This window comes from Arachis ipaensis, chromosome B10, assembly GCF_059453495.1.
Source record: "Arachis ipaensis isolate K30076 ecotype BB chromosome B10, ASM5945349v1, whole genome shotgun sequence".
NCBI lineage: Eukaryota > Viridiplantae > Streptophyta > Magnoliopsida > Fabales > Fabaceae > Arachis > Arachis ipaensis.
The window spans coordinates 4,355,926-4,428,014 of NC_142435.1; the positions used below are offsets into that span (position 1 = coordinate 4,355,926).

General features: G+C 35.3%; 5 protein-coding genes and 2 pseudogenes across 9 annotated transcripts; 4 read left to right on the forward strand and 3 right to left on the reverse strand.

The window, feature by feature from the left end:
- Positions 1 to 3,214: 3,214 nt before the first annotated feature.
- On the reverse strand, positions 3,215 to 4,891 carry LOC107624305 (ethylene-responsive transcription factor 12). 2 transcript variants are annotated; one of them, XM_088503675.1, is made up of 2 exons: positions 4,081 to 4,836; positions 3,215 to 3,726 (listed from the first exon to the last, which is right to left on the reverse strand). In XM_088503675.1, the coding sequence occupies exon 1, from the start codon at positions 4,674 to 4,676 to the stop codon at positions 4,083 to 4,085; it is 594 nt and encodes a 197-aa protein (XP_088359801.1). In that variant the 5' UTR covers positions 4,677 to 4,836; the 3' UTR covers positions 3,215 to 3,726; positions 4,081 to 4,082. The 2 variants fall into 2 exon arrangements, with proteins under 2 accessions (XP_088359801.1, XP_088359805.1); XM_088503679.1 differs by having other exon boundaries at positions 3,411 to 3,690; positions 4,081 to 4,891.
- A 2,096-nt stretch (positions 4,892 to 6,987) lies between these two features.
- Positions 6,988 to 12,933, reverse strand: RLP4 (receptor like protein 4). Of its 4 annotated transcripts, none has more exons than XM_016325200.3 (10): positions 12,449 to 12,933; positions 10,594 to 11,649; positions 9,845 to 9,992; positions 9,268 to 9,339; positions 8,913 to 8,984; positions 8,206 to 8,277; positions 8,049 to 8,126; positions 7,749 to 7,930; positions 7,380 to 7,519; positions 6,988 to 7,269 (listed from the first exon to the last, which is right to left on the reverse strand). In XM_016325200.3, exons 1-9 carry the CDS (start codon positions 12,516 to 12,518, stop codon positions 7,398 to 7,400), a joined length of 1,872 nt encoding a protein of 623 aa, XP_016180686.1. In that variant the 5' UTR covers positions 12,519 to 12,933; the 3' UTR covers positions 6,988 to 7,269; positions 7,380 to 7,397. The 4 variants fall into 4 exon arrangements, with proteins under 4 accessions (XP_016180686.1, XP_020970563.1, XP_016180685.1 ...); XM_021114904.2 differs by having other exon boundaries at positions 6,988 to 7,280; XM_016325199.3 differs by having other exon boundaries at positions 6,988 to 7,305.
- A 7,083-nt stretch (positions 12,934 to 20,016) lies between these two features.
- LOC148578983 (uncharacterized) lies at positions 20,017 to 21,025 on the forward strand (annotated as a pseudogene).
- A 10,011-nt stretch (positions 21,026 to 31,036) lies between these two features.
- LOC107624224 (dormancy-associated protein 1) lies at positions 31,037 to 32,258 on the forward strand. Its single transcript, XM_016326704.2, has 3 exons — positions 31,037 to 31,387; positions 31,467 to 31,674; positions 31,987 to 32,258. The coding sequence occupies exons 1-3, from the start codon at positions 31,291 to 31,293 to the stop codon at positions 32,021 to 32,023; spliced, it is 342 nt and encodes a 113-aa protein (XP_016182190.1). The 5' UTR covers positions 31,037 to 31,290; the 3' UTR covers positions 32,024 to 32,258.
- A 2,304-nt stretch (positions 32,259 to 34,562) lies between these two features.
- On the forward strand, positions 34,563 to 39,560 carry DEG15 (protease-like protein). The gene is made up of 13 exons (XM_016325074.3): positions 34,563 to 34,768; positions 34,864 to 34,910; positions 34,989 to 35,163; positions 35,252 to 35,362; positions 35,505 to 35,645; positions 36,589 to 36,681; positions 36,839 to 36,948; positions 37,196 to 37,281; positions 37,365 to 37,459; positions 37,550 to 38,285; positions 38,513 to 38,702; positions 38,893 to 38,984; positions 39,089 to 39,560. The coding sequence occupies exons 1-13, from the start codon at positions 34,703 to 34,705 to the stop codon at positions 39,349 to 39,351; spliced, it is 2,205 nt and encodes a 734-aa protein (XP_016180560.1). The 5' UTR covers positions 34,563 to 34,702; the 3' UTR covers positions 39,352 to 39,560.
- Positions 39,561 to 41,734: 2,174 nt separating this feature from the next.
- On the reverse strand, positions 41,735 to 43,247 carry SPL3 (squamosa promoter binding protein-like 3). The gene is made up of 2 exons (XM_016323906.3): positions 42,955 to 43,247; positions 41,735 to 42,038 (listed from the first exon to the last, which is right to left on the reverse strand). Exons 1-2 carry the CDS (start codon positions 43,245 to 43,247, stop codon positions 41,933 to 41,935), a joined length of 399 nt encoding a protein of 132 aa, XP_016179392.1. The 3' UTR covers positions 41,735 to 41,932.
- A 7,704-nt stretch (positions 43,248 to 50,951) lies between these two features.
- Positions 50,952 to 53,322, forward strand: LOC107619970 (protein FAR1-RELATED SEQUENCE 5-like; annotated as a pseudogene).
- The last annotated feature ends 18,767 nt before the right edge of the window (positions 53,323 to 72,089 follow it).

The following is a 72,089-nucleotide window of genomic DNA, read 5'->3' on the forward strand; positions in this document are numbered from 1 at the left end:
GAAAGAAATAATAATATATATAGTTTTCTGTTTCTGAATTCTGACAGCTGAGCCTTGGAAGTCCCTCAAGTCCCTCACATTCTTGCCATAATAATAAATAATACCACTAATATGTAATATCACAGCATCTGCTTAGTTTTTTTTTTTTTTTCGAAAAGAATTTATTAAAATTAATTTTTAAAAGATAAATTTTAAAAAATATAATAGGAGTATTTCGCCTGAATTTTGCTTTTTTAACCTCAATAAAAGGTGTCAGTTAAACTTGAATCAAAATTCTAATTTAAAAAGTAGATATGATTCTTTTTACGAGTTACTCTTAAAATTTAAAGATGGTGTCCAATAGAAATGAAAAACCAAACAAATAAATAAATAATTATAGAAAATAAAAAATAAAAAAACACGTACAAAATATAAAAAATTAAATATGACAAAACTTGTATTAAAATATGCAGAAATTAACAAATGTTTGAATAAAAATAACAGAATTTAAATAATAGAAAAAAATAACATAATTAAAATGATTGGAAGAAAAAATGGAGTCTCCCAATACTTACAACTCGTGACTCATGTTTCAGTGCGTTAGTGTGACTAGAAACTTTTAGAGTGAATTAGTGTATGAATAAATGGAAGCTTCCCTAATTTATTGAAACTAATTCTACTTATAGAAAAAAAAATCTTAAGCTATTTGATATAACTTTAGCCTCTTTAAGTAGTCCTCGACTTTAAGTAGTTTTAAACCTCAAATAACCTTAGATTTTAAATAAATTTGCACACCAAAAACAAGATAACTTAATCATCAAACCTAACTCATTTATATTTTTTTTTAACCATGGTATACTTCATGCATATATAATTTTCGACCTTAACGATCGAATTCTTTTCGACATCGATTATTTGTACTGAATTTTTGGCACAATAACCAGTAAATTAAATTAAAAACTTTTAATAAATACAAATAATAATCATATTTAGTAAAATAATTTTTAAAAATTAAAAAAATCATAATAAATACAAATATAATAAAATTAATATTTATTAATATATGAATTATATTAAATTTTTAATTTTTATAAATATAAATTAATTTAAAACAATTTATTTTAAATATTTTTAAAAATACTTTTTAATTTTTTAGAAATTAGAACTGATTAAACCAAACAATTTTTTTTTTTATTTATCAAATATAGAAGCAGATGCTATCTTTGTCAAACCAAATCTTAGTATCTTATCCTTGCATAATAAACTCAACTTAATCCCTTAGCTTCCCCCAACCTACCGTAGAACGCATCACTTGTTTTATGTTGTTCTATCTAACGCAAAGTATTATAATAAGCATTTATGACTAGCACTACTAATTATTATACTAGATCCAGCGCCTCGAGGAGAACTAGATCTAGGTTAGGATAACTGCATTGCAGTAGTTACATTATTATCATATGATAATAGATTCTATATATACTCAACTAAACATCACACAAACACACGCATCTCCAATTATTATTAAATAAATAACAAAAATTCAGTTTAAATTTGCTGAAGATAAAAACTACTTTTTTATTTTTATTGTATTTTTAAATATTACTTAATATTAGAGTTGTTACTTTTTGTTAGCTAGAACAGAATTATTATAAATTCTTAACTATTATCTCGTAATTTACAAAAAAAAAAAATAGATCTTAATTATCAAATATTGACCCTTTATTTTTAAATAGTGAAAAATATTCATAAAAAATATAATTAAAGCAAATAAGAAAAAGTTATGAAATTCCTAATGTATAACTATAAGAAGGAACAATCAATGCTATTATTAAAAACTATAATCAGTTGTCTATTCCGTCAAATCTATACAGAAATCCATAAATGTTAATACAAATCACGTAGTAATATCCCCCATCCATCAACAGAGGACATAATCAATTACCAGAACCATTATTGCATTTTTTTTCTACTTGGAGTTCGATTAATTGGTTAAACTTAGAAGAAAAAAAGGAATCAATAATATTCATTTAATTGATGAGTATAATACAAAAAAGGTTGGACTATTTGCTTTGCTGTTCATTTTTCTTAAAAAAAATATTTATTTAAAGAATTTATAAATATTGGGACAAAATGAAGCATTACATGAATAGAAATAGAAAGTTAGAAACAGCTATAGAAAACTAAAAACCTCTTTTTTCTAAAGGATATATATTAAAAAAGTATAAGTAAATAATTCATAACTAGTTAATTTAAATAATTACAACTAATAATTATTAATTTTATATTTTTAAAAATATAATTTAAATAATTATTAATTAATATAAAATATAATTTAAAAAATATTTATTAATTTGTTGTTTATCAAATCTCTGTCAGTTACCTAATCGGATTGTATATACCCAATATGCCTAAATAGGCCGAAGTACAAATTTTCTCACTGACCTCTTCTATCCACACATTATTTGAGAAGCTTGATTGCTCAAACAGAGTTCAGCGTCTCGGCTCTTTATTAAACTCACACTTTGTAAGATTAAATTAAATTATAAATGAATTTGGCTAATTTTGCTGCTTATCCAAATAGTCGATGTTAGGTACTTAGATATATGAAAAGTGGGCCCATCCGCCCGCACGTTATTACTCTCAGTCTCAGCCACCATGCCATGTGCCGTCAAAATAATTATTTCAACGAAACAAACGAGGTTACACTATCCCGATACAGTACTGCCTACTGTCTCAGTATTAATTAACCATAAGATAGTATTAGCCACCTACTCTTTTAATTTTATAATTCACATGAATATTGTTTTAATATATTAAAATTTTAATGTATATAAAAAGATGCTATTTTGATAATTAGATAAAATGATAAGAAAGTTATTTATTTAAAAAAATTATTTTTAATAAATATCTTTTTACTATTTTTTCTCTTTGCAATTGTTAGATCAGCATTTCCCAATAAATATGTAGTATTTATCAAGGAACGATTTATAATTTGAATATGCATCGTTCATTGAATAGATTGAGATAGTTTGTTTCCCCAATACAGGGAAATTGTCCAACCACGCTTATGGTATATATAATTTGAAATATATAAGAGAAAAAAAAAAAGGTATAATCTAGAACAGTTCATTTTTTTCTACTGAATCTATAAAACACGGGCCTGCGTCTCTGACATGTTATTTTAAAGCGCAGAAAATTACTTTATTGTAACCTAAAAAAGTCAGTAAATTGTATATTCAACTAAAAAATTGTACACAACGATTCTTTAATGTTAAATAAAGGAAGGTGCTTCTTTAAGTTAGTCAGTGCCTTAGGTACGTCTAAATTTGAAGTTGCCATAAGATCATTATTACATTTAATCCAAAAACTAAAAAGAGTTAAACACATTTCCCTTTCGGGAAGAACAAAAGTTTTAGACGACTATACTTTCATGGCGAATAACACACTGATATTGCGTGCTTTACTAATGAAACGCATTTAATCAATTTTGTTACATGTATGTAAAGTGGTTAAAGCATGGTTTATGTTGCAGTTTGCAAACGCAGCACGCGCTTTTGAACAAGAATTGGTGATAGAAGCGGGAGATAGAATGATAAGATGCAGATGTCTGAGCATAAAAGAAAAGAAGCGCATACCCACACGCTCGCTTGCTCACTCACTTCCACTCTCTCGCAGATGGCGCGTGAATCCAATCTCCAATGCAACGGTTGCCTACCACGCCGCCCAACCATATTCAACACAAAGCACCTAATTAATTCCATTATTTCCAATATCATTCGTGACCACCCATATAATATAATAATTTTGAAGCTGAATGTAATTAAGTAGTGCAAATGTAAGTGTATATACAACATGAAGCTTTCATTTCCATGTGATAGATGTAAATGTTAGATTAACAAAGAAAGCACACAGATACTACTACTAATACTGCTACTGCTCCCTCAAAGCCTCAACCATGGTTATAATTAAACTACGTACTAACTACTAAGCATGCTAAACAAAAGAAAGTAGATATGACAAGGGAGGAATACGCATACGGAGCATAAAACTACGCCGTTTAGAGTCTACAAAACAAGATCTCACTAGTCACTACTATTCAACCTTCAAAGCCACAAAGGTGGAGGCTCGTTCAGATCGATCGGGATCCCGCGCCGAACAAGCCCTAGATACGATGCCGTTGAACCACTCCCCGCCACCTGCTCCACTCCTCCTCCGGCAACCGCTACTGTCACCTCGCCGCGTCTGTGGTGATGAGCTGCTAACGCCGCCGCATGATGAATCGGATGTGGCGGAGGCGGCTGATGCGGTTGATGAGCCAGATCAACGTCCTTGAGAACGCGAGTGTGGAGAAACTCGCCGAAGATTCCACCACCGCCAACGCCGGCGCGAACCGGTACGGAGGGCCAGCGATGATGATCAGAGTTAGGAGCGTTAACGTTGAGGTCGAGACAGATTCCTCCGGCAGCGGCGACCGGAGCCGGGGGGAAGTTAGTCTTGGCCTTAGCACCACGGAGAGAACGCGCGGCACCGTCGTAAGCTAGGGCGGCTTCTTCAGGAGTATCGAAGGTACCAAGCCATACACGTGTCTTCTTCCAAGGATCGCGTATCTCAGCAGCGTAACGTCCCCATGGCCTCTTCCTAACCCCTCTGTAGTGTCCCTCACGAGAAGCTGAAGAAGAAGGAGAAGAAGATGCCATTTGAAAAGTGTGAATAACAAAAACAAAGCTCAAGAGAAGAGAAGAAAGAAGGTAGCGTGAGAGTGGAGGGACCCGCTTATGGCTCCCGTAATCGACGGCTAGCCGGCACGACCCCGCCCTTTTCTTTTTTACTATTATGGTCTGGTTATATACACCGTAATAATGCAAGTTTTGGATTTGGATAAAATGGTTAGTTTTTTATATGAGCCGTTGATGGTTGATGTGTGGGATCGCAGGGCTGTGATTGAAGATAGGGTGGGCCCCGCGGAGAGAGCCGCCGGGTGATGAGACGTGTGACTGGGGTTCCGTGAGTGACGTCAGCCCTACTGCTGATGTTCGTACGGCTGTGCCTGACCCTGAGCGGCGCCTCATATTTAAGTTAAGATTTAACTTTGATTCAAAGTTGTGTTTAATGAATTAATGTGATGTGGGATTGGGAAGTTAATATTGTTGGAGAATGGGGTAATAAAGAAAGGAGGGGGTTTATGGGAATTTGAGTTGACAAAAGAAGTGATGAAGATGGAAGAGAAGGGTACAGTGGATGAGGTGTGAAAGTGGGATTGGAGGGGGTGACAGAGAGGCGCACGTGGAAGGGGGGAGTGTCTGAGTGGGAGGGAACAGGTGGAGTTGGGCCACACACACCAACAACATGGGCTAGTCTGGTTGGCGTGTTTGACTATGTTGGTCTCTCTCCACTTTGAATTTATTTATCTTGGAAGAAAGGAGAGATTTGGAAAGCGTGTGGGTGGGTGGGTGTGGTGGGAAAGTGGGGAATCGGAAATCAGATATCAGAGAGTGACTACAGCAGGCAGCAGGGGCAGCAGGCAGCTGCTAATAGCAGACTCCCCCCACACCCACAGCCCGCACTCTGTATACATTACATGCCTACACATACGGATGCAATAATGATCACGTGAATACTATCAAATACTCCTACCTTTGAAAATTAATTATAATTTCATTTTTTCCATGTTTTAAATTATCAGATATATTATAGTATAAAAAATAAAATAAAAACTCAACAAAATTTAAAATTTTACTCAGATATATTATAGTCTTGATTTTTATTTATTTTGTTTATTATTCTTTCCCTGCTTTTTATTTACTTACATATATTGATGAATATTCACAATTGATAAGAAATGGCATCAAGTTAGTTGTCAACACACCGCACTCGTCTCGTCTTGGTCTTTGGTTGATTTCCTTTATACGTCTCTTCACGTAGATGTGACATTTTCTTTTCTAATTAAAAATTAAAATTCTATTTGTGCATTGGTTTCACTTTGTTTGGTCTATCACCAGCACAGGACGGCAACTTTTTATTTATTCCCCTTTTGTTTGCTCTGTTGAGTTAGGGTGGTCTTTGTTACTGTTTTACGTTTACTTCGTTATGTCTAACTACAACTGTCTTGCTTACATCTGCCTCCGATGGGACCGAATCATGGGTATTTAGTAAATTACATATTTAATTATGAGATAATAATCATAATATACAGAACACACCAACAACTCAAGTAGATATCCTTATTCTAGATAAAAAATTTATTGGATTTTTTTTAAAAAAAAGCAATATAACTAAAGGATTTAGATCTTCTAAATTTTAAATTTTACTTAAAAGGGTAAAGTGTAATTTTTCACCATTTATTTCATAAGTGAAACCAAAAGAAAATATATAAAAAAAATATTCAAAGATAAAAGATTACACTTTACTCTCTAAAGTAAAAATCCAAAATTTAGAGGATCTAAATTCATAACTAGAATATTCGATGCTAGAGTATTTAATAATTAAATTTATATCAAATATTTAAATTCTTTATTTAATATAAAGATTATATTAAAATTTGATAAAATTATAAAAATTGATAAAATAATTAAATTTTAAATTATAATTTGTGATTATTTAAAAGTATACTTAAAATTAATATTTCCATTATAAATTATATTATAATACAATGAATTGTCAAGAAAAATAAATTGTTCTCATAAATCTAAATTATTCAATCAAAATACAAATATATATAATCAAAATCTATTCATACAGTAAAAATTACATTACTCTCAAACTTGCTAAAAAAAATTTGAAGCAACAAACTATAATTCTATCCCAACCCCACCACTTTGGTTAACTTACTTCATGTTGGCTTGTGTTTTCATTTTTCAATGTACACCGAACCTAATAATTGGAAATTGACTTGGTCAAGTCTAGGACCCCATCTATCATGATATATGCTGCCTTTCAAATATCTGGAATCTTGTTTAATATGTTCTGTACTTTATAGATCCGCACATTAACATAAAAGCAAGACATGAATGCTAAAAATTTGGTATATTATTACGTGAACTGAACCTAACTTATATGTACTTCTGTTAGAACAGTATGCTTTCTATTTCAATTGAACTACGTGTTACAAATCCTCTATTAAGGGATAGGGGAAAGAAAATCTATATAAATTTTCTGACAAAAGGGGAGGTAAACACGGTAATGTACACTTCAAAAAAGAAAAATCTCATTTACAAATTAGTTCTCAGCTTGTATGAATGAATTGTTGGCTCAAGCAACTCTTGGATAATCATCAGAGTTCATAAGACCTCCCTGCCATTCATCTCCACATAAATAGAAGTGTCTCTTCTTCAATAATAAACAAATAAATAAATTCATGGCCAGAACAGAACAATGAAAGTGTAAAATGTCTAAAGATATACCAGAATAATGGGGTCTTATCATGAGAGCAAGATAGGCCCATTTTCGGCAGCAGTGTGAGCATTGCCGTAACTATTATGCCTTGTCATCTGGATATCACGAGAGAACTGGGTCCTTGCTTTTGCATATGGAGCTGCCCTTGCTACAAAAGCAGACAAAGAGTATTAATTCTTTGTAAGGAAAATGGTAGACTCATAATTTCTTATTTCTTAATGCTTAGCAAGGATAACAATGGGGGTTTCACTATTCTCCTGATTCAATAAAGGCTTGGTATTACAAATTTGAATGGTGTACCTAGATTAAGGTCAGTCCAATGATAATCGCACCTTATTATTAGGACAACTGTACCAAAGGAAAGGAAGATTATTTACCTGCAATTTGCTGAGCTCGGAGGATATTCTGCCGCCTTTTCCACCAACAAACAGAACAGGTAATGAGAAGTAGCAATCCAAAAGAAGCACCAAACACAATACCAACTTTAGCACCCGCAGAAAGGTGAGGTCCGCATGTACGTAAGCCAGGTATACCACACAGACCTGCATTATCAGTAAAACTGCAGCCAGCCAGATCCATAGATTTAGCAACATAGAAAAGAAATACAAAGCAAAAGTGGAGAAATAGCATATAAAATTCTACAATTTCATTCTAGAGTTTAATAATTGATAACATACTTGAAACTAGCTCTGTGCAGAAGTCTTCCTCCTAGAGTTGCTGGGACCCTTCCAGACAAGAAGTTGCCATTAAGGTTCCTGCATGGAGACATCTTAATATAGACTTCTTGCTTCTTATGTGTAATCAACAGGATTGTTAAGAAATAGATAAACTTACAGCCTTTGTAACAATGTCAGCTGTCCAAGGCTCTCTGGAATTGATCCATTGAAAAAGTTATAGGACAGGTCACTGCATAAGTACATTGCATTCATAAATGATATCATCATGATATCGGAAGCAACCATTCCACCTTTCAACAATATGATTTTTTTTTTTTTTAACCAAAGATAGGGAGACTCGAACCTGCGACCTCTAAATGAGTATGATTTAACTAGACTAGAATTCTAACAAGAATTAAAACAATGCATGTATTACTGCCAATGAGAATAGAATGTTCATGGGATGTTTGAAAGATCCCCTTGATCTCCCTAATTCCAAAGTTTCAATTTACTCAACTGATGGCCTCAACTTCCCTAATACCCTCTTAGGCTAGTTTCAACCTTGGTTAGCTTTTACAAATGGGAGTAATTTCTTGACAAAGATTATCCACTACCATTGGGGGTAAAAAAAAAACAGCATCATGAATATATCATATAAAGAATATCTTGCCCCATGGATTTTATACATTTTTATTGCTCAACAAGACAACAACTGCTGCTCAATTCACAAGGATTAGACCTGTTACTAATTTCCAACTCAACAGTGCTAAACATGAGAATCACACATTGGAATTGTACCATGTATTTTATGAACTATGAAAATAGGATCAACTCAACAAATCTGAAATACGGGTTAAATAGAAGGAGGACAAAGAAGTTTCTTACAGCACTTGCAAGCTAGTTACTTTTCCAAGTGCAGATGGAATAGCTCCACGAATGCTGTTTCCACTCAAGTTTCTGTGGTGCACATAGAAAATAAGCATGAGGAATAGAAGAGATGCTGTTACTTCTTTCTATTTCTCATTAAGTCGCGAGTTAAAATAAGGAAAAATATAAAGGTCCGACGAATTATTCAAAGATCAATCGGTACTTGTTATTTAATTGTCACCAGTACAATTTGCATAGTTTATACATCCGATATTTACACGCGTTACTTTTTTAAAAAAAGAATTGTATTGACATAAATATTAGGTACAAAATAACTTTGCCTTAAACGCAGAATAATCTACTTATAACTCACAGGGTTTGTAGATTGTGTAGTCTGGATATGTCATCTGGCAAGAAGCCCTTTAGACCTTGATTGTCAAGATCACTGTTCATCAACAGAAACAGCATGAAATAACAAATAATATTGAGATTAAATATTCATTTTGAGTTTTCAACACGAACATAATGGCTTCATGCCCTAGTGATACAAACTTCTTTATCAAGTGCAAAGTGGAGTTGATATGGACATTCAAAAAGGGAACATAGAAAGGGATGTTTCATAAACCAAAGCAAAGCAAAGCAAACCAAAACTTAAACTTCCTAAATGATTTAAGAAAACATTGTCTGAAAACCAAAATAAATTAACAGGATCTGATTGTAAGTTTTCTGTGAGCAGAGACACCTATAACCATTGGCTTCTAATTTGTTACTTAAGGAGCTATGTGGTAAGGAAGGGGGGGGGGGGGGTAAAGAAATGATATTTGGTTTTGTATCAAGAAAGAAAAGACTGAATGGAATAAGCAGGTAACCATTAAGCTAAGATGGCACTAAATGGTCTGCACAACAAAATGTATAATAAAAAGCTAAGAATAAGGATAATAAGAAATTACAGTCCATCAATGAGCCATTTGCTGCTACTTTTGTTTAGCTGGCAGTCTGCTCCAATCCATGGATGTTGTTGAGGAACACAAGGATCACCATTCCACCCAAACCTGGGAGGAAGCCCCAAAGCCTTCTTCAATGTTTGTAAAGCCTTAACTAGAATAAAAGAACAATGATCAACTAGCAAAACTTTAAAAGACTTGATTCACCATAAACTAAATTCACGATCATTGTGCATAAAATTGGAGAAAAGTAAATGAAATAGCATCATAAAGAAATACTAAGCTTGAACATTTCCTGACAAGCAGATACCCAAAGAATGACAATAGCAATATAGGAGCACTAGGATGAGAAAGATACTAAAATAAATTATTGACAATGTGTCTTATATTAGGAAGTACCAGCACATAGGACCTAAACCAATTCCATGCTGCAATCTGAATTAGTAAAACACCCAAAAAATTGAACGACTTCAGATTTATTGATTAATTAGACCAAAAAGAAATAAAGAAAGAAACCAGGGAACTGTATAATTCTGCATCACTAAAAAATACAGGTCCTAGCTATGTGTTATGTTATTGCTAACTTGCCAAGGAAGAACCTAAGACAAATCCTGAATGCATATGAGAGGCCAAACAGAAACATTCAAGTCTAGTCCAAATATGAACCACATTTTAATCAATATCACACATTATTAAGATGAACATTAACCATAACCATATGCAACTATAATCAGGGTCAGGGTCAGCATTTGTACCTTCATCTGATAGTGTTCTTGACTCAGCTGCTATAACCTCAAATATCTCAATGGCATTGATTATGGCAACACTTCCATGTTTTGGGCTAAAAGTTATTGTCAAAGTCCTCCCATTAACAGAAACAGTTGTGTTAAGCACCAGGGCAGTATATTGGGCACCACTCATTTTCACAATATCAACATTTTCAAAGGTAATAACATCATTTATTATAATATCAAAGACCCTTTGACCTATAGCATTGACGGACTTATCAATCTCTGCAAAATGTAACCAAACGGAATAGTTTTTGTTGGGATCCACGTCCAATGCATATGTTAAATCAGGCTGGCTACTGGTACTAACAAGTGCCGATCGATAGAGAGTTTCTGGATAAAAGTTTGGTGAATGTGAAGCCTGTTTGATTCTAGTTTCAACAGATCTAGGTTGATCAGAATCCTGACCAAACGTTTTAATGTGTTGCCAAAATCTGTCCCCTCCCCAGGGATCTGCACCATAATCTATGCCAAACTTTGACTGCCCAAAACCACAACTCAGTCTTTTAACTGTTCTAAGGATTATGCCTTGACTCCACTGTGGTCCAAAATCATAAGCTTTGTCATCAATTTGAAGAATCTCAATTGAAATGATAGCTGGATCTCCATGACCTGTGCTATGAAAACAGATTAAGGCTGACCGATCCATAAAAAACACTTGGGCTTCCGTAAAAGCTTGATCATCCTGTTGAGTCCAACCTGACTTCAAGGAATATATTTGGGTTCCTTGAATAGAGATATCAAATAGTGGTTCATTGGTAGCTCTTGGTTGTGCAACTAGTCCAAAAAATATCCTCACTGAGTAGTGCCCCTTTGGTACTCTATTAAAGTTGTAACAATTTGAAGGACCTTCAGACAAAGGGAAATAGCGAAGTGTTTTGAGGGGAGGGGTAATGTAACTTGTTGTAGTTGCATTGGCTGGTATGCCACCCGTATATCCAAAGTCTTTATACCAAAGGGTAGTGGTTGGTTTTGTTTGAACATTTTGGCGAGCCCCACAGTTGATGCGCATAACATATGGCCCTGCGATGAACATGAAGTTTCATAGATTTCAACCAAATCAAAGGTGGAAAATATCCACACCAAGTCGAGAAAATCCTAATACACTGGCATATGCAAGCAATCATGCCACTTTTGTCCACACTAAGATTCACAAACAGCAACATGGACTCTGTAGTTAGTTTGTAATTAAATTACACTGACAAACTGTATCTGATCATCAAATCCATTGGAATTGAGTTGTTGATCAATCAAATAATGCAATGGTTCATGCAAGTAATATTAACAAAGCAAGTTCCATGGATCATGATAGAGCGAACTATTCAGTTTATTAAAGAGAAAAAAAAGAAAGGAGTTAAACAAAACTTAGTTTGTTGCAGAGTTTGGACAATCGACTACTTCTATTCTAAGTTCTAACATCCATTTACTAAATACTAAACCTTCACTAAAGGCAAAAATGGCAAGTTATAGAGACTAATTTGACGGTACCAACGAAATTTCCTTTCGTTTTCTTATTGAAGTTATTCCTCATCTCTCACATGATTAATTATACCCAAAAAGTTGCATAGTTTTGCCTTTATTTCTCTTTTTCTATATACCAAAATCTGAGGCGCAAGATGGAATCCTATGTCACCCCTCATTCCTCAGATTCAACTATCTATCCAATCGTGAATCCTAGATATACAACTCATGAACTCAATCAAAATCTAAAAACGAAATTCAAAAGAAGCAAATTCAATGCTTAAAAAGTCCTAACGAATCAGTGTCTCTTCTTCCACTTCAATTTAGATTCACAAGCGAGGGAAAAAAAGGCGAAGCTGACCTCGTTGAGCTGCACGCGCAGTAAATGCAAAGCAAAGAATGAGCATCCATAGCAGAATAAATCGCAGCATTCTGAAGTGAGAAATGAGAAACGAGAGAAGCTTTCTTCTTCGTCGTCTTCGTCTTCGTAATTCTTCCCCTCTCTTTCTCTCTCTTACATCACTTCGATTTCAGTTTCTAGAGAGAGAAAGAGAGAAATGGTTGGAGTTGTGTGCAGTTAAGTTAACAGCGGCAAGCAAGCAATTCTTGTTACTTACTCCACTCTACTAATCTTCTTCCTCTCGATGAAGCTGAAGCTCAATGCTGATGCTTTCGGGAACACTTGTCACCCTGCTGCTCAGCCTTATCACACTCGCTGCACCTGCGCTCAACGGTATCTGCATCTCATAATAATGATTTTAATTAAAGTAACGGTTGTGTTGATTTTATTATCACGGTGTTTGTTGTAGGGTTTAAAAGTTATTACTTAATTAATCAACTTAGGTTGATTGAATTTAAATTTTGTATGCTAATTAATGAGAGCTACAAATTTTGAAATGAAAGTCAGATCTACGAATTGACCTATTATCATTGCCGCGTAGGTCTACACTACTCTGTGGGATCCACACCTTTTTGACGGTTATGATGTATGATTTCCCGGAGCGGATGCAGCGTGGACCTTGGACTTTGAGTCTCACTTTACTACTACTACTTCCTGAGCAAGTCCAATTATATATAGCACTAATGAAAGTGTGAGAATAAAATCGGAGTAGCTGGAGTAGCAAGTCCTATATGTCCTATCATTGATAAAATAATCATACAGTAAACAGACTCGTTAGCATTAGATTAAGTTGTTATTTTATCTTTATTGCTATTTCCAAGGGTGTTTATTCTTAGTTTGATGTGGATTGTGAAAAGGACAAAAGCAACGTGATGAGAGAGAGAAGAGGGAATAATGGGGTGTCACGGGGAAACCCCAAATGCTACCAGCTGCAATTACAAGATTGACCTTGAGATCGGTGAAGAACATTAGTAGTATTTCTTGTACTAGCAGCGGAATTTAGGACGGTGAAGAATGGTTGTAAGGTGAGGAGTTGAATTGTTTGACTTTGGAGAAGAGTTTGTGTGGCGCGCAAGAATCGGGGACAGGAGAGTCACCCCCGGATGCAGCGCATGGGGATTAGGGTCAATTTTATTACACTATAATTGTTTATTCATTTCAGGTTATTAGGTTAAAATTTTGAACAAAGGAAATGGAAATTTCAGCCTGCAATACTCGAATTATTTACTTAGTCAATTGAAGTAATACTTTTCGTTTACCTTTTACCCATTCATTTCAGGACGTTTCTTCGGTGAGAAAAGTATTTTACGCTCCTTGATGGATCAGGTAATGAACTAAATTAATAAAAAATATGGGGTCGATTCACAAATAGACAAAAATAATGGTTAGGGATGAATCTTGAAAAAAAAATAGCAGGGAGAAGGCGAGAATCCGTTATTCCATTAATGCCCCAAACTCCATTAATAGGAAGTAAGGCTAAGCTGTGTTGGGATCCGTCTGAAGCTTCGTTTGGACGACGTGGACGGAGCGACGCTTTAAGGCGGAGGAGAACGCTCGATTGAACGACGCGAAAGCAAAGATTGAGATCTGGCCGACTTGAGATTCACCATAAGGGAAGACAATGGACCACACGGGGCAACCAGAGTCGCAGATACGCTGTGTCGATGTCACTAAGTTATTTACCGTATGATAATGCCGGGGCAGGTTGGGGGAGGTATGCACCAGAAATGGGTTTCAATTAGGGACCCGTGCCTCCCCCGTGTCTCCAACAGTTATAACTCTTTGATGTTTCGAGGTTGCCGTTTAGAGCGGCACACAGCCGAATTAGAGTTGTTACTTTTTAAATTGTGTGCTTAAATCGGGGGCGGTCGCTACAGTTGAGTGAATTTTAGTTGGATCCGGCATATGCACGGGATTATTTTAAGATGTCTGGAATTATAGCTGTGTGTTCGTAGTTATGATTGATAATGCCGATGTTCACTCACTGTGATTTTTGAACTGTGACAGCCGAATGGGTTTGTGGAGCAAAGCTACGAGTTTTCATCTAATTTTGACCAAGTCCATGCGTCACAGGTGTGTTTGTTGCTCATTTTATGAATTTTTGTTGACCGGTTTATGTTGATGTGCCCACCGTCTGTTGTCACACATGCCGCATGATGTTTGTTGCAGGATGCGGATGATGGGATGAGCGGCGAAACCGTGCCGGTAGAGGAAGCAGAAGCGATGGATTCGTCCGCCGCAGATGCGGACATAGATGTAGAAGCAGCAGTGAGGATTGTTGATGGGATAGGGTCGTTTGGCGTAATTGAATTTTCTGCCCTGACAGCGAATGACGTCTATACGACGGAGTTCACAAGCCTCCAGGCAGCTTATGACTACTACAACGAATACGGTCGCATCAAGGGATTCTCGGTCAGGAGGTCCAAGGTGGGTCGCAGAACAAAGCAGGGGGCGGAGGGCGAAATCATTTGGCAGATATTTGTGTGCTTGAGGGAAGGAGAGCGAGATGGGAAACACATGTAGCGGGGAGACAGGAAGATGGATCCTCGACCGATCACACGGTGCGGGTGTGAAGCCCGGATTAAGGTGCACGTTGATGATGCTAGCGGGCGATGGTACAAGTCGTTAGGACTACAGCGTGTTCGGGGATGTCCTGCGTTTTGATGCAACGTACGGTCGTAAAAAATACAAGTACCCTTTGGTAATATTCTTAGGGGTGGACCTTCATATGAGGACAGTGGTGTTCGGTTGCGCAATCTTGAGTAACGAGAGTAAAGGGAGCTATGTGTGGTTGTTGCGGTCATTTCTTGAGGCAATGAAAGGAAAATAGCCGAAATCTGTCATCACGGACGGGGATTTCGCCATGAAGAGTGCGGTTAGTATAGTTTTCCCCGGTGCACATCACAGGTTGTGTAGCTGACATTTGTTAAGGAACGCCACTGTTAGAGTTGGACGGTCGGGTTTTCTTATGAAATTTTGTCTATGCTTGATGGGAGATCTAAAGGTTGACGAATTTGAGAGAATATGGACGGATAGCGTGGCAGAGCACGGGTTGGAGGATCACCCGTGGATAGCAGACATTAGGGGTGTTCGGATCCAAACCGGTCCAAAAAAATCGTGAAACCGGACCGATCCAAACCGAAAACCGAATTAAACCGCTCAATTTTGGATATTTTTTGGATTTTGGATAGGTTTTATTACGGTTCGATTCGGTTTGCGGTTTTACTCTGCAAAATCGAACCGAACCGAACTGAACCGTATATATTACAAATAATAACAACAACAATAATAATAATACCCTTACTTACCGTAGCACACTAGCGCCGCTTCCCCAAATGACCAAATGTTTGAAACCCTAATCTAAAGAAAGAAACCCCTCTGTCATCTCTCACTCTCTTATTCTTCGTTCTTCACTCTCACCATCACAGCATCACTCACTCTTACCATCACAATACCCTTACTTACCGTAGCGCACTAGCACCGCTTCCCCAAATGACCAAATGTTTGAAACCCTAATCTAAAGAAAGAAACCCCTCTGCCCTCTCTCACTCTCTTATTCTTCGTTCTTCACTCTCACCATCACAGCATCACTCACTCTTACCATCACAGCATCACTCACTCTCAGTCACTCTTACTGACACACACCGACGCCATCCGCCGCTCCTCTTCTGAATGATGCCCTTCGTCGCCTCCTCTTCTTAGTGACTCCGCTGCCACCTCCTCTCCTCGGTGACGCCGCTGCCACCTTCTCCCCTCGGTGGCGCCGCTGCCGCCTCTTCTTCAAGGTATATTTTTACTTGCTTTTGTTTATTTTGTTTTGTTCTGTTGTTTTAAGATTTTGTTTAATTTTAATTTTTACTTGTTAATCTGTGTTAAACTGTTCAAGCCTTCAAGGTATATTTTTACTTGCTTTTGTGTGTTTTGTTTTGTTCTGTTGTTTTAAGATTTTGTTTAATTTTAATTTTTACTTGTTAATCACTTAATCTGTGTTAAACTGTGTTAAACTGTTCAAGCCTTCAAGGTATATTTTTACTTGCTTTTGTTTGTTTTGTTTTGTTCTGTTGTTTTAAGATTTTGTTTAATTTTAATTTTTACTTGTTAATCTGTGTTAAAATGTGTTAAACTGTTCAAGCCTTCAAGGTATATTTTTACTTGCTTTTGTTTGTTTTGTTTTGTTCTGTTGTTTTAAGATTTTGTTTAATTTTAATTTTTACTTGTTAATCTGTGTTAAACTGTTCAAGGTATATTTTTACTTGCTTTAATTTTTACTTGTTATACTGTGTTTTAATTTTATTTTGTTCTTGTTGTACTGTTATTCTTGTTATTAAAATTGGTTAAACTTTGTATTAAATTAAGTATTTTGTTCTTGTTGATTGAAATTGAATTCTATTTTTTTTATCTTCTGCAGATTTTATATTTGTTCGGTTGTTTTTAGCTTTCAATTCGAAGGTCAACAATGTCAGCTTCATATCCTGAGGTCATTTTTTTATTGTGTAATGTGTATGTTGGTAACAACTCAATATGTTAATTAATTGAGAAAAATATTAAAATAACATAAACTGATTAATTATTCTTTGTTATCACAGGATGTTCAAAGTAGCGAGCCAGGATTTACCAGTGCTACTCCATCCACTTTTGAATCAGTCAGATCTTCAGGACAGTCAGAGTCAATGCCGCCTCCACAGCAGCAATCGTAGCCACAAACTCAGACGCAGACACAGCCACCATCGCTGCCGCCACTGCCGCTGCCCAGTGATCAGAACAATGAAGGAACTAGATCTAAGAGGAGGAGAGGCAAAGCAAATGTTGCTAATGAGTCACCTAATCCTGGCCAGTCTGAGGAACAAGGTACATGTAACACTAAAAAACCTGTTAGACCTAGATCTTGGACTTGTGAGCATTTTAAAAAAGATGATAGTGGTCCCAAACCTAGGGCTATATGTAAGTGGTGTGGAGCATCTTATGCGGCTGATTCACATAAAAATGGTACTAGCAATCTTAAAAGTCACTTGTTGAGTCAGTGTAGAAAATTTCCAAAAGATTCACTTGATCCCACTCAAAAAACACTTGTTATGCAGCAACTTAAAAAAGAAGAAGGAAATGGGCTGGGTAATTGTTTGACTGCTGTATCATTTTATCCTGATTTATGTAGACAAGCTCTTGCTAGAATGATAATCATAGATGAGTTGTCTTTTAGATTTGTTGAAGGGGAGGAATTTCGTTATTTCATGAGTGTTTTACAGCCAAAACTCCATATTCTGGGCAGAATTTCAGTTGCTAGGAATTGTTGGAACTTGTTCATGAATGAAAAACATAAGTTGAAGAGTGTCTTTATAAACTCAAATCAAAGTGTGTGTTTGACCACTGATTGTTGGACTTCTGTACAAAATCTAAACTATCTTTGCCTCACTGTACATTTTATTGATCAAGATTAGAAGTTGCAAAAGAGAATTCTTAACTTTTGTCTCATCAAGAATCATAAAGGTGAAACAATTGGTAGGAAGATAGAAAAATGTCTTTTGAATTGGAGAATAAGTAGAGTCTTTAGCATCACAGTTGATAATGCTAGTTCAAATGATGTTGCCATTTGTTACTTGAAAGGTAGAATGGAAGATTGGAATTCACATCCTTTAAAAGGTGAACATTTGCATGTTAGGTGTTGTGCTCATATCTTGAACTTAGTGGTGAATGATGGTTTGAAGGATATGCATTCTTCAATTAGTAAAATTAGAAATGCTGTTAGATATGTCCGTGCTTCTCCTAGTCGTATGGATAGGTTTAAAAGTTGCATTAAAGAGGCTAGGATCCAAGACTGCTCTTGTGTGCAGTTAGATGTCCCCACTAGGTGGAATTTCACTTACATAATGCTTGATAGTGCTTTAAAATTCCAAAAGGCCTTCAAGAGATTAAGTGAGAGGGATGCTGATTTTGTAATGATGCAAGGGGGCATTCCAAAGAATGAAGATTGGGATAATGCAAGATGTTTTGTGAGGTTTTTGAAGATTTTTTTCGATGTAACCAAAAAAGTCCCGAGTTCTATATTTGTGACTTCTTCTTCATATTTTCATCACTTTTGTTCAATTCTTAGTTCTTTAAAGACTTGGGCTGATAGTAATGACATATTACTTAAGGGTATGGCTACAAAAATGAAGGCTAAGCATGATAAATATTGGGGTAACTTGAAGAACATGAATATGATGATTTTTGTTGCTGTGGTACTTGACCCTAGATACAAGATTAAGTTTGTTGAGTGGAGTTTTCAAAGGTTGTTTGAGAAGGAGGATGCTGATTTCTTATGTGGTAAGGTGAAGGAAGTATTCAATGACTTGTTTAACAGCTATAGGGTTGCTCTCAATAGTGATCAAGCACACCAATCTGCACAACACAGCTAAGATGTGGATATGGATGATAGTGCCTTTGATGATGTTCGCTTTGCGGCAGCATTTGAAAATGATGTACAAGCAAGTGAGAGTGTCAACACAAATGAAGTGGATTTATATCTCATGGAGTCCTTGGAGAAACCAGTTGATCCAAGTAGTTTTGATATTTTAACTTGGTGGAAAGTGAGCTCTAACAATTACAAATATCCTGTTTTAAGTCAAATTGCGAGGGATATTCTAGCTATGCCGGTGTCAACGGTTGCTTCTGAATCCGCCTTTAGCACTGGAGGTAGAGTGCTTAATCAATATAGGAGCTCTCTTACTCCAAAAACTGTTGAAGCTTTGATTTGTGCACAAAATTGGTTTCGAGCTAATTCATTGCCAATTGACCTGGAGGAGTCTTTTGAAGAATTTGAAAAACTTGAGATAGGTAATGTTCTTTAATATTATGTTTTATTTTATCTTCACATAGTTATTAACTTTACTATTTGATAATATGTTTAACTTACTAATATTTATTTTATTACATTTTATTGTAGAACTTGAGCCAATTCCTCAACTAATAGATGAAGAAGACTCTGGTGATGAATCTGATTAGTGATCAGTGCTTCAGCTTTTAGTTTGGAGTTTTTTATGTTATGTTTTTATTAAGACTTTGCTATGTTATTTAATTTTGTGTCGTTGAGACTTGTTTAGTTGTTTTGATGCTGAAGAATTATTATTTTATCAAGACTTGTTGAATATGTTGGATTGTTGGACAATTGGACATGTTTGTTTATAATGTTTTATGGAATTTTTGTTTTATTATTACGTTGGATTGTGTTTTATTATTATGATGGACTGTTGGACAGGTTATATAACTTTATAAATTAAGTTATTATTTTGTATTTAAAAAATCGCGGATCCAAACCGATCCAAACCGCTTGTAATCGGATCGGATTTCCAAAAAAAAGTTCATCCAATCCAAACCGCACCGCACATAAATTAAGCGTTCGGATCGGATGACTTTTTCCTTCAAAATCGAACTAAACCGCATCGCAAACACCCCTATCGGACATGTATGCAAAGAAGCATTCATAGTCTAATCCGCATATCCAGGGGACATTCTTCGCAGAACTGAAGACGACATCGAGGTGCAATGCTTTGAATATGTAGCTTGGGAAATTTATACACAACGGGTACAATCTGAGGGAGTTTGCGGAGCACTTCCAACACTACCTGGAATTCATGAGGAGAAGAGAATTGGTGGCAGACTACAAATTGCGTACGTGCGAACCTGTTGTAAAAACGAAACTCGAAGCCATTGAGCAGTTCGCTGCGACGGTTTATACAATAGAGGTTTTCGAACTGTTTTGGGAGGTGTTGATGCTAGCCAACAATGTGAGAGTTGTGTCAACCAAGAGGACGAGCACTTGTGTTTTGTTCGAGGTTGCAATGTACTGCAAGCAGAGATCATGGGCCGTGTCGTGGGCCGAGGAAGATGACGAATTCAGCTGTTCTTATCAGCAGATAGAGTCGTTCGGGCTTCCTTGTGTCGACATGGTTGGGGTTCTGGTTTATTTGAACATAACAGCTATCCCCAGAAGTCTCATACTTGATCGGTGAACAAAGAGGGCAAAGCAGCCGAGTGCTCCCAGCGACGGAATACGTGTTGGGGAGATCCAGATGCAGCATATATGAACATGCACGCGGCGATGCTGGATAATTGCAGAGAGCTGGTGAACTTGTCTTGACGGTTCTTCGAGGACTACTGGACGTGAAAACAAGGTTAGCAAAGGAGCGTCAATCCCTACGGGACAAACATCGCCAAAGGCTGGGTGTTATTGAGGAGGTCAGGGTGTTTGTTCGGGACCCGTTGCGGGCAAGGTACAAAGGATGCGAACGAAGAGTTGTCACCTCCCGGGGTAAGTTCCGCCGTGTTCAGAGCTGTCGACTGTGTGGAAAGGTTGAACACAATTCTCGCAAGTGTCATCAATCGAGTATGGGGGAGAACATCGATAGTTTTGAGGCAGGTGCGACTTACGAGAGCATGGAAGCAGGAGAGGGGGTGAGGACTACTACGAATTTGAGTGAGTTAGTTGAACTGTTTTTGTTGGAGGTTACGTATTGTGTGGGAATTAATATGGCTGGCTGCTACTTGTTCCACGTGTTAATCTGACATCCGGGAGGACGTATGCATAGGTTATGATTTGTAAGGTTCGCTTTATTTCTGTAGGATTGCTTGCGTTTAAAATGAGGGAGTATGTAAATGCAGCTTGTGAGTGTGTGCCTCCTATATGTGTTGGTCTGTGTTGTAACACCAGTTGCTGTTGTGTTGGAATAATTAGAAATGGCATGTTGATGTAAAACGAGTCATGTGGCTAGCGGTTGGGACACGAGGGGTATCCCGAGAGATTGTTGCATTATGAAAGTTAAAAACATTATGTTGGTGAGCTAAATGGCTTAGGGATGTTGAAGACGAAATGGCCTATGCGATGCCATCCATATACGCCTGTACGGTTCGTCCATGTCTTCCGATTATTGTCAGCCATTACGCATTATACGGTTTACTGTATATTATCTAGCGAGTGCGTGTGACCCCTAATTGCGACACACTACGCGACTGCCGGCTAACCCTTCTGTTGTGGCATACCACGTGACTCAAGTGCACGGCAGGGTAGGTTTCTTATGGTTAGGAGCGTCACTAGCCTTGCCTGTGCGTAAGTCTATGGGTTGTTTCCTTATCGTGCAGGTGTCGTGCAGGCTTGAGGCTATGTTACACAAAATTCGCGCGTACACTAGTACAAATACCTATAACTTTGAATCTGTGTTTCATCGAAGGTTCAAGCTTGCTTGGTTTGAAGATTATGTCACTGTACGGCTTTTATAGCACCATATCTAAGAAAAAAAACAAAATAAAACACATCCAGCTAAATTTAAATTGTGGTGGGAATGATCTGTTAGACAGTGTTGTTTATTACAGAATCCATTGGCAGACAGACGAAAAAGAAGACAAAATTTAACATTGCATGGTGATTGTATTTTAAAAAAAACGCCAGTTCCTAGCATGCAATGGTGGATACGCATGCAACAAAATACATGATAGTTAATCGTAATGACAGATTTTTAAAATGGCGGGCCGGGTAGCTATAACGTCGAAGTGGAGTCGGTACAGCGATGCGTTGATACCACTTCAAAGTGACGGCACACCTTGGACGCCAACAAAAAGGGGCATGAACAGCCCAACATGATCGAAACAAAGTTGACAACATAACAGGGTCATGGCAGCACGGCGGCTATTGCCCTCCGACCATTCCAGTCCACCTCTGTCCGCTGCCTGATCTCATCACGGAGCTCATTGAAATGCTCGTTCACAATGGCCAATGCAGTGTCAATCCATATCCTGTCGGATAATTGGTCGATGCTCTGCAACATGAGAAAATAAAGGGATACATGGATGTGTTCAGTAAGAGATCTTTACTTAACGGGAATCGTTCTGACATGCATATAGCGCGACTGATGATCAGTTGAATACCTTCCTCTGTGGAATAGGGTTGGTTGTGAAAATCTGCTCCATTTGAAGCCATAGCATCATCCACAACTTGTCCTTGTAACTTTTTTTCAACGGCCGCCCCCGAAAACAGAAATGGTAACTCCCTGTCAAAACCCGAAAACAGAGATATAAGCTATGGTTGACATAATACAATAATTCGTACCAATTGTTCTCATTCGTGACCCCCAGGACGAAGTCTGGATTCCACTCAAACAGGGGCAGATTCCTTCCTAAGACGTCGTTGTCTGAGAACATGGTAGTCAAGATCTTGTCCAGAGCTCTGACTTGCAAAACGGCAGCAGATAACACAGGAGAAGAGTTAAGGTTGTTTTTTTTTTTTAAACGAGGTATGGATCTTGGGCTAGGGCTAAAAACCTACCTGGTGCCCCGACCGACCCGACTGAAGGGAGGCCCTGTTTTTTTTTTTCCTTATTTTTTTTGAATTATACGTGATGCGGACTAAGCCCAACAGAGTCAAAAGGAACCCGCAAAATTTTAGGGTGACCTCCCCATATACAATCAACCCGAACGGGCAGTTACAAGAATATCCATAGCTCAGGTGACCGTCATCAGAAGTGAACAACAGGCCCACCACTCTAAAACTACTCTGTCAAATTATTATTTCTTAATATATTCATGGGCAATAGGTATATTAATTATAATCGCAAATTAAGTAATTTTGCATTAAATGACTTATATAACAGTGATCTCATTTATTGTCATAAATGTGAAATTAAATAAGTCACTATTAATGTTAAATTAGATAAATATTAAATCATAGATACTATTTTATTTGAGTTTTAGGGTTTAATGAATGGCACAGTCAAATATGCATACCGGTTATTCCGTGGTTCTGAGAAAGTTTCTAAAATTGGATAAATTTAAAACGTGATTGTTATTTTGCTAGGTCATTTTTTATTCAATAAATTAAATTTATGGTTAATTTGTTGATCTGTAATCTAAATTTGTTAGACTCTAAATGAAAATTTAGTGTCATTCTCATACTGTAATAGGTGTTTCAATGTCTTATCTAATTTCAATTTAACAATTATTTATGATACAGAATTTGTTGGATTACACATAATACCTAGCTAGTAGGACAAACTGGAGAAATCGAACAGGACAAATGTTTTGCTGGATTATTTAAAAAAAATGCAAGGTATGAACACAGCCGACCATTCACGTTGTGTAGACAATATGGAATCACACTATATTAATTGGATAAAACTAAACTCCGGTGGACATCGCCCACCTGAGCTTCCTAGCCTTTTCATATCGGGCTTTGTCATGGTGCAACCGGTGTTTCATGACTACAAGCTCATCTTCCATCTGGAACACACGTTCCGGCAAGCACAACCTCGACTCTCACTGCAACTCAACTACCTGTTCCTTGTACCGGAGGGCGACCTGATAATTAAAGTCCCAAATCTTGATTCCCGTCTCCATCAACAGTACCTCCAGGGCGACGAATGCCGCGTGTTGCCTTGCGACATATTCATCGGTAGAATACTCGCCAAATGCGCCGAAGTTTACTCCGGTCGGGGTGCTGAACACGTGGACTCCGTAGTCGTGGTGAAGCTTGCCTCCCCGGTAAGGGAAAAAATTAGGCGGGCCCACACCGACCTTGGTGCAGGCCGCCTTTAGCTTCTCCTCCAGGCCCTCCACAATCACGAACTCGCTGGGGTCCCACTCGGGTGCAAAATCTACAATGCGAGAAAACGATGACAATGGAATGCGAAATTCAATGACAGGGAAGGCTGGTTATGAAAACCGTAAATCGAAAACGATGGCTGGTAAATGGATAGCGTACCTATATCGACCTCTTCGAGATCATCGGTGACGAGCCCATGTTCGATGCTCCATTCGCCTGCCCCCCGCCTTGGTTTCGGGGACGGATACTTCCGAGGGCTTGCCGTCACGGGATTCGGTCCCAGGATCCATCTTGTGTAACGATGAAGGCTCTTAGCATTTCAATGGCTACTGCTAGACCGATTGTGTGAGGGCGTTAGTCGAAACGTTCCACTACGGGTGTGTTTGGTGGGACTCACGGGGTTATATATAAAATCTATCTCCACCTCATCAAGTGAAACGTCACACCTGCACAAATGGGCTCCACGTTGTTTGACTGATTGACGGAGCGACGGGAATCAATGTAGCTCTCTCTGTCCATCAGTTATCGAGCTCCAAGTCAAGTTACGAGATGTGGCCCCCAACTCACTCTGATGGTTCATCTGGCTAATTTTTCTTTAGGCACATATTTGATATTTAATTTACAACCAAAATGGTGAATAATAATAATAATAATAATAATAATAATAATAAATACACACTCCTGTGGAATAATAATAATAATAATAATAATAATAATAATAATAATAATAATAATAATAATAATAATGCACACAACTACAACATATATAATAACAACGCTAGTATTTAATGTTTAATAATAATAATAATAATAATAATAATAATAATAATAATAATAATAATAATAATAATAATAATAATAATAATAACGTGTGTTTGATTACAACGACATATAATAACAAGGATTTTCTGTTAACTAACATGGTGAAATGGTGTGAGGAGAAGAAGAAAATGAGAAAGGAGAACAAGACAGTAGTATTGTGTGAATTAGAAAATAATAGTTTTTTATATTATGTAACTTAAATTTATAATTTCGAAACGTCCTAAAAATTAAATAACTTATAAAATTTCTATATTTATATTTAAATAAATTTTTATTTTTAGATCATTTTATCAAATCTAGCATTAATTGAATAAATTGAAATCGTCCCTACTATATTAGGGATTAGGGTTGAACCGCTAGCTTATATAGCTCACATGATGTTTAAATGTGAATTTCTATTATAATAATATATTAGAAACTTAGTTATCTTAAGACTAAACTTTGTGGAAGGCACTCCAAGGATGGGTGTTGCAATCTAAAAACCCGTCTATGAAGTGGAGAATCGCACAAATTGTTACCGATCGCATCTTCTCTTCCATCGGGCTTGCCAAACATACGCTAAGTCACTTGGACTCGGGATTTAGTTTTCCGATTTAAATATCATGGTTTATAGATTGACACCTCTGTCTCTTCTGTGTTTATGGCCAACAGTCAACGGAATACGAACTACTGGTGAATCGTTGAATGTCAAGTGTTTAGGATTCCTCTTTACATCTCAAATGCATCGAGAGTTTATGGAACGAGGGATTTAAAAATGAGATAAATTAAAAGTTGTGATTTTTATACCTGGATTGGTTGTCATCATGAGTTTGTCCACGGTAGAGTTGGGCTTCAAGGCTGGTGTCTCCCCCTATCCTTCTCTTTCAAACGTCCATCAGGATGGCAGTTTCTCAGTATTTTCGATAAGTAAAAACTGTAAAAAAAAAAAAAACATCGTGTCTAGAGACAGAGAGAGGACTACCTCTTATGTGTTATTACTTTTAAATCTCATGCGTCCGTCAAACATTAGAATAGACGGATGAGATTACGTCATTAATAACTTATAAATATTTACAAGTAGACCACAACAAAAGTTAAATTACAATAAACCTCTAACTTTTAGGGTTAACATTGTTTCTTTTAGGGTCCAGTGCTCATCTTATTGGGTTACGCATAGGGGTATGGTGATTACAGTTCAGGTTTCATGGCTGACGGCCCAAAGGGTATAGCTTCAACAGTACAAGCTATGAGTGTGTCGGTCGATTACATTTATACAGACGGATGTTTGCGCAGATATTCATGAAGGTAGAGCCTCACGATCGCATGGGCAATTAATTGGAGTTTAGATTTCTGGCATCAGCGCTTACTACGATAAAGGTTTTCGGCAACATGGGACTTCTTCAAGTGTTTAGGGTCAATGCCTACCAACCAAAAAATTCTGGGATTTAGGGCTGACAGTTTAAATTTCGGTCCACATGTTGTTTTCTTCCAGTTTCTGGTGCTTAGTCTTCATGGATTACGCCTAAAGGTGTAGTTACTAATGTTCGGGTTTCATGGTTAAGGCATCCAATAGTTCGGGGCCAGGGTGTTGTTTAGTGTGTATCGGTATATTAGAGTAATAGAGTCTCTAATTTTGTTATTATTTCAAAATTATTAACAATTTATTTTTGATGATATCACCCATTTCTATGATACATAAATGATTTTTTCCATTATCATTCTTTTTACCCATACAAGTATTCCTGTCTCACATTCACTATTATTTTAATAGTAAACCTCTCTCGTTAGGGATGATATTGAAACTTAAATTTCGATATATATATATATTAATTATAGCATATTATAACACAATACTCATATATGTAACATATTACATATTAATATAACATATTATCACATGTTATATAAAAATGTAACATAATATATTATATATACATATATATAAATATAGATAGATATTTATGGTATCCTATATATATATAACACATTATAGCATATTATAACACAATACTCATATATGTAACATATTACATACTAATATAACATAATATATTATATATACGTATATATAAATATAGATAGATATTTATGGTATCCTAAATAATATTATTGTATACATGTGTTGTTACACTCGGACCCGGCTCTCAAGTCATAGCAATTGAAAGAAAAAAAAATCCACCAGAAACGAGCCTGGTGGTTCTGATCTTCTTGGACTTCCCCTTGGCCATGACCCAAGAAAAATTAAAGGAAGGACATGTTGGAAGTTTTCTTCGCATGCATCAGCTGAAATTACTTGCGGCCCTCATTTTTCAAAACCATAACACCCTTACCCCTTCGTCGTTTTGCATTCAACCACCAACACCTCTTTCGGAAGACTCCCGTACAAAGTTTCCTCAGTCTAGACACAGCCACCAAGACAAGCCAGGTAATCCATCCCGAATCCTTTGCTCCGCTTCGATTTAGACCGTCTGTTGGTTGCTTCATGGAATCTCGCTATCTAACTGTGTGAAACTAATATCATCAACTACCGAGTTTGTCAGTACATGTTGCATGTTTTTTCCTGAAAAAAAAATATTATGTTTCCTTGCATCGTCACTCTTGTTACATGGAGCTTTTGCTTCGTCGGTAGGGAAAACCCTAACCAGTCTTATTGGTGTTATTCCTTCCTGGGGGTGCACTGTTTGTTGAATACTTACCTTGCCTCCACTATTCTGCGCTAGCTACTTTCTCTGCATGTTTCATTTAACTGCAATCTTGACGATTTTTTTTATCATTCCTTGGTCCCATGACGAGCTTGCCTGTTTGCTTTACTTCGCGATTCTTGTGTAGAACCACTAAGTTGTACTCGTAGAAAGATGACTCAGTCCAGAACCCCTTGATTTACGCTATAAAGCTTTTGTGCATGTTTCTGTTGTTCACTTCCATTTTTTCCTTTCTCAGATGAAACCCTAAACCCTAACGATGTTTTCAATTCGTTCAATTTTTTTTCGCATGCTGTGAAAGTGTTTATCTATTTGAAAATCCAATAACGGGACTCTACTATTGTGTGTTGTTGTTTGATATACTATTTCACCCTAGTTACATTACGACTATCAAGGTTGTTATTTGTTCTGTATTAGGTTAACATGTCTTCATCCAGGAACAAGGGCAAGCGACCTGCAACAGACGCTCAATGAAATTAGCAACAACTGCGACTGCATTTTCTGAAGCCAATAATAAGGCCCGCCTACTTCAAACTGGTAAGCCACCTTTCCTGACATGTACATCAAAAGACACCCACCGTTATTACTTCCTGAATGATCAATGTGTTAACCACACTTGCCTATTCTTTTGCAAGCCCTCCCGATCGGTCCAGACAAACTCCCAAACCGGACCCCCTACATAAACCTGCTAGTCCCTGACGAAAGGAGTATTGGGCATCGGTGCTTCTGGAAAGAACAGCAAAATGGCAGCATCGCATTGACCTGAGGTTGGCCAGAGTTCTCCCAGACGTACGGAATAAATATAGACTCCATGCTTCTTTTCAAACACAAGGGGAACTCTGATTTTCAAGTACGTATCTTCGACTTCGGTGGCCGCGAAAACACATACCAGCCCCGACCGTTGGAGGAACCGCTGTACAAAGAGAAAGGTACTTACCAGCGTGCCCGCTGTCTCAACAATCCTTCCTCAGACAAGGCGAAGGTGATAGCAGAAATGCACAAGACCAAATGACCCTTCTTTGTCATGGACCTCACTAGCCGCGTCTTGTCCTCCCACCTGTTGGTAAGGCAACTTAAATACAACCTGTTCCTTAAATACAATTCTCCCACCCTTGTTTACCTGCACCAATTCATTTTCTTGTACGTTTCTTCATCAATAAGTTTCTCTCTGTTAATGATCTGTTGCTATGTTACAATCAGCCAAATGTTCCTCATCTGAGCCATTTCACTGGTCAGAGGCACACACTCATCCTATCACACAGACACATTGAGGTTGAGAGTACTTACACTAGATTTAGTGGCAGGCAAGACGGTAGCTTCGGGGTTATTTTCGGAGGCTGGGCACACTTTGCTAGCCTGTGCAAATTCGAGCCCGGAGGTGTAGAGATCTTCGAGGTCATGTCAACTGAGCCAGTCACAATACTGCAGGTCCGATGGAGCAACAAAGCTGCAAGCTCCTGAATCTTGCTATCCTTATGTTATTAATCAAACTTGTATTTTGTGGATTATCTTTGTGTATTACTTTTTGAGAATTCCGTTACCTGATATACTGATTCCTGCTCAAAGAATAGACCATGTTTCTTGATACACCTACTATTAACCACCTACGGCAGGGGCATTGTTTGCGTACAATGTTCATAACTGCTGCTACGACCTAAATTGCATCCCAACTTGCTCACCCAAACTGAATTCCGTTAGCAACATACTTCTACTTACATTACACTTGCTAGTGCTGTTTCACTTCAGTGGGTTTCTCCATTGTTAATTCTCTGCATTCTATGTCCTTTAACTTTTGGTGTAATTACAACGACTTAATAAGGACAGTCAAATATTTCTCATACACCAACTCCCAAATTAAGATTAATCTTGAAATCAGTTGCGATTTAATATCACAACATTTGCATCTGCATAAAAAATTTTCGGATACATGTCCAATTGCCCATGTAGAAGTGCTACTTGACCGGTTGTATCGGAGGGTTGGGATACCATTTTTTTAGACATAAGGGTTGGGATAACATTATTAACGTGTGGAATAGTATTCGGTTCTTTTTCTTTGACAGGAGTCTAAGCCCATTACGACGATCCAACCAAAATTCAACAACTTTCCCATCCCCAAACAATTTCTCCTCCTCCACGCGGGTCTTGTATCTTCGTCTCCACCTTCATTGCCGCTGTCCATTACCATTGTCTTCCGAACTTCTTCTTCGAAACACCGTTTTGCGCGATCGCGTCCTCATAATTTCGCTGTGTCTTCGAAACGGCTGTGTCCTGTCTCCCAATATCTGCAACGCTCACTAGGTTCTGTCGCCGCTCTATATTAGACCGTCAAACACCTCCGCCATTCAATCTCCCATCCTCGAACCCTCTCAGCGGCATCGAGTTTCGTCGCTGGGCATACGAAGCCCTCCCTAAGTGGCCGGCATTACGCCGATCTCACCTCACCAAATCTCGTCTCAATTTCATCACCGCCATGTGAATGATGACTATTGGAACGTCGGTGATAATTATGTGTGTTTTTTTGGGGTTTGGGTCAAGTTTCTTACGGTTTTGCGGGGGGGGGGGGGGTGGTGGGGAGGGGATGACGGTAGCCCACAATCCAAATATCATAATCAACAAAAAAAGTTAACCCATTTTGTCCAAAAATCTAATAAACCGTCTCTTAACACTCAAATCGAACCAGACCAAGTTGAACCAGTTTGCAATTTTATCAAACTTTGGATCAAATACATAATTTTCAATAAATGCCGTACGGATGCCATCCTAGTCATTGAAATGACATCTTTCCATATGGTCCACCAAGGTCCAAAAAATACTTTTCCCACCAAAGACAAAGCCTTCATTTCAATATATTTGTCGAAAGTTCACAAAAATTACATGTAAAATAACTGTTATTTTAATAGTAAGATAATATCAATATATTTTTACAAATATTATAATAATAATCAAACAACTTATTACAAGTATTTGTGGACAATTGTCTACATATAAATATTAATACTTTCAAAATATTTTGATATATTTTTCTAACTTTTGATACTATATCTTATTTTTGGTTGTCATATTAATATTTTCAAATTAAGATAGAATATTTTTTTGGACGGGAAATTAAGTCACATTCATAGAATGAATAGTGTAATGGATTGGCCCAAAGAAATCTCCAAGCAGCTCAACAGAAATGAAACTTGGAGGCCCAATTCTCAGTAACCAATCCCCCTCCTTATTGAAGTCCATTATCAGCTATTCAACGAGCCTCTTCCGGAGCCCAGTTATGCCTAATTCACAATACCTATCCATATGTTTGATCCAATTTCATAACTTTCGATTTTCACGGAAAAAAAAAAACTAAAAAAAATAAAAATAGAAAACCTTCTATTCCAATCTAAAATTAAAAAGAAAATATGATGATAAGGAATGGGGTCCCACAAATTGACACATGGCTCTGAAGAGTGAAGATATTATTCATTGACCAAGTCTTGAGTGTTCATCCTTATCCATCTCCCCTTCGTCCACTTTTCAATTTCTGGCTTTTTCCACTTCCTTCGATTCACTATTGCCACTGACGTTATCACACCATCAAAATCAAAATTATGTTACACTTGGAACCATCATAACACTTCAGAGATATTTTAAGCATTGGATCACTCTCTAATCTCTCTCTATATATACTGAGCATCAACAAACACAGAGAATCCCCATTCATTATCGTTTTTGTTGAAACATATAGGAAGCAAATTAAAATGGTTCTGCTAGAGAAGCTCTGGGATGATGTTGTAGCTGGGCCTCAACCTGATCGTGGGCTTGGTAGGCTCAGGAAGATCACCACCGGCATCAAAGGTATCATCGCTATGAATAATAATAAGATATGTAGTTTTGTATGATATGATGTTACATATACAAATATATGATTGATCAGATGAAGGAGATGGAAGCAGCTTCAAGAGGAGCACGTCGATGCCGACGACCCCACCAACCCCGGGGACGCCAACGTCACCGGGGTCGGCGCGTAAGGCAGATAACGTGTGGAGGAGCGTGTTCCACCCAGGGAGTAACTCTGCCACCAAGAGCATTGGTGCTCAGATGTTTGACAAACCACTCCCCAATTCTCCCACTGTCTATGATTGGTACTTAGCTTCTTAATTAAACACTTTGCAATGATAGGGATAATAAACATTTCATCCCAAAAACTTAAACTGATTTTAGAATTTACTAAGGATCGAACTCTTGACTTTTCGGATCTCGAGTTCTAATACTATGGTATGATACCACTAATCTCAAAAATTTCAGGTGATAGAAAAAAATAACACTAATGATTATATTTCTAATACTTTTTTAAATCCTCATTGTTCACATTATACAATGGAAATACAAATATTCCATTGGCTCCCAATATTTTCTCTAACCATATATAACCACTTGCATGTATGTGATGGCAGGCTCTACAGCGGCGAGTCAAGGAGCAAGCACCGCTAAGTGCAGTGCATGAAATGTAAATACTCTCCTCATATTATAATTATAATAAAATTAGCAACTGAAATGTAAAAGAAGATTAATTATTATTAGTATGCTCTAATTTGGGCAATGACTTTTTTGTTTTTGTTTTTTATTTTGATTTTTCCTCTGGGATAAATCATAAGTATAATCGATTATGTAGTTAATATTATGTTATATATTAAGATGAATAAAAGTGTGGTACTACTTTGTTATTTTCTTTTTGGGGCTAAAAATCATATCATCTAGAAGAGGTGAAAGAGATAAGGAGCCTATTATCATTACATTATTGTGGATTTGCAGAACCTTCCCGATAAATAATAAGTCATTTCGTCACAATATTTACATGGTACGAATTTAATTTGGTGGCTCTCCAAATCATCATAATTTAGTTTACAAGTTTTGGGCCATAGGTGCCTCTTTTTTCCAAGTTAATGAGGTAAACGAGAGTCATCATCATCATACGCATTTGTATTTGACTTAGTCTTCGAGCTAAACTTTATTGAAGGGTAATCAATTCAAGAAAACTTATAGCCGGGTGATGAGACTATAATTGAATGAATTTGCGGGTTGATTTTTGAAAGGGTTAAAACCTGGAGAATCAATTTTACATCATTTATTTATAATAAGATTATATAATTTAATATTCATAAGAAGTAGATATTAAATATGTCTTAATATTATGCAAAATATTTTTGTCTCATCGTCACTGACAAAAATAAAAACAAAAACAAATTTGGAACTATGTCCCTATATCAACCTGTGTGGGCCGGGTTCCAGAGTCTCAAATTACTGAAATTAGAGTATTAGAATTAGAATATTGATTCATTCAAAAAAAAAGAATTAGAATATTGATGTGTTTTTGACTTTTGTTCGCTTAAATAATGTTATCTTCACTTCTGGCTGACATTTTAGAAACGAACCAAGCAATTTCCAACAAATAAAATAACAAGATTACATTAGATATAAATCTAATTGTGAATATATATATAGCCGATAATTCAAAGCACAGACTAATAAGAATATAAGATGCAAATTATTTGAGCATGATCTATATTATCGTAGTGTGCAACTGGTTATCTATTATTTATATATAGCAGCAACCATAGTTAAACAGCAAACAACTTTTCTTACCTCCATTAATATAACTTTGGGTCAATGCAAATTTATAGAGGAGCCCTATGCTAAAAGCTAGAAGACTACTCTTAAAACTGTGTTTGAAACATGATGAAGCTGCTGTATTAGTCCTACTCATTTTGGGTGGCGGTGATAACTAAATTCTTTTGTATTGAATTTTGTATTTTCTTTTCAAAGGATATGAGTATTGGATATATTAGAAATATTTTCCATCATATGGATTCCCTTAATTTCTTGAATGAAAAATTTCATACAATTTTTAAAAGAAAAAATATAGTGTACTAATAATAATTAATATTAAAAACACTTCTACTAAAAAATACATGTATAAAAAGACATATTCAAGAGATATATTTGCAAAAACACTTCTATTAGTCAGGGCTGCATACAGATCGAATCGGATCGGATACGATATCCGCATTTTTGTAGGCCGGATCCGATCTGTATACTTGCGGATCGGATCGGATTGGATATCGGGTATATCCGCTAATTCAAAAAACTATTTTAAGATTCTGTTTTGCTGTTTTTACAAAAAAATATCTAGAAAATTCATTTTTTATCTGTTTAAGCCTATTTACTCCTAAAATATTATCAATAATAATTCTTTTGAATAACAAAAACAAAATAATAACACAAGCTTTAAGTTTAATTATTCTAAGTTGAAGTACAACATAAAAAATTAAAAACAAAATATCATAAAATTCATAAAATAACACACTAAAATTCATATAACATTAGGGTTTACTTTCTTAAACTATGCTATTTATATGTGATGTGTAGATATGCAGACCGGATCCGCAGATATCATTGCCAAATCCGCAATCCGATCATACTATAGTGCGGATCGGATCCGATCCGATGGCTATGTGGATCAGATAATATCCGCAAAATTCAGATCGGATGCGGATAATTACCGCGGATATTATCTGATCTATATGCAGCCCTACCATTAGATACAGTCATAAAAAAAAATAGGAAAAGTCTAGGGGCCAGCAACTTTATTAAATTCTGGCCAGTAATCAACAAAAAAAAAGTGAGTCATTGGATGAAATTTCACACCAATCTCACACCATTAAAATCATCATTGATGGTTATTTGATGGCTACAAATTACAAAAGTTACTAGCCCCTAACATTCCTCAAAAAAATATTTCTATTAGACACATCTACAAAAAGACTTCTATTAAACACAACCATAAACAAAAATTAACAGAAATTAGTAAAATCAATTATGCAACAAAATTATTTTTAAAAAGTAATAATTAAAAAATAAAGATTAAAATTTAATATAAATTAATAATTAAAAATAATAATTTAATTAAATTTATCAATTATCTAATAATTTTCAACTATCATATCATACTATAAAAATAATTCATATTGACATTCACATTCACACATGTAAATCTGTAATTCAATTACGCGGTGCCTAGGAAAACGTAGAAAGGAGGACGCACTCAATCTCTTGTTATCCTCAGTCTCTAATGGTAGCTTAGCTTCCTTCGAATCAATTCAAGTCTTCCAAATGGGTGTGTCGGAGGTCGTTGATTTTGCCCGCAACTTCGCGGTTATGCTCAGAGTTCGCGGTCCCGTCAGTCTTACTCTCTTTCTCTCTTCTCAAACCCCGCCCCTTATTGTATTTTTCATCATGAGGATCACTCCCGTTCCAATTTTTATTTTTTGCAGGACCCAAAAGGGATGAAGATGAGAAGACACGCTTTTCATCAATACCGGTTTGTTTTCCCCCCGAAAGTTTGTGTATTTATGGGGTTTTCTCTATCTTAATTGCTCTGTGTATGTTGTATGTGTAGTTCTGGAGAAACAACTCTATCAGCTTCAGGGATGCTTGTACCTCATACCCTCTTTGATGCTCAAGTAGCTACCACTCTCTATGGCCAGAATTCTGAGGATACGGTATTGGTTGTCACTGTTGCATCAGTTCTTGAGCCTTTTCTATCTCCTCACCACAGACACAACATTCCTCAGGTTGCTGTTCATCAAAATTGTTACTTTATTATATTTGCTTTGCTGGGTGTGTGTTAAAAGTTAAGACTTTATTTTTTATGCTGTTCAGGGTAGGCCTGAGTTGATTTCTGGTGTTCAGATCGATGTTATGACTGAAAAAACCGATGAAAAATCGAGTCAACCAACTCCCTGTTGGATTGTGGCCCAGCTTCTGTCATTAGTAGGCATTCTGAACTTTCCTACTTTGTTCCATTTTATTGACTTGAGTTTTGTAACATGTTCATCCCTGTGAGTGTGTTTAGTCTAATCCCTAAGGCACTAATTTGTTGGTCCAATGCTAATTAGATTTATTAATTATGCAGATTGATGTTCCCGCTTCGGCCCTTTGTCTCCAGTCACTTATAGAAGCATCTTCGGGCTTGCCTGAGCATGAATGGGAGGTTGGTTGGTCCTTGGCATCATATAATGAACCTCAACCATCGAAAGATTTCATTCAAACTCAGGTTGGCTATCTTTGTTCTTTATGGATGTGCTTCTGCAATAATCTGTTTATGTTAAAGAATGTCACAGGAAGTATGATCCAAATGCCTTGAGGAAAGTGCATTTCTGCATTCATAAATCTGATGACTTGTATGTCGCTTGTCTAAATTAAATAGCTAAACTTCGAATTAAATTGTAGCATGTGTTTGTCTATTGCTTCTGGGAGTAAACAGTCAATTTAAACACCTGGAAAGTTTTGCTCGTCGGTCTGCAACTTCAAGGCACCATAATGTGAATTATTATTCTAGGGCATGAGATCAAAGAATGATGATCCTTCCATGACTTAAGCAGGTATTAGCTGAATTTTATTGAAACTTTTATCTTCAGTGGATTTCAAAGGGACCACTTGCTTAAGCTTAGAAATGGCCTTAATATTTGTAGATTGATTGTCATAAGATGAAAATGGGTAGGGAAAAAAGTGAGCTTTGGTGGCCTGTACTTTTGACCACAATCACAACTTAGGCCCTAGCTTATCATGCTTCTTCCATATCTCCATTTTTGTTCTTTCTTCATTTTCTTCCTTAACGTGATTGATAAATTATTTGGATTTTATATTACTTTTTAGTATAGATGATGACTAATGGAAGTGTTAGAAAGTTATGCCTTGGCAGATATGTTTTATTCTTTTTTTTTCATGTGATGACAGGTATGTTTGATGACATAATATCTTTTTGATTGGGTTTTATCGTAGATTAATCATGTAATATCCATCCATATTAAGATCATATAATATTTTGTTTGTTCATTGGCTAATGAAACTGCAGTCATGAAAAATTGTTTCTACTAGTCCATGTGTGTATAACTTATCAAAGTTTCTATCTTCTTCCAAATTATATGTGGGAATAACATCTCTACGATAAGCAGTCCTTTTGGACAGAGTCTGATAAATGATCTGTTGAATGACAGGGAAGATCAGCAGTGGAAAGATCTAGTAATGCAAATCTTATACACAAAGCATTGACTAGAATTGCCATTCTAAGTGTTCCATTATCTTTCAAGGTATCTTTCTGAACTTTTGCTTTTCTCCAGTCAGATCTTGTTGCAAATAGGGATAAGATAGGCTAAAGATTAGACAAAGAATGATTTTCATCCTACTGGCGTTCTTTGTTTCTCTGTTGAGACTCATGAGCATGAATGGTTTATGGTTGTAATATAGGACTTGCTAGAGACTAAAGTATCATCATCATCTATGAATAAAAGGGGTGATTTTCTTCTGGCAGTTGGCTCTCCTTTTGGGGTCCTGTCACCTGCTCACTTCTTTAACAGGTATTATTCTTTTGTTTATCTAAAAGAAGGAAAGGAAGATTGAAATGGTTATACACTTCTTTCATTGTGAATTTGTTTAAAACCCTGATGTAACATGAATTTCTGTGAACTTTCAGTATCAACTATGTGAATTTTTTTTAAGTTGTACAGGCAGCTATTTTGCCTCAAATGCTGTGGTGAAGTAGGTATCAAAGTTTGACATATTTGTGTCATTCTGTCCATTAATTTGGTTGCTTGATTGAATCAGTATATCAGTAGGATGCATTGCAAACTGCTATCCTCCTAATTCGTCAGATGGATCATTGCTGATGGTTGACGTTCGCAGTCTTCCTGGTGTGAGCGATTTCTCTATTACATAATCAATTTATCATTTATGTGATTGATTCTGGCTCTTGTTTTGACATGCTGTCTGCCAGGAATGGAAGGCAGCCCGGTTTTCAGTGAGCATGCATGTCTTACTGGTATCCTGATTAGACCATTGAGGCAGAATACAAGCGGTGCGGAAATCCAGGTGCCTCAGATATGTTCTCCTCTTTTCCTGCATTATCTAAACCTTCTCAAAGTTAAACTCATCATGTGAAACACTAGTTTTTGGTAACAGCTGGTGATTCCATGGGAAGCCATTGTGAGAGCGTCGAGTGGGTTGCTGCAGATGTGGCCTCAGAACACAATGGAAGGGTCATACAATCAGCAGGCGAGTTCTTATGTTGAAGGCAAGGCGCCTTTTCTTGATACTATCAAGTTAAGCGTAATGTCTGGTAATGAACACGAGCCTTTAAGTTACGGTTGCTCCTCACCATTACTGATTGAGAAGGCAATGGCTTCTATCTGTCTCGTTACTGTTGGTGATGGCATATGGGCATCCGGTGTTTTGCTAAACAGTCAAGGTCTCATACTTACGAATGCCCACCTGTTGGAACCATGGAGATTTAGCAAAACACATGCAAGTGGTGAAGGATATGGAACTAGCTCAGAAAGACTTCCTTTCATGCTAAAGGGAGCTACGTCTTTTTGCAATGGAATTGAGTGCAATCAAGAGAGTCAAAGTTCGCCTATGATTCTTTATCCTTTTGCTACTAATGAACAGGGGAAATATCATAAGTTGAATCCAACCTACTACAACCATATAAACTTACGTGTTCGCCTTGATCATGTCACACCTTCGTTATGGTGCGATGCTAAAGTACTATATGTCTGTAAAGGACCGTGGGATGTTGCTTTACTGCAGCTCAAATCTGTTCCAGATAAACTTTCCCCCATTGTAATGGATTTTTCCCGGCCAACCACAGGATCAAAGGCATATGTCATTGGACATGGACTATTTGGCCCTAAACACGGTATGAACTTGCGATAAATGTAAAAAGGGTTTATCATGCTATCCTTGCCTTCTGCATAAAATTTTTTTTCATTGTATTTGTATATGATTATTTATTGCTGGGTTGATCAGTTCGAAAAATGCGATGATGATGTACCTATTTTTACTTTTATAGGGAATTGGTTCAATTACTATGGATTCTCTTTTTATTTTCTGTGTTTAACCTAGAAAGTCATCTATTTTTATTAGGGTTCTTCCCATCTGTTTGCTCTGGTGTGGTAGCAAAAGTAGTTGAAGCAAAGACTCCACAATCATATCAATCCATTCACACGCATGAGCAGTTCTCAGCAATGCTTGAAACAACGGCTGCTGTTCATCCTGGTGCTAGTGGTGGTGCTGTTATTAATTCAGATGGTCACATGATTGGCCTAGTTACAAGGTAATACAACAAAGTTTACTTGCGTATAAAAGTTAATCCATGTTAGTTCAATTGGTAGACATTTGTTACTTCAATTTTATTCATTGGTTTCAATTATTTTTCTTGCATAATATGGACTTTTCGTCTTGTGATTCAATTTTCTTTATTGTTACCGAATGATTGTGTATAAAACTTTACCATTTTGACACAGCAATGCAAGGCATGGTGGAGGTGCTGTAATACCAAATCTTAACTTTAGCATCCCATGTGCAGCTTTGGCACCCATTTTCAAGTTCTCAAAAGGTTTGCTTATAAAATCATTTGTTAATGCAAAAGTTCAAATTTTTATTTATTTACTTTGTCTCAAATTGTAGTCTGGCATCTTATGATATGATCCTACATTGCAGATATGCAGAATTTATCAGTTCTTCGGATTCTAGACGAACCGAATGAATACCTTTCATCCGTATGGGCGTTGATGCGACCATCAACTCCTAAGCACCATCCGATTCCCGGTCCACCTCAGTCTCTCATAGACAAGAAAAGCAAAGACGAGAAAGGTTCTCGGTTCGCTAAGTTTATTGCTGAAAGAAAGGACATTTTCAGTGGCTCTTCTCAAGTTGGAAAGAGGGGGGTTCTCCCTAAGGAAGTTGTTCCTAGTAAGTTATGACCTCTGAGGAACTGGTGAGATGAGAATATCTAGAGCATAGTGGGATTAATGTTAAGAGTGAACTTCCTTGTGATCTTACAGGTTTCCAACTGGTTTGTGAGAAATGAAAATCAAGGAAATAAATCTTTTAAAGTCTGAATAAGAATGCTTGTAATGTCAATTGCTTGGAAATAAATCAAGGAAATAAATTTGAAAGATTAGTATATCAATTGCTCTCAGAATCTTTTTTAGTGTATACAACACACACACACACACTTGTTATGATTATGAATATGAATATGTGCGATTACTACTACTATTAGAGGCATGATGCTTTCACAATCACCTTTTAAAACTTCCCTATCTGACCCAACAACTTGATTCACATGCCAATTTTTCATCGTCACTCTTGTTTTATTCAATAGATTTTATTTCATTTCATATTTTCTTTGATACGATAAGATAACTCGTATAATATAAGTTCAATAAACTCATAGATATACAACGGGAAAGAAAGAGACAAAAAGTTTAATTATTGAGATTGGTCACTTCTTAGACTTTGTCTAAAAACAGCAATTTCACCAACCATAACTTACCCAATTTCATTGAAGCATCTTGCAAATTATTGAGATTGGTCAAAGAACTTAGAAGGGGCCAGGGCCTTTGATAGTAACCTTCCCTATCCGGCTATCCCCTATGTAATTTAATTAATTTGATGATATGAAATTATGAGCATGGAATGATAAATCATAGAGTTAATTGGTTTGTACAAAAGAAAACAAAACAAAAGTGGATGACCCTTCAACTAATTAAAGGTAATTTGGAAATGCATGGATATAGAATAGAGGTGTGGACGTATCATCAATGAGGTGTGCTTCTGTGCATACAAGCCCACGTGAGCACTGATCACTCATTAATCATTTCTCATTTCATCACTTCACTCATTCACATTGACATTGACTTTACACATTTTTATTTTTACCTTATGTCGGCCAATTATCATAGATAATTTCATGTAAATCACTTGCGCTATGTATATTTTTCGCAAATTTTTTTTCGTGTGAGAAAGAGACGTGTATCACAGAACAGTACAAGAAGAGAAGTGTTTTATGTTGTTATGGGTTATACAAATCAGTATCTCTGATTTTTTTGTATTATTTTGTTTTTTTAAACAAACCATCATAAATCGAACAGTTCGATTTGTGGTTTAAAAAATAAAAAAAAATTAATGTTGAAATCGGACCTTCCAATTTGATAATCACATTTTTTATACAAAAAACTCACATGGTCCAAGTTCTTCACACTGAAATTGAGTAAAAGCTGTCCCACATATTAGTGTAGCACCCCAAAAACCCATAATCATCCACAACACAAACGAAATTTCCATAACAAAAAAAATGAGCCTATATTTTCAGAGAGGAAAAAAAAATACAAAACTAAAAAGCTTTTATACTTAAATTCAGCTCTAAAAGATTTTACTTTTTAATATATTTTATTTATTAAAGTTTTTAAAAATACTTTTGTCAAATAAATTGGTTTTTCCTTCACTTTCAATCAAATTTTGAATATATGTATTAAGTAAATAACTAAATAAGTATGTAACAAATTTTATTATAAGACAATTAAATCTTTAAAAAATATCACTATAAAATAAATTAATTCCCATTCAACATGACAAAGGGACTAATATGTCCAATGATAATAATTTTTAAGATTTTTTAAAAAATAAATTTATCAGAGACCAAAATATCCAATTTAAATCTTTTAAATACCAATTTGAGTATTTATTCTTTTTTAAATGCATATTTGGATTGATTTAAATAAATTTTAAATTGGACATTTAAAAGTTCAAGCTTTTTTTTATTATTTTGAAAGAATTTATTTTTCATGTATTGTTATCATAAAAGAATTTTACATAGAATCATGTATTATTATGTTAGTAAAAATAACAAATTTTTAAATTTATTATTTAAAAATTTATCTAAATATATAAATCTAATTAGATGATTGTATAAAATTTTTTAGATTGATTAATACATCAAAATTAAACCCATTTCAAAAATCTTTAAGAATTAGTCTCAGTTGCAAAAGACCAATCTATCTCAAATACTTGTAAAATACTAAAAGATTATTGTGACCAATATATGTAATCTAAAAGTCTTTAAAACCAATTTGAGTATTTAATCTTTTTTAATACCAAATATGATTAACCATAAATAAATTATTTGTCAAACATGCTTATTACTTATTAGAAATAAAGGTGGCAAAGGGGTGTATTATTAGAATATACAACATTATTATTAGAATGCATGCCACATAATTTGGATATGTAAGACTTTTTGGTATAAATTTCAGGACATTTATAGTGTAAAAATAAATATTGAGAAATACATACACACAAGATTATTTTATAACTTCATTTGGATGGATTGCAAATATATTGACAGAAGAGAGAGAGCATCCTCAAAGATAAATAATAGCATTAATTTAAATAGGAACCATATTCAACAGAAAGTTTATTTATTTCAATTAGATGCTGTTGGATTCAATATGATGCATGTTGTGCATTGAAGTTCATCATCTTAACCATCATTGGAAATTCTTATCCTTGGCAATCTGATGAATTTTTGCGACGCCTCTCATTGTGTCCAGCTAAACGCCTTCTACAACTCCTTTTTGAGTCATCAAATTCTGATAGCTCATGGAACCTGAAAACTCAAAATTGAAAGAGCCTTATATATGTTTTCTGAGAGAGATATATATATATGAACCGCATTTTTTCTTAACCCAGTCATGTTAATAAAATTTTATTGGTTAATTTAATTTATATAAGGATAGGTTCAAAGGAACAAGGTTATTTAGTTTGTTTGTTTTATACTTTTATTTATACGGGAGAAAATTTATCTTTTTCTACATGTTTTTTAGAATAAATGTGGAAAAACAAGAAAACATTTTCGATGTGTAATTTTTAGATTTTATGGATATCTTCCTGAACGCTTCTTGTAAATTTATGGAAATAGCGTAATCCTTTAGATAGCGTTTGGTGGAGAGATAGAAACGGAAATGATAGACAGAAACTAAGAGAATAAATCTCAGTATTCTATTTGGTGTAAAATAGGAGACAAAAATTAAAACAAGAATGAAACTCTAATTTAATTTGTACAAAGGATAAAATTGAAATTAAATAATTGAAATGAGAGTATTTTAAGTATAAAATATTATTAAAATTTTAGTCTTCATCTCTAAAAATTTTAGTCTCATGTGTCCCTAATTTTTAGAGGTATGAAATACTGAAATTTTGTAGATAAAAACAAAAATTTTAGTATCTAAACCAACAAACATGATACTGAACTCTGTCTCTGTACCTCAAAACAAATACTACCTTATAAAAATGATTGGTACAGAAAAATAGAAAAATAATAAAATTAAAGACCTATAAAAACTCTTCCTATAAAGTTGATATTTAAAAATCGTTAAATAATTTAATAAAAATTTAATTAAATTATCATCTGACAATTTCTAAATATCAACTTAAAATGAAATCAGTGAATTGTTAATAAGGTTATTATTTGAACATGATGATTCTAAAAGGAATGAATAACATTATTATTAGGGTTAGTGAACCTGCTACATTGCTGGCAAAACCTTTGGTGTTGTTGAGAGATGAGAACCGAGTGAGCCTTAGCATGGTACTCACACACCTTATGGCGCTTGTGATACTGCTTTGCAATGCTTAGATCTGCATTGCAACCATCCACTTGACAATTACATGATGATGATGATGATGCTCTCTTGTTGCTGCTCACCACTACTACTCTCTTCTTTTTTCCTTCATCTTCGTCTTGGTATTCTTCATCTTCCTCTTCTTCTTCATTGTACTTCATGCTCTTTCTCTCGCCCCAACTACTATCTCCCATGATTAGTAAGGTTATTATGGAGAAGTCAAGGCTTGAGTCTTGATATTTATAATAACAATAACAATAGTAAGGCACAAGAAGACAAGGCTAATAAGACGTGGCAGGACCACAACAACATCACCATGCACCACTCTCCGATCTCTTTATGCCTTTCGATTCTACCATTTGAAAAGTCTTACATATACGGACTTTAATTTAATTTACAACAATGATAGGAATCAAGAGGATACCAGTCAAAAACCAGCTAAATGTTTCTGGAAGAATCTAAAACCTACACGTGGTTGGTGTTTATGTTAAGCATTAGGATGTTTTTTTTACTAAGTATCAGAATGTTTCTTTTTCATACTAAATGGATGTTTTTTTATATATTTTATAAATTTTTTATATACTAAGAATTGGGATTGTTGAAAGTTCTGTAATTTCTGTCCCTATTTCTCCAACATATCATTCAAAATTTTAATTTGAGATGAGAAGCAATTAATATCAAATATTATAAATTAAAAACAAATAAAATTAATTAAATATAATTATAAATTAATTAAATTATTTATTTTTTGGTTGATTACTTCTTGGTTCCATATACTTTTCCTTTAATTTATATATACTCTTCTTTTCGCCACATAAATAGTTATAATTTATTAAAAAGTAGCAACATTTACAAAGATAAGAATTTATGTTAGAAAAATCGTACGAATATTAGAATTTATTGTTTTTTTTTTTGTTATTAGTTAATTATTAATGTTTAAAAATATTAGATATATGTTGTTAGATTACTACTAGACTAAAGAAATTGAGTTAATAATTAAGTAACAGCAAAAAATAATAAATTTAAATGATTTTTAGCATTTTTTTAACTTAAAATTTTAAAGTCAATATGAGAAATGTTAGGTGAAAATACTTTATTTTTTAAGGTTTTTGTAGGTAGACAATGACTTTTATAAATAATGTGAATAATAGGCTCTAGAATTGACCTAATAAAGTAAAAAAATACTCCACTCTCAAATTATATCCTAAACCTTAACATTAGAATAACTATCTGCACACTTAATGAATTGAACATCCAGCTATTGTTAACTATGCATGAGTAAATCGAATAAAAAAAAACCATCCAATTAAAAATAATGACATCTGTATACCTATTGAATTGAACATCCAACATATTTATTGTTCACATTGTTTAATATTTTTATTCTCTACTTATACTTTTTTTTTTTATATTTAAATTACTAACACGTTTTTTTATGTGTGTTTGTTTGCTTCTCTCTTTCTTCTCCCTCTCTCATACATATTAACAAAGATAACTATAGTGAGTGACGTCATTTTTATTGATATGATCAACATGTGTAAGTTAATACATATTTATTTATTAATTATTTAAATTCAGGTGGTTTTTACACGGAATAACAAGGGAGAGAGATGCATGTTAATGTGATGTGAATAAAAATAGTGAAATGCATGGGGTTATTAAGTATCTTGTCGTTAGTGCGGACAAAGGATTTTATGTGATGTAGGTACAAAGCAAGTGGTAATTATTAGAAAGCAACAACACCCTCTGCTCCTATTTTTCAAGAAACAAATTAAAGCTAAGTGTGGAGGTGGAGCCCCTTCAATGATAGTCCTTTTCAATGGAGCAAGAGGGAAATTAAAGGGATCGGAATTCATTCCAATAAAGAAGATCAGAGCATGACTAGTGTGGGGGACGATTCCTTTACCTTGCTTGCTTCAAAACATGCATCTCCATTATTGAAAGTAGAATCCCATCCATTTAACAAGCTAACTTCATTTGCCTTATATTATATTTATATGCTCTAAATAAATATCCTTAAATTTCAATAATACATTAATTTCTTACCGTCCTTATTGCCATTCCAATTCCATTATTCGTTCTACCACTTAGAGTGGCAATATGTACCCTCCCACCTGATTGGGTAGGGTTGCTAACCCGATCCACAGCGGGTAGGATAGGGTGCGAGTAGGATTCTCGTACGGGTCGGGTATGGTACGGGTTGAGCCTCAATCCTACTCGACCAACCCGCACTCTCTATATGTTTATGTTATATATTTATATAAAAATATGTTTTAAGTGGATGTTGAATCAAAGACCTCTCACTAAATACAAAAGATCCTTAACCATTAAAAGAAATTCATTAATTGATAATTTAATATTTTTTTTACATAAAAATCAGTTCTATTTTAAATTATCATCAAGTTATATAATAATGTTGTATATTTTTTGTAACCCGCGGATAGGGTCGAGTACCCGCGAGTTAAGAACGGATAGAATTAGGGTTAGAATATTCTCAACCCGCGAATAGAATAGGGTTGAGTTTATATAAAAATCTCAACCCGCGAGTAGGGGTTAAGGTTGGATCTAAACCCTATCCTACCCTATCCATTGCCACCCCTACTACCACTTTAATTTATGATCTCTGATCTCTATCTATTGCTTGCATTGCTAGGACTAGATAGCAGAGTAGCTAGCAAAATGACCACTCTCTTCTCTGGCTCTTTGCTTATGCATGTTTTTATCCATTATTATATGGCATAGCTTAGGGTTGGTCCCCCCCTTTGTACGAGGGTAACACTAATAATGTAAATGTTTGAAAGTGAGTTCATTTTGTTTCTTTCACAGAATATTCATTACCCGGCCCCCTCCATCTCAAACCCAAACTACTCCCAGTTTAACGGACCACAAATATTTTCGTTAAATATGTGTGTGTAAATTAAATAACATGTCCAACAAACTTTCTCAACTACAGTTTCAACAAGCAACTTTTTTCTTATTTGGTGTTTGTAGAGATGCAACCTTAACCTAGCGCGCCATCAATTATTCTGCAGTCTATTTAAAGATTTGTTGCTAGCTGACAGGTTATAGTATACACAAGACGAAATTTGATCTCCACATTTTCTTAAGTAGAAGAGTGAGTCGACCATTTGATCAACCCAAGTTAATTATTTCTGCATTCGATTAACAGAAGAACCAAAAATCATATAGCACTTGATGATTGGCTTTAATTTCAACAATTTTTATTATATTTGTTGTTGTTTAAAGTTTGTACTAGATTATTTTAACCCATGGCCTACAACCATTAGATTTTGCTTTGAGTATTGGATTTAGTTTTGGTTTTATTTTATTTTAGATATGAAAAGATGTTGATGAATAATAGTGATGAAGATGAGAATCAAATTCAGGAAGTGAGGAAGTGGCGGAGGCATATATGGGAGCACACGTGAAACTAAGCATTTGCTTTATTACTACCAATGGAATGAAATTGACAGAGAGTAGAGAATATGTTCATCACATAATTTGGATTCAAATTAAAAGCTACCTACAGAGTGGAATGAATAATTATATATCATGTGACACCACGCTCACATCACATGTTTGTTTTAACCTCTTGCTTCCCTTTCCTTTAATTTTGTTCTCTTACATACAATATCTTCATGTTCTTGGGAGGAAACTAAAATGCTTATAGAATCTTGCATGTTGCATGTTGCCCCTACTACTAGTGATGAATTAGATATCAATTTTAAAGATCATTCTTGTTCAAGGCGACAGTTAGGCTCAATTGAGTCTAAAAAAGGCTCAATCTAAAGGATTGGCTTTCACTGGTCTACCCGACTTTTTCAAAGAGGTCGAATTCGACATGAGCTGACAGATAATACTTATTCAAATAAGTAATTACCTTCTCAAATCTCTCACCCACTTCTAGAAGAGTGATCTTAACAACCCTAAGATAAAGGGATAGTTATCGACCATCAAAAGTGGAACTACTTCAACAGTGGTTATTGGATCATTACCTATAAATACACTGACACATTCAGGTAAACTAAAGTTTCAATACTTTAAACCTGCTTACCCCCTTTGCTAACTTAGGCATCGGAGTGTCTTTGTAGATATCACCCCATTCTTTCATATATACTACTCGGACGGCGGCTTCTAGATATAAAGCAAGTCGAAAACCACCTTCCTCTAACGCTTGAGCCTCCTACTTGAGTCCAATCATCCGACTTTAGATAAACTCTGGAACAATTCTATTTAGTTACCTGATTTTTGCTAGACATTTTAAAATTTAATAATGGATTCCTTTGTTGAGAAATTTTTATATGTTTTTAAAAGAAGAATATTAGGGACTAGCGCTTTTATTGGAAAAAAATTAGAGAGTTAAATAGTGTTAGATAAAGCAAAGTAAGTACAAAAAAAATTGATCACCTAATATTTTTTCTGAAATATGTTAATATGTGTGTTTATAAATATTTATAACTCTTAAATATTATAAAAAGTAAGTAGCGATTATAATTATTTTTAGAATATAAATCAAATATGGTATAAAAGAGGAGGAAAAAGTATTTATCTTTTTGGGGTAATAAGGACAAAAAGAATATTCAAACTAGAGATTGAAACGTGTATATTTACAGTTCACCACAATCTTAGATCGCATCTATTTAAGAATTAATTCATGACCAACAGGGCTGAATACTTTAAATCTTATGGAACATACATTTTTTTATGAATGTCTTATTAAATTATTTAAGTGGTCTTCAGCAGAAAGTATGAAATGTGATCATCTTATTATATCATATCAAAGTCCATGTAATAGATAGATCAAAATTTTATTTATAAATAGCAAATAGATTATATGAAAATATATCATTTTCTTTGGGTTTATGAAAAATGAATATTTTAAAATTTCATGAATAAATATAGAAGAGGAAATTTTTTTTTTGAAAAAAATATATTTTACAAAGTATATATACTTGTATCGGTCAAATATTTATCATCATCAGATATTAAATAATAAATATCTAAGATAATCTGATGTGATGCACATTCATCTCCAACCCAAATAAATCAATGGCTATTTCTACATTTTATTTTTCTTTTTGTCTTTAATGGTATTTTTTTGGTCGTCGGTCTTCTTTTTTGGTCGTGGGTCGTAGCTCTTTAGTTGTTGCTTATACTTGAGTGAGCTGAATTGGGCTCATTCTAATAAAACAGTAGACAAATTCAAACCATCCACCTTGGGCTAACAAAAATCAAACAAGATCATTGGGCTAAAGATCAAATCCCAATTTATTATTTCTTTTTTTTTTCAAAATAAAAAAATGATACTACCAAATACCAATGGAACAAAATTCTATCCATAGGTCATCTCATCAGCATCATCCTTAATCAAGTTCACCAATTCCCTTTGGGGAATATCTAAAAAGGTAAAGGGAACTCTTGTAGTGTTTTTTTTTTTTTTGTGTCTTGTTTCTTTTGGGCTAAGGCCTCGATAACTTACCCAAAAAAAAGCTCTCCATAGTTGTACCTAACCTAATTAAAAAATAGAAATAAAAAAATAGAAATAAAAATATTTATGCAAATAAAAGAGAGGGGTCTGTCCAAAAAGGAAAGGAAAAAAAAGAAGGTATTCACTGCCATCCATTATTAGTTCTCAGACTATTTTTTTTTTTCAAAACTATGCATGTCGAATCTTATTATTAGAATTTAGAAGGCACCAAGAATGACATAAGATAGGGGTACATGTATGACTTTTGTGTATGGTATATCCATTTGTAAGTTGTGGCTCCAGATGTTGTGGCTCCAGATGTTGTGTCTCAAACACACAAATTAATTAGTTATTAGAATTCTTTTCTGGTAGGCCATGTGTTTGATGAGTGGGGGTACGGTATTGAACTAGAGACCCCATTAATAATAAATTAATAATATAGTATTATGGTCCTCCAAGTAGCTCAACGCGCCTTGATTAATGGCTTTTTCCAAATATTAGGGAGGTGTTAGTGTGCTGAAAGAAAGATTCTTCAGCAGGTGTTGGTGTTGTTTGTTTCAAGGTGGTGGAAATTAAATACGTGTTCCGCTGACATAGTTACTGATTTTGCATTTGTTGCAGTGGAAGGCATCTGGTACAATAAAAGGTCCCACAATCAGTGATAGTGCAGAAATCGAGGTTGATAATGAAATTGATTAGAAGTAACAGTATGGTAGTTAATTGGAGATTAAATCTAATATAGTGTAATTGGGTTTTTTTTTTGTTAAGTCTCAGGCCTCAGTTAGATGAAAAAATTGATGGGCCTGGGAAAAATATAATACCCGAAGGAACAAAAAAGAAAATGGCCCAACCCATGGGCTTTACCCCACTTCTCCGTCACCTGTGAAGTGTTCCCGACCGTTCTGTCTGAAGCTAATGAAAGTTCTAACAAAATTGAAACCCTAGCCGTAACTCTCGTCGAGGTTATAGTGCGCCGGCACTCTGCATATGTAGCTTCGGTGGTGATCGAAGTCTCTTGAACGTCACCGATCGCAACTCCGAGTTGTGGCTCGGGCTCCGGTGTCCTTGTCTCGTCAGGCGCGTTGTAGTCGTGGTGTGTTTGCCCTTCTTCGTCGCGTCTTCAGTCAGAGTTCCGTGTCGTGCCCGTCTCGTCCGGTGACGTTCGGTCCCCGTTTCTTCTTCGAGTTCGCATTCCCGGTCATTCTGTAGCCACCCCTGTCTGTCGCCTGCCAAGGCCGGGGCCAAAGCGAGAGCCACACCCGGCCGAGAAATTGCAGTAATGTGTCGGCTGGGTGAGTTTCTCACAACCCGCCAGAAGACAATACACCCAGACCAGAAGAGTAGTCTGCTTTAAAGTCTGCCACTTCTTGCCTTCTGTTAAAATAAGTAAGTTTTTGAATCAGTAGTAGGTTGGATATTTTGAATAAATTGAATTAAAGTATACCGCAGATATGTTCTCTTATGTATGACGTCGTTTGTTTAGTTGTGAAGTATCTTATTATAGTTATAATTTTACTGCACTCGACATGCATGATGAAGTGGTTTTACCATGTGACTGGATGGCTTTATAATTGCTAGCATTTGGAAAGTTAGTATGTTAATTGCGTGAGAAATTAAAATAATTGGATGTTAGTAGTTAGGAACGTTTACCTGCACAAATAGCATGCTTGCAGAGAATTTAATACGTTAGTTGTTATTTTGTTATTCTTAGTCGGTTAATTTCGATTTTTTTATCTTTTGTTTTGATTTTCTGTCCGTGAAGTTCTTAAGTTGAAACTTTGCTAAATTGTTGGGAGGATGATGATGTAAGTTGACAAGTTGTTCGGGCGGTGCGAACTTATTTCATGGATCATGCATTTAGGGTCCCGTACTTGATTACCTGGTACATTGTGTTATTGTATTTACTAGTGTCTGGGATATTATTGCTGGAAATTGGTGATGATTTGTTTCTTGTAACCCGAATGGTTTCTACCTCTAAATGGGAAAACAAATTCTACAGAACAGTATTTTGTCTAGGGTTTGTTTCTTTTGGAAGTCAATGTTTTTGTGTTGGCATATTCAAAATGTGAATGCTGTTCTGTTGTGGTTGTTGGGGTTATTTTCTTCCGGAATTTAGGTTTGTTTGTGCTCAGTGCTGAAACTATGGATGTGGGTATGCTTATTTTTGTTTTGCTCCGGGTCTCGTAGTTGTTCTGACGAAAGCTCCAATATCAAACCTTGTGAAAACTATTTTTGATTTCCTGGATGTAAATTCTGTCATCAATGCTAGTTGGTGAAACATAGGTTGTTTTGTTGTAAGACTGTGCTTAGAATAGGCAATTCAATGCTTAGTGAAATATTGTTTTTGTTGTAAGGCTGTTTGTTGGTTTAAATTTTCACCGTGTGGGAATTTTCTTGCAGTATGTAATAATGAATTAGGTAAACTATTTCAATGGAGGTGTCTTTGAGCCAGGAGGATGCTGATCGTGGAGGGAGTGATGGTGATGCTTACGATGTAGAAAATTCTGAGTTGGAAGACCTTGCCGGACTAAGTGTGAATAACATCCTTAAGAAGGCATGGGACAACGTTGATAATGCATATGAGTTCTATCGGGGTTTCAAAAAATTGCATGGATTCGGTGTGCGAAAGGGTGACTCCGGAAAAGACTGTGAGGGGAATCTTGTAAGGTACATGTTTTTTTGTAACAAGGAAGGCTTCAGGGAGCGTAAACACTACGACAGGGTTGACAGAATGAGGGTACACAAACCGGAAACAAGAACTAACTGCAAAGCAATGTTATCGGTTTATTTAGACAAAAATGATAAGTATTGGAAGGTTAGGAAGTTAGTAACCGAACACAATCACGACCTGACACCGGCAGGAATGGTGCACTTGATTGCCAATCATCGTCGGTTAACGGAAGTTGCAAAGAGTCAGATAGTTGGGATGCAAGCACATGGTATTGCGACCTCTAAGATTGTAGGGTACATGGCTGGTATGGCCGGGGGATATTCGTTGTTGGGGTTCCTGAAGAAGGATGTCTATAACTATGCTGACAAAATGCGGCGCATTAAAATAGCTGATGGCGATGCGAATTCTGCATTAGTATGTCTAGAGGGAAAAGCCGAATCAGACCCCATGGCAATCGCAAAATATAATGTGACTACTGACAACAGGCTGGCGAATCTGATTTGGGCCGACGGATGTAGCAGAGTCGATTACCAATACTTTGGCGATGTGTTGGCGTTCGATTCAACCTACAGGAAAAATAAATACAAGAGACCTGTTGTGATTTTCTCTGGATCAAACAATCATAAGCAGACCACCATATTCGGGTTTGGGATGTTGCATGACGAAAGTCTAGCATCCTATCGGTGGATGCTGGAGAATTTGATGGAGATCATGTGTCGCAAGAAGCCATCTGTAGTGGTTACCGATGGGGACAAAGCTATGACCAAAGCCGTGTCTGAAGTCCTCCCCGAGTCGACGCATCGGTTGTGTGCATGCCATGTGGAGAAGAATGTCACATCGAATGTCAAGGATGATGATTTACGTGGGCTGTTCAGAAGGTGGTTGTACGCAGACATGATGACAGATGTATTTGAGTCGGAATGGGAGCAGGCTGCCGAGGACTATGGCCTCTGCCAGAAGCAGTGGTGGTGCCAGATGTATGAGAAAAAGGAGATGTGGGCAAGTGCTTATCTCCGTGACAAGTTCTGGGCGGGGTACCGGACCACATCCCACTGTGAAGGAATTAACACATATGTGAACAAGTTTTCCAAATCCACCCACACAATTTTGGAGCTGGTGCAATGCTTAGATTTGGTTGCCCGTGAATATCGGAATAAGGAAATGCTTCTCCAGTTTAAATCCATAAACTCGGTTCCGGTCATGACAACATGCCTTAGAAGTCTTGAACGACATGCCGCTTCAGTGTACACCAGAGAAGTTTTTGATGTTAAGAAGGAGATCGAGGGGGCTGGTGCGTTGATCCTGATTAGCACAAGGAGGATCATGAATACAATGATATACACCTTAGAGGAGTACGAAGATCCTGATGTCCACATAATGTCCTCATTTGGACGGTCAACCCGGAAGTTAAGTTGCCTGTGTAATTTCTGGAAGAAGCAGGGTTATCCCTGCAAGCATATGTTCTTCGTCATGAAGGCAGAGCACCTAAAGGAGATACCCGAGAAGATAGTTCTGCGTAGGTGGAGAACTGATGCAAAGTCCGCTGAGCAGTACACAGAAAATTGAGGGGACTATAGCGAGCGTGGAGTCATACTTGGTCATGGGGCACTCCATTCCGCCTCGCAATGGCTGTTTTTCCTAGGGGCACAAAGGTTGTCCATGTCCCAAAAAGCTATGCGTGGAATTGAAAGTTTGTGTAAAGAGCTGGAGATGGACTGTAGGGCATTTGGTAGTAGCATGCGACGGAACGAAGAAAAGGTTGGTGAAGGCAATCCGGTGGTAAGAGATCCAGTTGTTGCTAAGGCAAAAAGTGCCCCGAAACTTCCAACAAAAAAGCATCTTGGTAAAAGGAGGCGTTGCACCGGCTGCAAGGGGATTGGACACAATAAGAGAAACTACCCAATGAAGGGTGACAATAGACAAAATCCCAATTAGGTTTCTAATTTAATTTCTAATCTTAATTCAACAATGTATACAGTTGTAGCATGCCTATGTTTAGTATTATTTCTTTGTTACAGGCCGACGAATGTGGGGAAATAATGGTCCCGGCTTAATGTCCAACGATGAATGGAAATCTATTGTCGGTGATAATCTATGTGTTGAACCCGGGGGCAAACACAATGCGGACTAATTGTAAGGGTTTTGATTTAATTCTGATGTAGAGGTATGATTTTAGAACAAATGAAAAATTATAAAAACGAATATAGAATGAGAAACTGGAGTAAGGCCAAATATAGTGTGCTGTCCGCAGGCTGCAATAATGGTTGAAAAAAACCATAAGTGTAGTGTAAACTCAAGTAATGGCTGTGTTGTTTGAATGGTACTTTCAGTCCTTCGTGGGTTAATTGTGCTCAACTGTAGGTGGCATTGTAGGAAACTAGTTAAGTTTCCATTACGTGATCCATGCATCATGAAACGTAAAGCTTGATAGATCATAAGGTCTTCATCGCATGACACTGTTAATATTCTTATCAAATTAAAATGTTTTTGTGTATGAGCAAACATTGATTCCCTTGCAGATGTAATGTGGGAGTCGACAGTGGACTGGAGGAATCATTTAACCACTTGCAAAGTTTCGAAGTAGGTTGGGCGAGGATGCCAGGATGTCGGGTTCGAGAACGACCCTTCTGCTATTATTTCTTTGTATATGGGCAACAAAAAATAGTCCTTGGAGCCCTTAGTTATTTTTGATTCGATGGTGTAATGTGTGATTGTTTGTATTTTTATTTTTTTTTGACAGAAAATTCGTTCCTGTTAACTCCCCTGTGGTTTGGCGTTGTTTGTTTTCATCTTATATGTGTTATGATGAAGACCAACTATAAGGATCCCACTTGAAAGCCCAGCAATGTAGATAAGGCTATGTTTGGGTGTGGTTGCATGTTAAGTTTTCAATTTTTTTTTTTGTCAGAAAAGAGATTTCTTGTAACAAGAGTCCATGAAAATGAAACCATTATGAGCGTCAACATCTGGATAACCAGGCATTGAAAATATAAATGCCACTTTACACATGAACCAGTCAAGTAACACGATACGAGTGTACATCCCAATGGTCACTTGTTTCAACCATTACATCCTTATACAGGTAGCAAATTATATTCCTGAAATGGTTTTTACAAAATAAGCATTACATTCTTAGACATATAGCAAAATATATTTCTCAAAGAGTTTTTACAAAATAAGCATATTTTGGTGACTAATATAACAAACTAGTTGCATATTAGGTGCCCTAATACGCTGTCAAAATAACACCAGCTTCACGGATATAGAAGACGTTCCTAAGGAAGACAAATGATACTAGGCGAAAATAGCACTTGTCAAATTGTGATGCTCTGGCTAGGAGAATCTATTGCCGTAGCAATTTTCTTCCGACCTTTTTTTTCCTTCTTAGTAGACTTTTGCATCTGACTGTCCCAGTGACGAACTGCTCTACGACCTACGTCACGAGCAATGGGATTGTAAGGTCCTATTACCAAGTCCAGTGCAATCCTCATCCTTGTGTGATCATTGACATCCTACAGAACAAGAACAATTAAATAAGGATGTGGATGTGTTGGTAGCAATGGGATTATGCGAGTGAGTGCTTCCATAATATACCTCCAACTCCACGTTCCCCCAAACCCAATTCAACATCATCCATTGGCAAACCCAAACCCCACAGTCATTCCTGCACGTTATAAAAGGATGACATAATGAGCAATTGGTGAACTGCCCAAATTGGAATAGACAATGCAGAAGCCTCACTTAATAAAAATGCGTTGTATCGGGCATGAGAGATAGTGATGCTTACGATTGCTCCGCTTGCTGGCCAACTGGGGGCTCTGTAACATCAAAAGTGGATGGGTGTGGTTTGTAATGGTCTTCCTTCTTCCAAAATCTCTTGTCCTCTAGCATGTTTTCCAGAAAGAAGGCCTGACACCATGAATAGGTCATGGAAGTTATACCCACACAGCACCATGTCCAAATAATGTTAACATTAAAATTCAAATGCAACATAAGGAAAAAGCCAACATTTGAGTTTCAGTAACTCTTACCACAAACTTCATTTGTGAGATCCTTGCCTCCCGGCGGTTGCTATCCTTGGCGGAGTCGAGATAAATCAAGTTGCAGTTGACAAGGTCTACCACCATCAAAAACCAATGGTTGTCTCTGTGCATGGGTACATATATCTACGGCGCAACACTCACGAAAATATTTAATGGAATAAAATCAACATAAACACCAACAACACAAAAAAAATAGCGCGATCAATAACTCACCATCCACAAATCATCTGCATATCCCATGAACCTGTTGCGAATAAACTCGAAGGTGTCGATGCTGTGGTTTACCGGGCTCAAAGCAACTTGCTGCAACAGGAGTAGGAACAAAATAAAAAAGTTACATACAAGTGATTGGAGGGGGAGTGAATCAAAATATAGGTGTTGTGGTTATATGTACCGAAAAGGTCGTTGGGAGAAACCAGGACTCCTTCCTGTTTTCATGCGTTAACATAGTGCAAACAAGGTTTATAACCTGCATAAACATGACAATCCTATATATATCGTTAGTCGAGGTTCAGTTATGACCATCCAAGGAAGATAGTTTTCACACAGGCAACGACGTACTTACATCGTCAACGATTAAATGGCCCGGCCGGAGTGTCAGCAGTGCATCTCAGTCTCCACGGGAGTTTTCGTCTTCGACAAGGACCTCTCTGTACCGAAGAGTGTGGAATGTTAAGTAATGAATTCATTCAAGAGGATAATATTTGCACATTATTTACTTAGCCTAATCCCCATAAGCACCTGTTGTCCAGATCCGACGAGAAAATGTATGCCGCAACGGCGAGTTCCTTCCCGAGGAAGTGCATTCCTTGCGGGGGACGGAAGGACAGGTTGAGGCACTGGTGAAAGGAAATACAGGACCATCAGCAAAACAAAGCAGTACTCCACCAAAGGTAAGTTGAGTTAAAAACAAGAATTTCGTGGACCTTATTCTTACCCGAGGCATGTCTTCAGCGACGTGGTGACCGTGGTGAGTGTTGTAGGTGAAGGGGGTCCCCGGCTCAGTTTGCCTCAGCTCGGATCCAGCGGATGATGTGGAATCCAAATCCTCAAAGGTTAGCTTCCACTGCATAGGAAAGCAACAAATATATTTTCATACATGTAGATACCCAACTCCGCTGGCAGACGCTTATTTTGTAGCGTGTTGGTAAAAAAATAAACTGTTACCTTCATCGACATGACCTTCATCTCTTTTGTTGCTGCTTCACTGGGTGGCTCCTCACGCTTAACGGTACAGCGTCGAGACTTCCTTGCGGAAGAGGAAGCCAAGGACTCCTTCACACGCGTCCTTTGAGGATGCACCTTTTGGCCCGTCGAGGATTTCTTTTCCCATGGATCTTTCTGTATTTGTTGTACATTACCTGGCTTTCTTCTCCCAGTCCTCATAGTGCTACCAACCCTTGTTTTGTAGTGTTCCTCCCCAACTTGGTCAGCCTTCGTCGTATTAACAAAGGATATCAACGACTGAATGGCCTTACCATGGTTAGCCAGTAGCTCCGTAATGGCCAGTAGCTCCGTAATGATCCGCAGCTGGTCATTGTGAGTCTTTAGAATCGACTTCGTCACATCCCTGTCCTCCAAAACATGCTGCATTCAAACATTTATAATATTTGCCACGTCAAAGGCCCACCGTTGAAGTCTGAACCATGAAAAACATAACCTGCAGAATATTTTATCTTTACCTCCTGAACCGTATTCAAAACGTTCATCATCTTCTCCTCAAGTGACCTCCCCCCATCCTCTGCCCCTTTTGCAACGACGCTGCTAAGCATAAAAAAAATGAATGGCAACCCTGTTACAGGCGGGCGAGGCCCTAACTTCATCCTCTTATGTTAAAATATGAAAGGCTCAACTCATACCTTGCAAGAGAGACGTCGACGTCCGTGGCGTCTGCCGCTTTGTTGAGAACAGTACTCTTATCCTTCATGGCGCTGTTTTGCTTCTCCTCCGAAGTCGGATACTTCATTTCTTCTATCTCAGAAAGAACTACTTTAGCTATGATAACAACGAAAGGATGTTGGGTTTATATTTTGCTTAAGTTACACATAGTTGGGTCAAAGTGGAACCCATTGGGTATAGGTAGGCCCAATATATAAAGAACCATCATCAATCCCGGTGACTTCCAAACGTTCTTATTGTATGCTCGGAACCCAAACATAAATTAAATCCCGCATAAAGTTAACACTGTTTAAATATCATAAAAAAATGGGCTTTGATCATGAAGTCAACTTTTTATTAGAACAAAAGTTACAGCAAATTAGCTTCTCAAGACCCCAAAAATTTGTCAATACAAACTTAGAGAACAAGAAACCTGCAACAACATGCTCCCTGTCTAATCGGGGTGACGTTGGATTTGACGTGCATGCTCTACGAATTTAGGGTAATCATGCTAATAGGATGTGTTTAGATGAAGTAGGGTTTAATAAAGTAATTCTTACTTTATTACATAAATTATATTTTCAAAATAAAAAAATGTCCTTCAAAAAAGCACAATTTCCATATGTTATTTGAATGATAATAATTAGTAATAAAGTTTTATTATTATAATAGTAAAAATCTAACAGATATTAAAATCCAGAATTATTATAAAATAGTATACAAGCAAATCTTAAATATAGCTAAAATATCAATAATATACTATGGTGTTATACTGTTTTAATAATTAATTTTTTATTTTTGTAAAAGTGATTTTTATTAATATTTTTCAAACAATATTCCCATCAGCTTATTTTAATTCAGTCAAAAAGATCAAATTCAAATCTTGTTGCCACAAAAGTACTTGTACCTGAAAATTAAATTTAAAAAATCAGTTACATTTAAAACACAGTTGCCCCCTTTGTTATTGAACCATGCACCCCATAGCCGCCGAATGATACAATAACACCATCCTATTGGCTTCTCACCGACTCTTTTCTACTTTTCTGTTCTGTTGCAACGGAACAGGCTAGTCCAAATCAAACCGAAACGACTAACCACTACAAGAAAAAGACGTATTTGTAACAAAAAAAATTGTTACAAAACGTCGAAATTTTGAAACAAAAGTTTTTTGTAACAAAAAATAGGAGCCGTTGCAGTAAGTCCCGTTACAAAAAGTTTTTATAACGAAAAATGGAACTATTACAATTCAATATGATGTTTTGTAACAATTTTTTCTGATACAAAAAATCAGAAGCCGTTACAAAAGTGGTAACAAATTTTGATCTTTAAGGTATTTTTCGTGACAATCTATTTTTTCCTATCAAAAAATTTTGTTACAAAATATAACTTGATTTTGTAACATTTTTTTTCTTTAGTTACAAAAGTAAAATAATTATTTTGTAACAATTTTTTTTCATTAACTAATATATTAACTATTTTATTAAGCAAATCTACATTTATATAATATGTAAAAACATACATAATTCAAACATGCCTCATTTAGCTAAAATTGTTTTAAAACAAAATAACATTAGTGAGTACATTGATTAGTTCTACAAGTTATATGTCTTGCACAAGTTCAACCAAAAGTTAAAAGTTCTAATATAGATTAGTGTCTCTATGAATCAAAATATTCTTGAGCCCTCAAAATAGCATGTGGTCACCATTTCAGCACTCCTATAAATAAGAAAATCCGAAACAAAAAGTTAGGTGCATAGTCAAAAGAAATATCTTGAGACAATCAGAAATCATGTAGCAAACAAGGGTCTATTTTGACACAGAAATTTGTCAAATAGAACTTGTTTGCTCAAACAACACAATGCAGTTTAATTGAGCAACCAAATAGGACAACAACCAAATAGTGAATAACAAAACCCAAGCTTCCAGCTTCCAACAACCAAAACAGTGAAGCACTTAACCGGATAATCAATCAATTGAGCTTAGCAACAGTTGAAAACCAAAAGCAATTAAATACCAACTCAATCAATTAATAGAATCAAAGATGAATATTGAAAACAGCTTAAGATAAATTTCGGCAGCATTTCAGCAGTAAATTTGCCTATTTCACAATTTCAATCAATCAATTCAAATTCCATATGAATTATTTGAGAGTTAAAAACACAAAAGATCATAATGAATTCATAGGAAGGAAGTAAATAAGCCAATTCCAACAAGAAAACATGAGGAAACAATTAAAACCAATCCAACCACCAAGAAGTAGAGCAGCACTCAGCAGAACAGCAATCAATGGCCCATCATACAGCACCCAAAACAGTAAAATGAACAAAGGTAATGGATTCAGGCAACATTCTATTCATTGAAGTCAATAACCATTACACTTGCAAGCAGCAGGGGCACAGCAGTTTATCCATTAATTCAATAGAAAATCAATCAAGCCAAACTAAACGATTTCAGCAACAGATTTATCAATAAAACTAATCTCAGTTCAGCAACCATCATCTACTCCAATACAAATAAGAATAACTCAGCATAATTTCCTTTCTCATTGAATTTAACAATCATTCAACAAGCAAGCAATGAGGGGAAAAAATCAGCAGCAACCAACAGCAAGTATAGAGCAGCAATAATAACTTAATGTGAGAAATTATTCAACAACAAATGCACACACAAATATAAGGATTACTTAAATGACTCATCATACTTATCCACATAAGTCTGCAGTGAAACCACTTACCGTTTCACTTAAGAGGCTTGTAACAACAGCTTTTTTATCAACTTCTTTCTCATTCTCCCTTTCAGGCTCACTGTCAGTACTGGTAAGAGGTGGAAGTGCTAAAGCACCAAACATGGCTTCGTCATGAGCAGCTTGGATTTGTTCCTCCCTTCTTGCCTTGATAAGAAAATGGATTCGATCTATGTTTAGTCTTCCATACATAGATGATGCATGTATGTTAACAAGGAACAAAACTGACTATTCATGAATATAAGAAGAGGAATATACCTCTATTTTAGAATACCGGAAACTCTGGCCAATTTGCTTGACCAAGAAAGCATCATCTTCAGCCACTGCAGATAGGTGGGCAAATACAATTAGTTCAATTAAGTTTCAGGCTTCAAGCCAAACTCTAAACCATTACTCATTATCATTTATAAGAAAAAATATCATTGGCATTCAATAATTAAAAGAATCACCATGACTAAGCAATGAACAATTAAAATCAGTAAGTATTGGTGGTATTAACAAGCACACAACAACAGTACTCAACATTGGATCAATTAAAAATGAAGTTTACATTATCAGGATTCAGGTTCATATCACTTCATTTGATTAATTAATTATCAATTGGAAGTGGAGCCCTGTTTTCATAAACCAGTTCAGAGTTTTCAGCAAACAACCGACCTTCCAAGTGACTTATCTAAGTCTACAAAATAGATATGAACATGAAACTTGTACTCACTTAAAATAGACTGATAGATCTTTAAAATCCTTTTAAAATCAACTCAAAATTCTGTTTAAATTAAAAGTTATAGCGTTTGGAAGTTGGTGCTGCAGAACCAGAAAACCAGAAAAATCTGCAGCAACCACTAAACTTTCAAAAATCATATCTTCCAAACCACTTGGCCAAATTCCCTGAAATTTTATTGGCATTCATAACTTAAATTATTTTTAAAACAAATCCCCTACCTCAGTTAGTCGAAAACCACAAAATTAAGCATGGTTTCAACTTCGTTCTAACCCGCAGCAGCAGCAATAGCCTTAAATCGGATCAGCAACGGCAATGCCAGTGAACAATTTGCAGTGGTATTGACATAACCCTAGCATATTAACATCTCAGCATTCTCAATCAACCATGAAAACAGAATGGTAACAATAAGGATTTTGGAACAAGGACAACTTACTAAAACTTGAAAGGAACAAACGACAGGGAACAGCAGCAGTAATAGCTTTGTTTAAGCACAAGCAACCCCACGACCACCCATCACGGCAGCAGCGACTTCGGCACACAAGGAGGACCAAAAACAGAGACAAGACTGAGTAACTAACGAAGACAGTGGCTTCAGCAACAGTAGCGGCGACGACTCTCGCCAGTGACGGCGACGAGCTCTCGTAACGTTGACGGTAACTGGGTGCGGCGGCAGTGACAGGATCAGCTTCCCCTCTCTCTCATCTTCGCGCACTGTCTTTCTCTCCTCGAAGTTCGACGGCGGCTGGTCATCGGCGGAGCACAACGGCTCCTCTTCTCCCTGGCGGCGTCTCTGGCTCGCGACGTGCTCTCTCTCCCTCGACGGTGGCAGCAGCGACGACGTCTCCCTTTCTTTTCCCCCCTTTCTCCTCTTCGCTCCCTCTGTTTCTTTCTTTCTTTCTTTCTTTTCATTTGCAAAAGCAGCTGAGTATTGGGTTTTTGGGAAGGGATGACGGTGGTGAATGGCAGTAAGACGGTGGGGTAAAAGGGTTAGGGTTTGTGTATAGAATTAGAAATTTTGGATTTAATTTGAGTAAAATATTTTTAATAAAATTAAAGTATAAAGTATTAATATTTGAAAAACTAACTTAATCTCTAAACTTTAAAATGTTATTTTTGATATAAAAATACTTATTGATTCTTAATAAATTACTCTAATTGAAAATACATGATAATACAATTAACTTTCTTTATCTTAAAAAAAATATTATTTAATCATAAATTTACAAATTAATTTTAATAAAATATTCTAATTAAAGTATTAGAGATAATATAATTAATTTTCTTTGTTTATAAAAATTAAAGTATTAAATTCTAAAATCTAAAATATTTAAACCAAATCATATAAAGTTCTTATTATTTTACATTTGCTAAATTTTATGATTTAAATGTAAAATATAATTTAATAATTATAAAATCAGATAAAATCTTAAATTATTTTAAACTCAATTAATCAGAATTTGTTTAATTATCTTTAATAGAATAATTTCAGAGATTAAAATACTTAATGACAAATAAATCTAAATTAGCTCTTAATAAGATCTTCTAAAATTTTTACGTCTTACACACTATATAAAAAATTTTAATTTTTGAAATAAAATAAAATTATTTTAAAAAGAATATATACACAATTTTTTTTACTCTTAAAGTGTTTAACACTTTGAAAAAAAAAATTATTATAAAATATACTTATATTTTAGGACAAATAATTAACTTGTTACAAACAATATTGAATTTTGTGACAAATTATTTTTTTGTTACAAAATAACTGGAGTTTTTGAAACAGAAAGTTGTTTTGTTACAAAACAATAGGAGTTTTTGAAACAAAAAACATTTTGTTACAAAATATTTTGAATTTTTGTAACTTATTTTTTTTTGTTACAAAATATTACAATATTTTGTAACAAAACACCATCTCGTTACAAAAACTAACATAATTTGTAACAAAATAAAACAGGTTGTTACAAAACATTATCCTTTTGTAACAATCACTAATTATTATTACAAAATACTATTTTTTTGTAACAATTTTAAATTTGATACAAATTTTTTGTTACAAATATTCCATTTTCTTGTAGTGAACTTCGGCACCAACCTTCGGCGAAAGCTTTGCAAGTTTTATCTCTTTTAGAGTTATAATTAGAATCCGCTATAACACCTGATGGAAGGAACACATGGACCACTGCTTTTCTGGGATGTGACTGTTAGCAGGACTGGGGCCTTTAGGATTGACCCTCATCTGAGTTCTGAAAAGATGGCTAAGTGACCTTAATCACCTTAAACACGCCTCCTCCCAGAGATACACTTTAATAGTAATTAAAAATTTATTTTTATTTACAGACCTTCAAACACTGTGACATTTATGACTTAATAACTAGTAAAGCCTTGTGCCACTGGAATATTACCATTTAACTCAGACTTTGCTTCATCGGGATAAAAAAAAAACCCTAACATTGAAACGGTGAACTAATCTTCTTCATGACAATGAATACCAGAAAATAAGAACCGAACAGAAGCAAACTCATGGAACGAAGAACCTCGCCTACCTCATATAAGGTAGGTTTCAGGGCATAAATACATCCTAAACGAGAAAAACATGTTCTCCGCTATAGATTCCACATTGAATCTGACATACATATAATAACTGGAAAATTTAAATTTCTTCATCTTACTAAATCGTAAAAGACAAAACTAGTTAAAACGAACATTACAAACCGGACACAACAAAAGCCATCCTACCTGTTTGTTGGGTTTTTCTCTCCTTTGTGAGGCCCAAGCCCAACATTTTGAGGGTGTCTCTTGCACCTATTGTGCCACAACCCTAGTTCAGATTTTTGGGGGTCATTGAGAGTGTGAGAGAGTAGCCACCAAGTGAGAGAGAAAGGGAAAAACAGAATTCCCATTTTTGCCCAAAGCAGTAAATTTCAAATGGCAGTTTCTCAGTTGTTCACCGTTGGATCGGCTTGAAATTTAAACTGCGTGTTCCTATCATCTTGTTCTTCATTCTGGTCGGTGAAGATGTTGATTGGAGATTTGCAGTGAGAGAAATTGGCTTCGCAAGAGAGAAATTAGGTTTCCCGTTTTTACACAGAGCAGAAATTTTGGAACGGCAGTTTCTCATTATTTCACCGTTGGATCGACGTGAAATTTGAACTGTAGATTCTTCACATTTTGTTCTTCATTCTGGACGGTGGAGATTTTAATTGGAGGTCTGCAGAGGGAGAAATTGGCTTTGACAGCAGCTCTGTTTTTTTGGGTATATTTCATCTTCTTGCTTTTCATTTGTGAGCTTTGGTGCTTTGATGTTTTGGCTGGTTATATGCACATTTTTGTGCTTTGTTTGAGACTCTCTTGTACCTCATTTGATTATAGTGGAGCTATTTCATTGGTCTGGACGACTCGTGGTTTTTACCTCTCACATTGAGGGGGTTTTCCACGTTAAAATCTCGGTGTGTTCTTATTATTGTTTTACTTGCTATATTTGCATGTTATAGTTGCTGCCATATTGTGTTGTGAGTGCTTCCATATTGTTCTTGTGTTGGACATTTGTGTCGTTTCCGCTGCTAGGCTCTTTCACTGCCTACATGAACATCTGGTTGTAGAGTCTCAACCTTTGCTTCAGCTCAGTGTTCTCTTTCTCCAGCATCATTACAGCTCTGTGACTGACAACCTTGCCACGCGGTGTGCCTCAGCAACCTCCTCCTTGTATCGCAGAACTACTTGGAAGTTGAAGTCAAATATATTCACCTGCGACTCCTCCAGGAGCCTCTCCAAAGTGATGAAGGCGGCATCCTTCCTTGCCAGTCGCTCGTCAGTCGACAACCTCCCAGAAACGAAGAAGTTGATCCCCTTCGCGGTGCTTTGCAGGGAAACTCCAAACCCATGATACTTCTTTCCTTCGCTGTGGAAGGCATCACGCAGGAAAAAGACTGGGGGACTAACTTGAAGCCGAGCACATACCCGTAACAGCAGTTGCTCCATGTCTTCCATTATGACGAACGCCTTGGGGTCAAACTTCGGAACTATATCTACGACCAGATTTGCAAAACACATAACGTCGACGTCAAGACCGATGGTTACCTTACACAAAATAAATAAATAAACAAACCAGAAACACAACATATACGCACCTGGCTCATGAGGCAGAAAGTCCGATCCGGCGGTCACAGATCCGCTGCTCCCGTCTCCCGTAACGCTGCCATGCTCTCTGACGGTCAGATCTCCGAAGCTTAGCGCCAAATCTTGAGCCTCCGGTACAGTGTCTTCACCAACGGGGTCTTGTCTTGGCAAACTCAGCCACTCCTCCGCCTCGCGCCTTACCATGAAGCGTTTGAACTGGCTCCCCTTGAAGCCATCCACTTGTTCATTGCATTCTTCCCAGGAGGTATAAATGCCTGGCTTTCGTCCTCTCTTCACAACGTAGTAACGCTTCCGACCAGTATCCATCCTTATGTAGCACCTTAAGTGGGTTTCATTTCAGGCAGTCCAGACGTCAAAGAAATGTACTTATAAAGGAAGCCAAGTGAATCTTCCAGGCTAGTGAACCGTCAAAGCCCCTCCGGTCCAACCATTCATTATCATACTAACTGCAATCAATTTCCATCAATGCATATAATTTGTTGGAACTTACAGTTCTCTGATTATAATCGGTTACAACATTTAAGTATTCGTGTTGTGCAGTCATTCATATCCACCTGTATTAATCTATGTCTCCAGTAAAATATTAGCAATAATAATAGTGTAGTTTACTCAAAACTAATACGTACCTATATATAAATATATTATATATATACCTATTATTATATTACATTTATCCAAAATGAAATATCATTATTTTTTTTGTGTTTCATGTTAAGAAAAATATTATCTTAAACTTAACATTCAATAACAATGATATTGTTAAATTTGATTTATTATAAGAATAAAAAATAACACATAATTAAGCTCAAAAAATGGTGATAATTAATTTTATTAAACTAGTTAATTAGTTGATAATTAACTGAAAATTTAGTTTTCTCAATAAATACAACTTTAATAATTAGTGACTTTCTTAAAAATATTTAACATAAAAAAACATATTATATATACATTTGTATACTCTAGTAGTATTTATTATTAAATTTGTATTCATTATAGTAATTAAACGATTTATTTATGCCATAAAAATGATAATAAGTTGATTTTGTAATTAAATTTGAGATAATAAAAAGTAACATAAATGTTTAAGAACATATGTAGAAAATAATAGTTACTCATGTTAAAAATAAATTATAAAAAGTCTTTATAAGTTATTTTCTATTATTTTGGATATTGTACTGACTTAAATTATCTCTTTATTATTTTAAATACTATAATTAGTGACTGTGTGTGTTTCTAATTCTTATCAATATGTATACATAGTTTTACTTTAAAATTTTAAATATGTCTACATAAATTTGGGTTACTCGAATGATTATCTTAACCGTCCGCTTAAACAATTGTTCGGAGTTCAAATCCTCATTCCGTGTGTGTCGCAACTCAGTGACCCACTTATATGACTCTGAAAGTTACGATACACTAACTATAAACTTATTGGATAATGTGAAAAACCAAAAAAAAAAAACTATATCTATACCTAAATTTCATTATTTTTTCCCCCGCAAAGAAATTTTTCTGGATCCGTCATTCGTGACATGTATCACATTTTGGCTCAAAACAAAAGCAGGGAGTAGCGTCGAACTCCCTAATATTGGAGGTAGAGATTCAATTTCGATCAAAACGAAAAAGTGACACGTGATAAGTTATGCTTGTCCTATTAGTAACATGTAATACACACAATACATTTACGTTCAGAAGCAAACAAACCTAAACTCTAAACCCTAAACCCTAACCAATAACCCTTAGCAAATGATTTTCATCACACATATTATATCCGGAATCCGCAACTAGCTATTCTCGTTTTCAACTGCTCAACCCTAAACCCTAAACCCTACACACCCCCAACAGACCTACATCGCATATATAAAGCCCTAAATCCTCAGTTACCCATTCACATTTTCAGCCACTGAGTCTGTGTTTGGATTTCTATTTGTAAACAGTGGTTTCTATAAAATTGATTTTGTAAAATTGATTTTGATTAAAAGTGAGTTGGTAGTAATGTGGTTTATGTTTGGTGATTCTTATTCAAAATGAATTATAATAAACCAAATAGTGTTTCGATTACATTATTTAAAATCACTTTAAAATGAAAAATTACAGAAAATGACATAAATTTAAATAATTATTTTATAATTTTATTTTTAGAGATTTAACCATATTTTTATGTTTTTTTTTTACTTTTTTCAATACTCTTTACTTTTCTAATGGGATTAATAGAATCATAATTCAAAGCAAAAAACTATTCTATACAAAAAAATAAAACTAACGGTAAAAAAATTTATATAAATAAAAAATAATAAGACTTTTTCAGAAAAAATAATAACATGCATCAAAGAGTATTAGAAAAATATTATTATAAAAAAATAACAAAATTCATCATATAAATAACAAAGGACATCATCGGTAAATGTGGGTTCAAGGGTAGAATCAAGTTTACGTTCAGAAAAAGTAAAAATAGCCAAACGAAAAAGTGAAACTTTCAAGAAAACTAAACGAGCTTTTGATACTTCAAACACTAATCCAAACACACCCTAAACCGCCGAACATACACCCTAAACCCTAAAACATATGAACCCTCAATCTCTCACATTAGGTTTAAAACATTCCAAATAATTAGACAATTAAACACTACCCTAAGGTCATAAACATGTCATTTCACCCCCCGATTAACTAGCGATTTCGACGGTTCGGCCTGAACCGATATTGAACCGAAAAATCATCCGATCCGAATACTTATTTTACTTGTGGTGCGGTAAGAATTGGATATTTTACCTAAAAAATTTCAAATCCAAGACATTTCATTTTTAAGCGGCTTCAATTTGATTGGCTTTACGGTTTTGTCAAATAAAAGGGATGGACCATAAACATAAACATAGAAATAAATTAATGGATTAGTTAAAATAAATATACTAGATTATATTTTTATCATAAAATATTTTACTAAAGGAATAATTATACAAGAAAACTATATAAACTATCTAACAAATTCCACAAGTTATACGTATAACTCATAACACATGAAATTAGCAACATTCAGGACAGCCACAAATTTTTTTTTTTTTTTTTTTTTACAATGTGACGGGCAAACAATTTTTCATTCTTTCCATTAGAACTTTTTTTTTCATCTCCATAGTATCCCATACCCACTTCCTTAACATAGTCCAACTGCCCTATTCAGCCAACCACTATTAGTCCAGGCAACTTTCTTCAACTCCAACTCAAACCTCAACATCAACACCCAAAAAAAAAAAAAAATCCATCATTAAAATCAAACTACCTCAATCCGTTCATAATACTAAAGGTTACCATCCAAAGCCCATCAAACAAAAAATTTGGATCCACACCGACCCATTTAACACCCTGCCTGCAGCCCACTACTCCAACACTTAATTAAAATTTTGATCACCTCAATTAGAACAACTAATCAATGTCCATTGTCGCTTTCATCACCTATCATTCGGGGGACCGTACCTGCTCCTACCTGCTCCTAGTGAGCCACGGAGAATGCACCCAGCCATGACACGTGCAAACCGCAGGTGTTGAAGAATCTTTCCTTCAGCACCTTAGATTTTTCCTTTCCAAATAGGATTTTGATAAAGTCTAAAACGTCTTTTTTAATATTTTTTAATAATTAAAATTTAATATATATAATCGATTAAATCATGTTATTTTTATTAAAATTAAGTTTGACAAATTAATTTGACAAAAAAAAAGTAAATTAAATTTTGAATCAGTTTAAATTAATATTATTTTTTATAAAAAATAACTACAATATTCTTATTATAGAAAATTACTAAAATACTTTTATTATATATATTAATTTTGAAAATTCTAAATTCTAGTATTTTTTTTCTCTGACGTCGTAAGATTATGATTTAGAGTTTTCAAAATTTTTATATATATATATATATAATAAGAATATTTTAATTATTTTTTATAATAGAAGTACTATATTCATTTTTTATAAAAAAATATTAATTTAGACTGATTTAAAATTTAATTTATTAATTTTTTGGTTAAACTAATTTGTTCGGTCTAATTTTAATAAAAATAATACAGTTTAATTAATTATATGTGTTAAATTTTAATTTTTAAAAAATATCTTAAAAAAAGACATTTTTGACATCTTTATCTAAGTGGCTCATTTTCCAAATTGATAAGCGTTCTAATTAATATAGGGTAAAGTATTAAATTGGTCTTTACATTTAGACATAATTCTGTTTTGGTCCTTAAGGTTTAAAGTATTTTATTTGAATTCATAAAAATTTCATTTAATTTTAATGTAATCCCACCATGAGGTCAAAATTAAATAATTAATGAAATGTTCTACATAACAGTAGTACAAAAATAATATCAATAATCTGAAAAACAAATACAAGTTCTAGAAGTACAAAATCAACTGTAGATATATCAATATATTTATTTATCATTTTTTTTAGTTTTATAAAAAATATTTTATTTAAATTATAAAAAGAATGATAAATTTTTATTTTTTATTTTTTATAAATTTTTATTTTATCGGATACCTAATTATTCAAATCGAACTAATCTATTATTAATCAGTTTGGTTTAAATACAATATATATATATATATATATATATATATTCAAATCAACTCAACCTATGAACACTTTTAATAATAACCTTTAATTTTTCTGCAATATTATTCTCACACCTCATTATTTAAGAATTTGTTATTGGCTATTAAATTATTGCATGCACAAAATAGAATTTAAACTTCCAACACTAACTTAAGTGAATGGATAAGCTGACCATTCGAGAATTGAGCATATATAACAGCCTGTCAATGTTGAATTATTGCATGTATATCAGAATAATATCATTAGATTTTATTGTTGTGAGGGTTTTGATGGGTAATTAAGAGAGTTGATGCCTTTGGTCCCTATTGATAAATCATAGTCATTCCCTGTCCCTAACAAAAATAAATAAGAAATCATGGTATGTAATCTGTTAACGTGCGCCTTGGGTTTCTTAGTTTCTTTGATGCTTTGCTGAGTGGAATCTCATGGGTCCCCTCACTTCACTAAGTGCCTGTGGGTACCCATCTCTCATAATGGATTTACAGATTTAATTTAAGAAGAAAAGTTTTGCAGATATATTTAAAGATATATCAGTATTTAATTAATAATAATTTTCATTTATAGTTATAAATATTTTATATACAAAAATATATAATTTATATTTATATTTTTAAAATTTATACACGTAAATTAATAAAATTTATTTATTAAAAATAATTTAATATTGTATTCATTAAATAATAATAAAAAATATTAAAAATTGATAATCTTTAAAAAAAATTTATATAAAAATATTAAAAAATTATTAAAATTTTATTTTTAATTATTTTTTTATAATCAACTCAATTCTTTTAATTTAATAATTCAGCATAATTAATTTTGATAACCCTTTAAGTAGCATCTTCCTCTATATATATTAGTTTAAAAAGATGGCACTAAGCCAATTGGGCACCACATACAAGAGGTTTGTTTGTGTTTGGAAGAGAATATATAGTATCATCATCATTCATCATAACTCATTTGATGGCTTGAGCAGGTACATGATCATAATCAAGAATGGAGAGAGCAGAAGAGCAACAGCAGAAGCAGAAGGAGGAAGAAGGAGTAAAGTGCCCTCGATGTGATTCATAAAACACCAAGTTCTGTTACTTCAACAACTACAGCCTCTCATCGCCAAGGTACTTCTGCAAAGCCTGCAAGAGATACTGGACAATAGGTGGAACCCTCAGAAACGTTCCTGTTGGCGGCGGTTCCAGAGCACGTCGTCTCAACCACCCTAACACCACTCCTTCTCCTTCATCAGATCAACAACAACAGTGACGTGAATCACCCCTCCTGATTCCCCGGCTTCAGTTCTGATGCTGCTCTTCATAATAATTATGCCTTTTTTTCTCATTGTTATGTATGTATGTTAATGTTGCAAGTGTGAGTAATGTACGAAGTTAGTTCCACGTAAAAAAAATAAGGAAGAATGAAAAATTTATAAGATGAGAGATTTAATTTATTACTGTAAGATTTTGAATTAGACTTGGTGTCTTCTCATCTTATTGGGTATATATTGTGCTGTAAGAAAAAAGAAACTACTATTACTTTCTTTTTTGTTCATGGTGGAGGGACAATCTATATATTTATTACTTTGTTTTGTTGGATGATTCATTTATCCAGTGTTAGTTCTTAATATTCATCTTAATTTGGTTCAATTTTGTTGCGCTTTGTGGTTCATAATTTTTACTTATAGTTAGAAATTAAAACCATAGACAACTCAATTTGAAAGCAAATTAAATGATCATTGAATTTCTTTTTCACTAGATCTTTTTCTTTTTGTCACTCTAAATTCATATGGAATCTCTCTAATTTCATTTAAGGACAATGTTATTCGGTCATGGTTTTGCTTTGTTTCCTCTCTTAATTAGACAAATTGATTGAATCTGTTCCTATATCGGAATCTCTATTAACCTAATTCACTACTGAGCTAGAGTGTAGTTAAAGCTTAAGCAATGGAACTTCGTGTGTGTTTTGGCTTTTTAGTTTTTAATTAATTTTTTTTTATTTTTATTAAAGAATAAAATAAAAATAATTATGAGAAGGTGAAATAATAAAAAAAAAAACTGAAAAAGGATGAAATAAAATAAGAATAATTAATAGTTAGGTCGCATATAATGCAATCATAAATGTTAACTGACGGAAGAATTTTATAATGTAGTTCAAGTATGCAGAAATAATGCATTTGCTCTCAGATTGTGATTGATGTAAAATATAAACACTTTAAGATTATTTGTTTATTTCACTTTAAATTAAACATTTATACATGGAGTTTAATATAATTTCAAATAATATAAAATATTTTATATAATAAAAAGTTGAAGAATATATATTATTGAAAAATCGGAAATGAGGTTGACAAGTTGGAATAGCAAAGAAAGAGGATAAAAGAAATTAAAATTTAATAAAAAATGGAGTAAGAAGACTTCTCTTTGGCGATCATTTGATCTGAGTAAGGATGTGAAATGCTTCCTCTTAATGTCAGTATTTTTCTCCCTTAATCATAACTTTCTCTTGAAATGAAAAATGTTCAAAACAGCCAAAAACTAATAACAGAATAATATAGCATTGCAATAATAATACAGAGCAAATAATAAATTATCACAAAAGTTATAAAAAAGATGGAATAACAAAAATACAACAGAAATAACATATGCATTAAACATCAAAAGCCTAAATCTAAGTCTCTTTTCTTTTCTTCCTCTTTTGTCATAAGGAGAAAAAGCAAAGAACCTGCAAAACAATTGTTAGAGGCATAATAGAAGCGGTCACAAATAGCAGTCATAAGTATTA

What these genes read in the sequence shown, in the direction of transcription:
- LOC107624305 (XM_088503675.1), bottom strand. Translation starts at nt 4,676, where the DNA reads ATGGCATCTTCTTCTCCTTCTTCTTCAGCTTCTCGTGAGGGACACTAC.
- RLP4 (XM_016325200.3), bottom strand. Translation starts at nt 12,518, where the DNA reads ATGCTGCGATTTATTCTGCTATGGATGCTCATTCTTTGCTTTGCATTT. An exon ending in TGCGCGTGCAGCTCAACGAG is followed by an intron (nt 11,650 to 12,448) that starts GTCAGCTTCGCC and finishes TGTTCATCGCAG; the next exon opens with GGCCATATGTTATGCGCATC. An exon ending in GTAACTAGCTTGCAAGTGCT is followed by an intron (nt 8,278 to 8,912) that starts GTAAGAAACTTC and finishes GTACTTATGCAG; the next exon opens with TGACCTGTCCTATAACTTTT.
- LOC107624224 (XM_016326704.2), top strand. Translation starts at nt 31,291, where the DNA reads ATGGTTCTGCTAGAGAAGCTCTGGGATGATGTTGTAGCTGGGCCTCAA. An exon ending in GATCACCACCGGCATCAAAG is followed by an intron (nt 31,388 to 31,466) that starts GTATCATCGCTA and finishes ATGATTGATCAG; the next exon opens with ATGAAGGAGATGGAAGCAGC. An exon ending in TCTCCCACTGTCTATGATTG is followed by an intron (nt 31,675 to 31,986) that starts GTACTTAGCTTC and finishes ATGTGATGGCAG; the next exon opens with GCTCTACAGCGGCGAGTCAA.
- DEG15 (XM_016325074.3), top strand. Translation starts at nt 34,703, where the DNA reads ATGGGTGTGTCGGAGGTCGTTGATTTTGCCCGCAACTTCGCGGTTATG. An exon ending in TGGCCCAGCTTCTGTCATTA is followed by an intron (nt 35,363 to 35,504) that starts GTAGGCATTCTG and finishes TTAATTATGCAG; the next exon opens with ATTGATGTTCCCGCTTCGGC. An exon ending in CATTTTCAAGTTCTCAAAAG is followed by an intron (nt 38,985 to 39,088) that starts GTTTGCTTATAA and finishes CCTACATTGCAG; the next exon opens with ATATGCAGAATTTATCAGTT.
- SPL3 (XM_016323906.3), bottom strand. Translation starts at nt 43,247, where the DNA reads ATGGGAGATAGTAGTTGGGGCGAGAGAAAGAGCATGAAGTACAATGAA. An exon ending in TTTTGCCAGCAATGTAGCAG is followed by an intron (nt 42,039 to 42,954) that starts GTTCACTAACCC and finishes TTGAGTTTTCAG; the next exon opens with GTTCCATGAGCTATCAGAAT.